At 46.6% G+C, this 70355-nt stretch overlaps 3 protein-coding genes, 1 long non-coding RNA gene and 1 other non-coding gene across 6 annotated transcripts; 3 read left to right on the forward strand and 2 right to left on the reverse strand.

The window, feature by feature from the left end:
* Positions 1-3363: 3363 nt before the first annotated feature.
* IDH3G (isocitrate dehydrogenase (NAD(+)) 3 non-catalytic subunit gamma) lies at positions 3364-25317 on the reverse strand. Of its 2 annotated transcripts, XM_066617897.1 has the most exons (14): positions 24864-25317; positions 22747-22788; positions 21735-21746; positions 20227-20324; positions 19964-20076; positions 17187-17247; positions 10676-10808; positions 9805-9938; positions 9360-9462; positions 8089-8235; positions 6912-7006; positions 6463-6523; positions 4413-4508; positions 3364-3602 (listed from the first exon to the last, which is right to left on the reverse strand). In XM_066617897.1, the coding sequence occupies exons 1-14, from the start codon at positions 24930-24932 to the stop codon at positions 3591-3593; spliced, it is 1176 nt and encodes a 391-aa protein (XP_066473994.1). In that variant the 5' UTR covers positions 24933-25317; the 3' UTR covers positions 3364-3590. The 2 variants fall into 2 exon arrangements, with proteins under 2 accessions (XP_066473994.1, XP_066473993.1); XM_066617896.1 differs by lacking the exons at positions 21735-21746; positions 22747-22788 and having other exon boundaries at positions 24864-25315.
* A 2534-nt stretch (positions 25318-27851) lies between these two features.
* RPL10 (ribosomal protein L10) lies at positions 27852-32442 on the forward strand. Its single transcript, XM_066617899.1, has 6 exons — positions 27852-27958; positions 30670-30728; positions 30968-31075; positions 31160-31298; positions 31660-31822; positions 32215-32442. The coding sequence occupies exons 1-6, from the start codon at positions 27936-27938 to the stop codon at positions 32368-32370; spliced, it is 648 nt and encodes a 215-aa protein (XP_066473996.1). The 5' UTR covers positions 27852-27935; the 3' UTR covers positions 32371-32442.
* Positions 31363-31496, forward strand: LOC136643398 (small nucleolar RNA SNORA70). The gene has a single exon (XR_010794003.1). It is a non-coding gene; the product is annotated as a small nucleolar RNA SNORA70 (small nucleolar RNA).
* An 11662-nt stretch (positions 32443-44104) lies between the features above and the next one.
* Positions 44105-64391, reverse strand: DNASE1L1 (deoxyribonuclease 1 like 1). The gene is made up of 10 exons (XM_066617901.1): positions 64326-64391; positions 61426-61506; positions 60609-60790; positions 58540-58628; positions 55055-55141; positions 54477-54589; positions 53277-53389; positions 48770-48927; positions 47602-47698; positions 44105-46002 (listed from the first exon to the last, which is right to left on the reverse strand). The coding sequence occupies exons 3-10, from the start codon at positions 60750-60752 to the stop codon at positions 45826-45828; spliced, it is 978 nt and encodes a 325-aa protein (XP_066473998.1). The 5' UTR covers positions 60753-60790; positions 61426-61506; positions 64326-64391; the 3' UTR covers positions 44105-45825.
* On the forward strand, positions 59864-61526 carry LOC136641839 (uncharacterized). The gene is made up of 2 exons (XR_010793921.1): positions 59864-59954; positions 61135-61526. It is a non-coding gene; the product is annotated as an uncharacterized lncRNA (long non-coding RNA).
* Positions 64392-70355: the final 5964 nt, after the last annotated feature.

The raw sequence follows: 70355 nt of genomic DNA on the forward strand, positions 1-70355 counted from the left end.
AAGCAATCTCTTGTACCTCACATGTACAGCAAGATAGTTCACACTGCTCAGAATTCGTATTGCAGGTACTCTGCCCTAGGAGGAGGCTACAGACAAGACACCTAACTGGATGCTCTCCCTCATCACCCCAAGAGGGAACGGACAATGCACCCCTCACAGGTAAGCAAAAGGGAGTCACATGCCACAATATATTGATCCTGCATCTCTGTCCGTCCCCTCCTCCGCTATACTGAGTCTTCAGGAGTATCAAAATATGTCTGCGTCAGACTGTATTGTCTAAGTATCCTTTCCTTTTACAGCAGCTAAGAGCTGGGTGTGTCTGCTCTCTCTTGGCGAATGTCATGGATGCCAACTATTGGTACTACTGGCCACTCACTAGAACCCCCCTTTTTTTCCAGGACTGCACCATTAACACAGGAGGCTGAATGGTGGTCCCCTGCAGAGTTTCACTGCAGCCCCCCCCCAACAGAAGGAAAGGTAATATCCCAAGGCAGTATGCTCCCCCCCCCGCCCCCAACAGAGCACCACAGTCCCTCACAAAGTATGCATCTCAAATCAGAGAGCAAGTGTGTCTGATGCTGTTGTTAACTCCTTGTTACTCTTGCTGTGTTTCGCCTTGCTCCCTACAGTTGTCCTACAGGTAAAGACACTGTGCAGACCCCAAGGGAAGCCTAGTCTGCCTGCATGTAGTTGCTGCTCAGCCAGGTTGCTGACCTACTCATTGTAGTCAGTACCTGTGGCTTTAAAAACTCATGACAGACAGTGAATCAACTGGTGCAACCAAACCTAAGTAGTAGGTTTGGTTACTTAACATAAGAACATAAGAATACTTGGTCATCTGTTGCATAACTTGCAATAGCACAACAGCCTTGCTGGGAGGAGATGGTTGGAAATTTTACTTGTGTGTTTCTCTTTTAAATGCTGCTCTATCACCAATATAGTTCAATAAAAACTTTGACTCTGTCACCTTCGTTGCCTTTTTGCTAGAACAATGCTTCTCAAACTGTGGGTTGGGACCCACTAGGTGAGTCACAATCCAATTTCAGGAGAACCCCATGCATTTCAATATGTATTTTTAAACTTGATGCTACAATGGTATGACTGCATTTGGGGAAATGTTACAGATCTGTACTTTTAACAAGCTGTATTTGTGTTTTTAACAATAATAAATGGGGCTTATTCCTGTAGCCTTTTGGATGTTTGGGAACTTATTGTAAACTTTTTACTTACAAAATTGATTTGATTTTGTTGTATGGCGTGTTAAAAATTTTCCTGCTTGATGATGTCAGTTCTGTTCATGACATCACTTCCAATGGGTTCTGACAAATTGTTATTCCAGTACTAAAAAGTTTGAGAACAACTTTGCGAGAAGATAGGGATCCCTTCTTCCCATCCTAGGCTGCTGCATTACATAAGATCATAAGAAAAGCCCCACTGGATCAGGCCAAAGCCCATTTAATCCAGCTTCCTGTATCTCACAGGGGCCTGTCAGGTGCCTCTCAAGCCAGCAAGAGACCTGCATCCTGGTGCCCTCCCTTGCATCTGGCATTCTGACATAACCCATTTCTAAAATCAGAAGGTTGCACATACATATCATGGCTTGTAGCCCTTGATGGATTTTTCCTCCAGAAATTTGTCCAATCCCCTTTTAAAGGCATCCAGGCCAAATGCCATCACCACATCCTGTGGCAAGGAGTTCCACAGACTAATTACTTGCTGGGTAAAGAAATAATTTCTTTTGTCTGTCTCCCGACACTCGGTTTTGGTGGATGTCCCCTGGTTCCCCCCCAGGCACCTTTTTTTCTAGATCAGGGGTGTCCAAACCTTTTGGCAGGAGGGCCACATCCTGCCAAAAGATCTGACACTGTGTTGGGGGTCGGGGGAAAAATAATCTACATTTTAAATTTGAATAAATTTATATAAATAAATATATTAGTGATGAATATAGCGATAGGCCAGCCTTTGCTGCTTCACAGATGTGAAACAGCAAGCAATGGAGGGAGCCCTCAGCCCACAGCTCGTGCAAGAAGTCAAACAGTCGGCCTTTGCACTGAGAGTAGTCACTTCGGGCCAGCGCGGGCTCCAATGAGTCTCCAGAGGGCCAGAGGTTTGTTGGAGACTGGAGGCTCCACGCAGGCCAGATTGGGGACCACAAATGGCCCCCAGGCCAGGGTTTGAGCACTCATTCTGGATCCAAGGGCCCCAAATGCTATAGCCTTTCCTCATAAGGGAGGTGCTCCAGTCCAGTAATCATTTTGGTTATTCTCTTTTGCACCTTTTCCATTTCCACAGTATCCTTTTTGAGATGTGGTCACCAGAACTGGACACAAGGGATAGGTTCCCTCTTCTCTAGAACGGGTTTCCAAACCCCAGCCCAGGGGCCAGATGCGGCCTATGACAAACCTCTATCCGGCACACGGCAAGCCTTGGTTCCCTGCAAGCCTCTGGCCCACTCAACTGAATGTGACCAGAGCTGTGCTCCAGTTGCATCTGTAGTGTGTTCTAAGGGCCTGGGAGGCCATGCCCCTCCCCTCAGAATGCCTTCTAAAGGCCTAACAACATCACTTCCTGGTTTTCCTGAAAAGCCAGAAGTGACTTTTTGGGCCATCTGAAGGCCTTAGGCTTTCTAATGTATTTATTTAAATTTTATATTTAAAATTGATTTATTTTTCCAGCCCTTGACACCATGCCAGATATTTGATGTGGCCCTCTGGCCTAAACATTTAGAGACCCCTGCTCTAGAATGATGTCCTCTAGCCCTGAGACTTCCTACCCCAGCAGCTGGGGAGCTACCTGCCTTAAGGTGCGATGACACCTGCATGTCCTTAGAAGTCTCACAGTTGTCCCTCTCTGCCTGCCTCTGCTTCTCGAGGTTGACAACCAAGGCTTTAAGGGAGCAGGCCCTGGAGCTCCTTGCACCAAGGACACACCCATGACATGCCCCAGAGGCATACAGTCATACATGTGACACTCAGTGCAAAACACTGGCTAGCCTCCACCCTGCTACTGGCTATCTGACTGCAGAGTTTTGTTTTTTTCTCATGTGGTAGCAGACTCTAGCTTTATACTCTCCGCTAGCTCCTTCCACTGCCCTTCTGACTGGCTGTGCTGGCATGTTGCCTGGATAGGCTTAGGATATGGCAGTTGTTCTGGGCGAATTGTGGTGTTGGTGCAATGCACAAATAGGACTAGGAGTCCTGACCCTTTAACATGCAGCTGCATTATCAAGACTAGCTGTAGGCACCTTCAGTATAACACCCCACCCCCGATAAAACACAGAAGTTCCAACCCACAACCTCCCTCTCCTCACAACATTTATCTGTGCTTTTCTTCCAGACAACCTAAAGCAAGAGAGACACCATCTACCTCACACTTATGTTTATTCTGGAGAACGCAGGGAATTATTACCAGTTACACATGATATACAAAAAATGGCATTTGTGGGTGAGCAGAATGAAATGGAAGGGTCTGCTCCTGACTCATACAACAGGAGTTTTCCGCCTCTTTTACCCAAGGAGGTAGAAGAGGGGGAGATAATTGCTTCAGTTGCAGCAGAGGCTGGGGAACTACTTTGTTTCTGCTCCTTGGCTTCACAATGCAACCTAACAACAAAAAAGGAAAAAGTTTATTTCTGATCCTTGGCCAGTGCTTTACAGTTCAAGAATTGGAATGCAATTAACAGAGAGTTCTTCATTTCTTAGGACCACCGATATTAATGCTAAATGCAAAGTTTGGGCCTTTCCTCTTACATAACACCTGCTGGAGCGATCAGGATTGGGACCATGGAGGAGGAAGGGGGCTTTATCTGTTTCAGTTATAGTCCCAATCTGGATTGGACAGAAGCAAGGGAGGCAAGCCTTCCACCAGCTGATATTTACATTACAAAAAAAGCACACTGGGTCAAGCTCCTTGTCTAATATTAATAACATAATTTGCCCTCATTCTGTCTAACCTTGGTCTGTGTTAGATTGCTAACATTTCCACTTTAAAAAGCGGGAGGAGCCCAAGGCCAGCGCTAAGTGAAATTTAATACTTTGAGCTTTCAAAATACTTTCAATTGCTTCATTAGGTTTTTGGTAACTTCAGTGTTGGAGACAGGCAGAACATAGTCTCCAAAGTCCTGCTTCCCCTGCCTACCGGCTCCTGCTTTATACCTAACCCCATGTCTAAAACCCCAGACTGGGAACTGCTACTGAAGAAGAAGCAGGATCAGAATGTTTCTTGCAACTAGGGTACACTTTCAAATCTGCCAGCAGAGAGAGAGAGAGAGAGATGGTTCAATCTTGAGTAAAACGGACGATTGCCATTTCTGAAAAGTGCAAGCAACATTTCTTCCTCGGCTAGTGCTGTGACTTTCCAACCCCACCCAGAGGCACAAGCAGAACAGAGTGCCCCTTTCCAGCCCACCTCACCTGTGCCAGATTAGATGTAGATTTGCGTATCTGATTCAGGATGGACTGAACGGCTTCAGAGGTTGTGCCCTTGCCCCCAATATCCGGTGTGTGGGTCTGGGGAGGAGAAACAGCCAGTTATGCTAAACTTCCCACACTCAAAATCATCCATCCATAGACTTCAGTATAACAAGACACTTGGTGAATCTGCACTAGAGACTTAAGCAGGTTTCACAATCATTCTCTTACTCAGGACAGCTGGGAATTTTAATTCTGTGGGGACTGGGGTGGCAGTAGCAAGGGATCTTAATTCACTGCATCCTCACCAAGTAAAATCCCCAAGATTCATGGTGCTTAAACTCATATAAAGCCTATGCAGATCTGTAGTGGAGATAGGCTACCCATTTTCCTGCAGTGCTAGATTTCAAGAATTGTTAAGAGGTCTCAGTTCATGGCTAAGGGCGCAATCCAGAGCTGTCCTTGGGCTGGTGCAAGTCCCTAATGCTGGCCGTAAAGCACAGTTGATCTAGAGCAGGGGTGCCCAAACCCCGGCCCTGGGGCCACTTGTGGCCCTCAAGGCCTCTTAATGCAGCCTCAGGGAGCCCCCAGTCTCCAATGAGCCTCTGGCCCTCCGAAGATTTGTTGGAGCCCACACTGGCCCGACACAACTGCTCTCAGCGCAAGAGCAACTGTTTGATGTCTTGCATGAGCTGTGGGATAAGGGCTCCCTCCACTGCTTGCTGTTTTTCATCTGTGATGCAGCAGTGGCAGTGAAGGAAAGACCAGCCTTACTTTGCACAAGGCCTTTTACAGGCCTTGACCTATTGCAAGTCCTTCATTCATTCATATAAGTTCATCTTTAATATATTCATTTATGTAAATTTATTCAAATTTTAAATGTAAATTAATTCTTTTTTTCCCCGGCCCCCAACACAGTGTCAGAGAGATGATGTGGCCCTCCTGCCAAAAACTTTGGACACCCCTGATCCAGAGTCAGCTGGGCTGGCACACAGACATGCACTGGGCAGGGGGGAGGTGGGAGGGAGACTTTCTGGGGTGGGGGAGGGCAGTCCTGGGGGCAGGCGGGGAATGGAAGGTGGGGCTGGGACCTCTGGAGGTGGCACAAGTCTGAGGAGACCCATTGGGGCTACAGTGGCTTACCTGGGGGTAATGGGAAGAGTTACCTCCGACTGAGCCACTTTGGGGCCCTTATCTTGCATAGGATACAGCGCAAGCCTCCTGGCCTGCCTGCTCCAGCGCAAGATAGGATTGCACTGCATGTGACTTGGGGCCCAATCCTATCCAACTTTTCAGCACTGATGCAGCAATGCCAACAGGGTGTTTGCTGAATCCTGCAATGGGGGGGGGGAGATAGTCACAGAGGCCTCCTCAAAGTAAGGGAATGTTTGTTCCCTTACCTTGAGGCTATATTGTGGCTGCACTGCATCAGAGCTAGGTAGTTGGATAGGACTGGACCCCTAGGCTATTCAACACACACACACACACACACACACACACACACACACACGTGTACTTCAGTCCTTGTGTAATCTGACCAACAGAAGGGATAACATACGAAACACTCAGTATCGTTAACACAACATGATCAACTTTTGCACTGCCGCTCCCTATGCTATGCCAACTGACGATGCAAGAAGCCTTTGTAGTTTGTCTTGTCTACCAGTCCCTCCAACATCTGATGGATGACAGCCTCTTCCCTCCCTCTCTGATTCACCAATGAACCACCAACTGTTCAGTCATATTTGTTTTGACTTAGATATGGTTGGAGAGTCAAGTGGTGATTTTTGTTTTTGACTGATCTGCATCTACTACACTTTCTCTATGAATTATGAAGGGTTCTCATCTTAAAAACATGCCAACAAGCCTTGGGTTGGCAAGAAGCATCTTGGGCTTGAATTAAAACAAAACCCATCTTATCCATTTGAGACTAGATTTTACTGCTGGTAATACTAAGTCCACTGGCTCCAAATGACCAAATCTTAAAGCTTATGTTTCAGGTTACTCATTTCATCCTTAGTCCGGTGGGGGGGGGGGAGACAGAGCAACTCACATTTGCATCATCCATGGAGGCCAGAACTGCTTTGCGGATCACGGATGCAGAGTTGTGGAGTCTGTAATGGAGGACAGATATGAGGGATCACAAACAACAGCACAAGTCCAGTCCTTTCCCCGTTTGGTCAACAGAATCTGCTACTGGCTGGGACATTTATTACATTTTCATTCCACTTTTCCTTCAAGGAGCTCAGGGTACCCTATGTAATTGTTGTTGCCTCCCCCTCCTCGCTTTCCTTTCCTCCTTGCAACAACCCCATGTGGCATATTCAGCTGAGAGAGAATAACTGACACAATGTTGTCTGTAAACTATAGCAGAGTAAGAATCTGAGTAACTTATTTAAGTAGCTACATTACACTGGCTCTCATAATTTTGAACTGGCAATTGAGTCTGAAGGGCAGTGTAAGGATATTGGGGGGGGAGAGAGAGGGGACCTGGACACATACTTCAGGTGGTCCAACATCATGCAGCTGGCAAGCAGCATGGCTGTGGGGTTGGCAATGTTCTTGCCGGCAATGCTCTTTCCTGTATTGCGAGTGGCCTGAAGGGGGGAAAAAGAGAGAAGGGGGGGGGGACGGATGGACACAACATTAGAGACTGAATGACAAGTACTCCTATTACCAAGGAACCAATGTGATTCCAAGCCATCTTGAAAAGAGGGAGCTGCAAATGGCACAAAGTAACTTATTTTCAAGGAAATGTGTACGGTTGCCATGCAAGTATGTTAGAAGTGATGGTGGCCAGATCCTTCACACAGTTGGACAGGAGGGAGAAGAAGAAACTAGCACCCCATCCTGTTCAACTACCCAGGTAGTCAGGACCAATTTGTAAGGCAACAGCAGCAGCTAGGCACCTGAATTTTCACACTACAGCACACAATTCCATGACAAGTCACTCCTCCTCTTTTGTTCTCTTCCCACTGTCAAATTCACAACCTGAAATTCCTTGGGATATGCTTTGTTCTCCAGTTGTGAGGAGTAAGGGCACTATATAAATTAACAACAGAAATAGCTCCTCATAGCTATTTGAGCAACCAGCAACCTCACTGAACAAACTGTTTTCTGTGGGGTCCTGCAGTCAACACTCACCACTGGAAGATGCTGCACATCTCTGATTCAGAATGTCTTTTCCTACCAACCTTTTCCCCCTACTCCCTCAGTTTCAAACCATGGTTAATCTAGAACCCTGGTTAGCCTTAAGTTCGGTTACAATTAGTCAAAATAACATTTTGCCACAGTTAAGGCAGGAGGGAAAAATTTGGTTCAGAGAGAAAGCATGCGATCACAATCTGCCATAGCTCAGTGGGAGAGTACCTGCTTTGTATGCATAAGGTCCCAGGGTCAATCCCTGGGAGCATCTTCAGATAAAGCAGAGGAAAATTCCTGTCTGAAATTCTTGAAAGCCACTGCCTGCTTGCAGAGAATGCTGAGCTAAACAGAACAGTGGTCCAACTCAGCTTTGTATGTATGTTCAAGGTCCCTACAACTAAGAGGGCCTTGAACATTTTGTCTGCATCAGCTTATAGGAAAATAGGTTCAGTTAAGCAGGCATATTCTTAGCTGCAACCTTATCACATTCCTTATTTTAGCAGTACTAAATCTCAGCCCTCCTTATATGCCTCACCGTCTCAAATACAGCATAGTCGCGTCCATAGTTGGCTCCTGGCACTAGCCCTGGGCCCCCGACCAATCCGGCACAGACATTGTTGACAATATTGCCATAGAGGTTAGGCATAACCATGACATCAAACTGCTGCGGACGAGACACCAGCTGGAAATTCAGAGAAGAAGGCAATGAGAAGAGTGAAAAGACATCAGGAACCATGAATGCCCCCCCCTTTCCACTCACTCCAGTTGTGATGTGTTCAAATCTATCTGCAGGCATATATAAGGGCACTCCCAATTTGCATTTACACAATTTTTAAAACCACAAATACTAATAGGAACATTGTAATAAAAATTATCAGCTGACTTGATTTCCCCCACAAAACAAAATAAGGAAAACGACAGAAATCTTCTACAATTACTAGAACAGTGGTTCCCAAACTGTGGGTCGTGACCCACCAGTGGGTTGCAACCTGATGTTTGATGGAACATGAAACAGACAAGCTGATAGCTGACAAGGAAAACATTGGGAGCCAATGGTTCCCAAAAAAGGTTTCACATCAGCTACTCTAGCTTTATCCTTATGGGGGGGGGCACCTTCTGGAGTTTGTTGAGCTCCACATTCATCAAATCAGGACCATTCTAGTGCCCTTGCATTCCCCTTTACCTGGTCTTCAATAGGAACCAAGGCACATTTGCCTACTTATGAATAAATGCATATGTGTGGCTCAGTCTCTCTTTCCATAGGGCTGAATACATTCTCCTTGTCAGCTGGGGGGACTTCCCTTTCGAGTGTTTTTTGGGCCTGTGTACGTTGGTTTGGGACCATTCAGATGGTATTGCATTTCTCTCTGCCTGCCCTTCAAAGTGTACAGTTGCATACTTGCGAGTAAACACATGCGAGTTCAGTTTCTTTCTACAGGGCTCAATACATTTTCCTTGTCAGCTATCAGTTTGTTCATTTCACGACCCACCAACAATAAGATTGGGATCAACTGGTGAGTCTGGGAAACTGCACCAGGAAATTTTGAATTGCTTCAATTGTCCAATTTCTAATCTTCATTGCTATAGAAACAATTTTACCAAGGGTGTTGGACATAGCCCAGGGATCTGCATACAGATGTGGCAGAGTGGCTCTTTTGAGAAACTGAGGAAATTGAGTAGTGTTATTGAAAAAATCTGCAGGGACCAAGAATGGAGGGGGAAAAGTTTGAATTTTGTTCAGAGAAGGCACAGAAGTCCTGTGTTTGAAACTGTGGCTGGACATGAAACAAAAACATTAGAGTATACCTGCATAGTGGTGTTGTCAACAATCATGCTATCAAATGTTATGTCTGGGTAGCCAGCTGCCACCTCTTTGCAGCACTGCAGGAAGAGACCATCACCCAGTTTCCTTTATGGGAGAAGAGAAAGGATGCAGGATCAGTCATAGATGATGATTAACACAGGCAGCCTATGGCACTCTTGAACCAGAGCAAAGGGCCCACAGGCTTGGCTCTGGCACAGAGTCAGGTTTGCACTCCTGTCTGCCCCTCTTACCTGGAATGAATCCCTGACTTGGTAACTAGAAGTAAACGTCCTCCCCTCCCTCACAAGGCTGTGATGGCGAGCAAAAGAACAGCAACACTTCCTACTGTGGAGATGCTGGTTGTCATTGAGCTCAGGGGTTTCTGGGCCCTGCCACAGCCACCCCTGCTCTCCCCCACAAGTAGTGCACTAATATCCCATGACTTACATGATGTTAGCCTTGTGGACTGCCGTCACCTTCTTGCGACCAGCTTCATGCGCCAACTTGAAGGCATATTCTGCAATGCGCAGAGATTTGGTCTTTGTGATTATCTTCAGGCTCTCCACTACACCAGAGACACTCTGTGGGGAGGGGCAACAAATGTGTTCCTGAGTCTCTCTCCACTCCACTCCAAGGAGCTGGGAGGGACATAGTGCCTCCAGGGAAAGAACACTGCAGTTCCCAACTCAGAAGAATCGCCACATTTAAGAGCCTACTGCCTGGGACTCCCCCCTCCCCCCACAACTAACTTTCCATGCAAGATAATACACTTGCAAATCAGTTGGTCAGTCTGGTCAGCTCACATGGACAGTGTGCAAGCGTTTTTGTTTTTGCAGGACCTTTCTCTTATACACTTAAACTACTCACTCTTCATTTCGGCTCACACACAGGAATGAAGAGTATAAATTCAAAACTCAGGTGAAGTGTCTGTGTCTGTTCACACTGGGGAGGAGGGAACTAAAAAGTCCTGTGTCAGCATCCTGGCTTGCATGAGAGAAAGCACTGGAGGTGCACGGTTAGAGGAGTGTTGCTTGGGACATATGCCAAGGGCCATTCTGAACCGCTAGCTGCACATCCCCATTACAGAATCCTACAATTCTACTGCAGCACCCCCACTGCAAAGGCAAGATCACTCACCTCTTCCCAACCCACAACACCCTGCTCAGTCCTGACCACAGTATGCCACAAGCAGACAGAAGGTGTGTCACAGAAGGTGTTTGCAAAGCAAAACATGCCACAGCTTTGCCGTTATGCAAAAAGGGCTAAAAGGAAGGGGTCAGAGAAATGGGGACAACATGGGCAGCCTTCGTTACCACACCTCATGCTCCAGGCTGCTGTATTCACCCTCCGTGTTCTCCCGGACAATAAGAATGTCAATGTCTCGGTGTCGGGATGCCACTCCTGGAAGGCTCTTACAATGGATTACATTGGCAAACAGATCCAGGGTAGTACTGTGGAGGAAAAATCGGGAAAGTTTACACAGTATAGTCTCTGCTCTTAAATTACCAAAAGTACTTAATCCTTCTGGGTCTCCAAGTCCCAACTTCTTCCTTAGTTTCACCAACTGCCTAATCAAGAACATAGTGCTGTTAGACAATACTGGTATATTCTGGAAGGCCAACCTATGATGTAAGAAGATGGACTTAGTGGCAGGCTTGGACAGGAGCTGGAAGCCTGCTGGGCCTGGCTGTGGGAGAGGGCCAAGTCTCTTCATCTGCTGCTCTAGTGATGTGATGCTGCTTGCCTCCCAACCCAGCTAACTACAACTAGAACCACATCAAGATACAATGTGCAGGGGTGCATAAATATGATGGCATTCAGTTGAGTGGGACTTTTCTTGGGGGGCCACTGCAGTATGCCACAAGCACGTTAACAGTACAAGCATATTATTGCTTGATATACATATTCTGCTTCCAGAATTTGCATTGTTTGAAAAGGCGAGCGCTCTCTCTCTCTCTCTCTCACACACACACACACACACACACACACACACACACACACACACAGAGAGAGATAGGAATTGTATAGAAATTATGGGTTGGCTGGCTGTAGAATGGACCAGAAAATAGCAGTCAGAGAGGATATGGGAGGAGCTATTCAAGATGCTGACACCTCCACCCAGTCCTAAGAAGGTCAACCCAGACTTGCTCTGTCTCCAATAAGCTAATCAAATCTGTACAACATCCACCCAAGTTCCATTCGTGGCATTTTCACTGCAAGGGTTACTACTCAGTTGTCTTCCAGTAAATTAAGGTGCCAAAGGCAGTATGGAGGGCTGAGCAGAGAGAAGTAGACAGAATTAAACCAGATTTACAGGTTTAAGACAGCATCAGGAGCAGGAACCTGACAAATAATAGGAATTTGTCTTGGGGTAAGTCTTGTTCCTGGTGAAGGCAGGGGGCATTCCTCAGGAATGGGATTGTACCTCGCTGCTGCTGGAGGCAGGGCCAACAAAAAGGCGGGTGGAGCTCTACGAGCACAGGGATCCAGTCCCCAGACACTACTTGCTGAGCCGTGACAAAATCCTCATGACTGGTTGCAAACTTGCATCACAATTGTACGCTGTTTGGAAAATTGCTTTGCACGTGAATGGGTATAATACCCCAGAAACAGAAGGCTTTGAACAAGGGAAACCCTAACTATCACCTAAGGGAAACCCTAACTACCCTATAGGAAACCCTAAATACCACCTTGCACCTATTTGTATCCAGCAGAAGGAGTGATCCCCTGAAGTGTGGTGGGCAGAATGCCCCCTGCCTCCACCAGGAACAAGACTTACCCCAGGTAAGGCAAATTCCTCTTTTCCCTCGTGGAGGCGGGGCGTTCCTCACCAATGGGATTTACCCCTCGGAAGGGACAGTTAGATCACTTGCTCTCACACCTTCACTATCTTCTGGAGAACTTTCCTCCTGTAGGAAGCCTCGGTCAAGGCTGATAGACCTACCTTGTAGTGCTTAAAGAAGATGTGAGGCGATGACCATGTGGCATCTGAGAGTGATGTCACATGCCGTGAAATGCTGCCAAAATGGCTGCCACCTGACGGGAATGAGCCTGGAGGTTGGAAGCCAGCTGCCTCATACACTATTGGGATGCAAGCTCTAAGCCATTTAGCTAGAGTTACTAGGGACACCATCCCGCCCATGGTAAGCTACAAATAGAGTATCCAACTTCCTGAATGGCAAGTGTGTTCGTATGGAACCTTAGGACTTTTCTGACATGTAGTGTGTGCCCAGCCTTTTCCCTTGGATGTTTAGGATTAGGGCAAAAGGATGGTAAAACTAGTTCTTGCTGTCAATGAAAAATTGAATTGACTTTGGGTAAGAAAAATGGATGTTATAGCTACTAGAAAGGCAGTTTTATATGACAGGACTTTGTGGGACTGTGGCCATAGGCTCAAAGGGAAGAAAGATGTTAGTACCCTGCTCAGACCCCAATTTGGAAGCCTGTGAACAGGAAGTTTCAGCCCCCCCCCCCAGTGCCTTGGAGAGCAGCTACTTGTCCATGTAGCATACTAGTTCTAAGATCCTTGTCTAAGCCATCCTGGGGAAACTCCAAGATAACAAACACATCAGGTGAGGCGGGAGAGAAACACTTATCTCTCCCTAAAGGTTTTCCAGGTTAGGCACCAGTCCCTAAAGGTTTTCCAGGTGGCCCTATACACCTTTCCAGTTGATGAACAACTAGAGTAGGGGTGTCAAACATAAGGCCCAGGGGCTGGATGCGGCCCACGGAAGCTTTTTATCTGGCCCTCAGAGGCTGATCAGTGCTTAGATGTTACTGCTGTAAGGGCAGTCCACATGAAAATTGGCTCTCCCATATCTTGAATAATGACATCACTTTCTGCCTAATGACATCACTTCTGGCCCTCAACAGGCATCATGAATGCTTCTGTGGCCCTTGGTATGAAACTAGTTTGACACCCCTGAACTAGAGGATAACCTGGTCTTTTATAACCCTATCCAAGAAGCACAGTTGGTACAATTCTAACCTTTCAACTTCCACACTGTTAATTGGAATTTGTGTGGTTGTGGGTGTTGTAAAGGGCCTTGCAAGAGTAGATCTGGCCAGACTGGAATCTCCCAAGTTTCCTGTGTTAATATAATTCTGTATTAACAAGTCTGGGTACCATGGCCATCTTAGCCACCAGAACAACTTCTGCCTTGCACCAACAAATTCAGCACAACACTTGAGCCAGAAGGGGAATGGGAGGGAACGCATTTAGGAGCCCCTGAGTCCAAGGGCTTCAATAGTGCATCTATCAATTGGATGCCTACATTGGGCCTAGATGACCAGCTGATGACAGGACACCATATTCCTAACAAGTGGACCAGCATCATGATGTCTGCCCATTCAGCTCTGAAAATCTGGAAGATTGTGTCTGTGATCCTCTGCCATCTCTGTACTGACAGAAAAGCACGGAAAATTTGGGTATTGAAAAGTACTTTCAGGTGTTCCGGTATCTGGGTGGGAACCAGTGAACCGTTTGACTGAATTATCACAAAACCATGAGCTTGCAGGCAGAGTACCATCTGGTGAGTGTTGAGCTCTGCTTGCTCCCTGGATGACAGCTTTATTAAAAAGTTATCCAGATAAGGAAAAAGAAACAGTCCCCTCTGCCTGAGATTTGCCAATACTACCACTAAAACTTTTGTGAATCCCCTTGGGGAGGTCATTGGGAAAGTCATGGTACTGAAAGCGCAAGGATTTGTAGCAGGACCTAAGTTAACTTCTGTGATTTTGCAAAATAAGTTCAACCACTAGATCTAGGATACCATGCATCTCTCCGTTCCGTTTCGGTACTAAAAAGAACACCAAGAAAGAGAGAGAGGGAACTGCCTCTATTGCCCCAAATGTGAAGCAGATGATATATGGCTGCTAGCATAGCTGCATGTTTGTTTGCATCCCCTGATTTTGGGATCTGCCAGAACCTGTCCTTTTGTTTCCTTACAAATTCCAAGGAATAGCCTTTGGAGATGGGTCTCCAGGAACCACGCATCCAATGTTGTGTTGTACCAGGATTGCATGTAATCCTGAACCCTGGGTGAAGAACCCCTGGTGTGGCATCATGCCGACTTGTCTTTAGCTCTATTCCCTGCGTTGGAAGAATGGGAATGCTGGAACATTCTGTGAAAGTTCCAAAATTTGTGCCACTTGGGTTTGAATCTGGATGGCTCTCTATTCCTTCCTGCAAGACAATTGGGGCGAAAGCACTGGTTGGAGTTAGTCTTCCCTGTCTTGGAGGCTGCGGTAAGCGATTTGCGTTTGTCCTTGTTTCAAAAAGAACAAGATCTAATGCTTGTCCAAATAACTTAGATCTGGAGAATGGAGTCCCCAGTGATCTACTTTGAGATTGCATAGCCACAAGTTTTTCTGGTCACCACATTGGAGGTGATAGCTCTAGAGCAGGAGAGTATCTAGCAAAGAATCAGCTGAGAAAGCAGCTGACAGGGATACCTTTCTAAAAGTGTCTTTGATTGACTTGGATAAGGTGGAGTTGTCTTTAACCAGTTCCTCCACCCAGAAATAGGTGGCTTAGGAGAGAACCTAACTGGTTGCTGAGGCTCACAGCCTGAAAAGACAGTGCTGCAACAGGTGCATCCACTGATGGAACCTTGTTTTATTTAAGATTTCCTTAGGAAAAGAGTAAAACTTACTCATGAGTTTGGTGTCTCACTAGCTATGCAGTGAGGAGGACCACTCTGTCTCCATAATTTTCGGATGGGTTCTGGAAAAAGGTATCTCTGTTGGGCTCAATGGATCCTGAGAAAAAGAGACTTTTTGGAGGAAGAAGTTAGAGCTGCAGCTCTGAACTCTCATTCTGAGGTTTTAAGGCTCAATGACCTCATAACCTTATCCAATATCCTGGAAAAAACTTCCCCTGGAAAAAGGTGGTTTCCTCACTACCCTCACCATTTGAAACAATGTAACCAGCCTCCTTAGACTTTTTTTGGTCCTTTTCTAAGGAATGGGCAACTGAATCTGAGGAAACAGATTTGCCTGAACATTGTGAAGGAGAGCTGGAAGGCAGTGGCATAGTGAGGTCATTTGACACCCATGGCCCATAAATTTTTTCACCCCATATGACATAATTTGTCAAGTGATGTCATGGCTGGAAGCTACATCAACAAGCAAATTAAAATAAATAATTATAAATAATTAAATTAAAGAAAGACGAATAATTAAACAAGGGGAAGCCAGCCCTGTTCCACCAAGTAATTTTCTCTGAAGCCTGCCACAACTCCCCCCCCCCCCACACACACAAAAAATCAGTGAGATTTTCAGCCTACCCAGTGCCCAGTTCACTTTAAGTTTTTATATTTAAACCATATCACTATCAGGACCCACCTAACTTCACAAGTCTAAAGTCACCTTACCAGCTCAAGCCTCTGTTTTATTTTTTTGGGAAGGGGGACCTGCCTTCTGGAGCAATTGTTGAGCTTCACATTCATCAGATTGGGACCATTCTGGTGGCCTCATATTCCCCTTTGCCTGGCCTGACCAGGCAAATTTTCCAAGGCACATTTGCTTACTCGTGAGTAAACACCTACTCACAAGTAACTGAGTAGTTTCACTTTCCATAGGTTTCAATGCATTCATCAGCTTGGAGGGAGGGACTTCCTTCTCGCATTTTCTGGGGAGCTACGTTCATCGGATCAGGACCATTCTGGTGTCGTTGGATTCCTCTCAGCCTGCCCTTTCTGATGGACTAAAGCATGTTTGCCTACTCATGAGTAAACAAGCGATATGGCTCAGTTTCTCTTTCAATACAATACCACATAGAACAGCCGAAGAATAATAATCTGGCTGTCCACTGAACCATTTATAAGGGAAAACCAGAGGCTGGGCGAAAACAGCAGGAAAAATACACCTCTTACTGCGTTACTCACTGCATATGAGGAAGACATTGAGGTAAAAAATGGCGCCTGTTGAGGTAAAGAACAGAGCCGATGCTTGTGAGCATTGAGCAAGCTCTGGGCATGCTAATGGAGAATCCTGCCTGGTTGCCCCTGAACACTGCAATAGTGCCGGGTCAATCAAGGAGTCTGCCACTGTTCTCCAAACCTGCCACCACTTCAGAGAGGCGCAGACCAGGTGGTGCCAGCCCAAATAGCAAGTTCCTTCTCAGCGGGAAAAGCTAGCACAAGTGCCACCTTCCCAAAGGTGAAAAAGTGGCAGTTAATTCTCATGCAGTTGAATATAGCTGGGACCTCAACCATGTCTGTGAGCCGATAACAAACCTTTCTCTCCAAAACTCAACTAACTCAATCTCGTTAAGGAGGGTAGTTGAGACAGGCTGAAGAGAACAATTTCCCTTTAACTTTTGAAATAGCTGAGGAGGAGCTCCAAAGGAGATGACTGAACTCCAGCAAGGCAGGGATGGTCTGGGGGCTGGATCCCTGTGCTCGTGGAGCTCCATCCGCCTTTTCATTGGCCCTGCCTCCAGCAGCTGCAAGGGACAATCCCATTGGTGAGGAATGCTCCCGCCTCCACCAGGGAACACCCAATCGTAGCTTGCAGTCTACACTTTAGTTTTCACTCATTATACTTCAGTGTTTTTTCCAAATTGTAAACCACTTTGAACATTTTACTGGAAAGGCAAAATAAAACTATTTGACATACCCAGACAGACAACAACTGTGATCCCACTGATCCAAGCATAGCCCATTAACCATATATTTCAGCAAGCAAAAGCAGCAGGTTGGTTAAGTACTGCCATGCATAGTTGGTGAGGTGAGCTTTGATAGTTGAAAGTCATGTTGGTCTGTTTTAACTCATTCACTAACTCTTAGGCTCTGCTTGGCATTTGGGCTAAACCGCTCTCATCTCACCGTAGGATGTTGTTCCGGGACTTGTGGGATGGTGGTAGGTTATGATTTGTCTCGATGTTTCCTATAAAGCCACAAAAAGAGAACTACTCAATGGAGAAATTCACCGTCTGTGCCGCAGAACTGTGAACTGTTGAGATAGGGCAGGTGAAAGGAGCCTGATAATGTTGGCTATTCTAACCACCCTTTACACTGTTCCTCATCAGTTATGGGCAGTTGCGGACAAAATACTGGGAAGTCTGGGCTCAGCCTGGTCATCAACAGGAGGCTGCAAGCAAGTTGCTATTTTTCAACCTTCCTTCTGTAAATGCAGAAAAAGCAGTCCTATTCCAGGTTTGTGGCAAGGACCCAATATAATGAAACAAAATGCACACCAGCCAGAACTGGGGCTCTCAAAGGCAGTACAGGTATAACCTACTTATCCATGGATTTTTTCACCAGTGGTTTTATCGCAAAGGGCCCGTTAAATTAAAGGGGAAAAGTCATTTAATAATAGTGTCGTTTATGTGAGAGAGGGCAGCCAGCTGACAATCCATCAATCATTCTCTCTCCAGGCACTCAGAACAACTTCACTCGAGAGCAAGCAACCCCCCCCTTCCCCTGAGCATGTGAGAGAAAAATAATCACTTTGCATTGGTGAAGGGAGGGGTCGCTGTCTAGGAGTGAAGCCTTTCTAAGTGCCTGGAGAGAGATTGATTAATGGATTGTCTGCCTAATGAATTTGCCTTACATCACGAATGCAAGCAAGGCTATTTTTAAATCACCTAACTAAGGGACACTGTTTTTCAAACGGATTTGCTTTAATGCAATTTTTGCCACCCACTGAGTTCTGAGAACAGAACCCTTGCGAATAAGGAGACTCAACCTGTAGCTTCAATGCACTGGGAGCAAAACTCAGATTAGGCTCATGCCAGATGGAAGCAGAAGAACTAGGGCCAAATGAACTCCCAAACAAAACATTCCACAGATGCTAGAAAATAACAGTCCCCCACACAACCCAAGCATCAGTCACATTGAACAGGGGTGCCCAAACCCCAGCCCAGGGGCCACTTGCTGCCCTTGGGGACTCCTTATTTAGCCCCCAGGTAGCCCCCAGTCTCCAATGAGCCTCTGGTCCTCCGGAGACTTGCTGGAGCCTGCATTGGCCCGATGCAACTGTTCTCAGCATGAGAGCAACTGTTCAACCTCTCATGTGAGCTGTGGGATTAGGACTCCATTCACTGCCTGCTGTTTCACATCTGCGATGCAGCAGCAGCAGCAGCAAAGGAAAGGCTGACTCTGCTTTGTACAAGGCCTTTTATAGGCCCTGAGCTATTGCAAGACCTTCATTCATTCATTCAAGTTCCATTTCTAATATATTCATTTATGTAAATTTATTCAAAATTGAAATATAAATTCTTTTGTTCCTGGACTCTGAGACACAGTGAGAGATGATGTGGCCCTGCTGCCAAAAAGTTCGGACACCCCTGACATAGAATAATGGGAGCATAAGGTAGATGACAAACATGAAGTCCAACATTCCCACGTGAAAGGCAGGGATCTCTGCCCGGCTCGGGTGCCCTGCCTGGGACTGACCAGTCACCCATCGCCCATTCCCCGGCGAGCTGGGGCACCACACCTCTGGCCGAGGCAGGAGGCACCAAAGCTGGGCCAGGCTTGCATGGCCCCAGCTCCACTCCTCCATGGCTTGGAGGGGCAGCCATAGCTCCACTGCGGGCTCTGCTCAGTGGGTCGTATGTACTCTGGCTGCGGCCCACCCGCACCTGACTCCAGGAGCCTGCAGGTTGGGCTGCCCCAGCCACGTTGCTGTGTTCACAGCAGGTGCGGGCCTCCACTTGAAGCAGCCCTGAGCCTTTGCCACCCTCAGCAGATGCAGGGGTTATAGCAGGCCAATCCCTGCTGCTGCTGCAAGTGCCTGCCCGCAGCAGCCCTGAGGGTTTGCCTCCCTCAGTGGATGCTGGGGCTGTGGCAGGCTTTGCCCCCCTCTGTGGATGTCAGGGCTACAGTGGGCCTTTCCTTGCTGCTGCTGTGAGTGCTCACCCGCAGCAGCCTTGAGGCCATGCCTCCTTCGGTGGACACTAGGGCTAGGGCAGGCCTCTCCCTGCTGTTGCTGTGAACACCCACCTGGGGCACTGGATGCCTGGTGCCTCCATCTCCAGATAAGTCAGGGGATCCCTGACACTCTCATTTTGAAAACCCAGGACACTATGAGAGCTCGCCAGCTCCCGCCACTCTTTATGCCATGATACCACCAATCAAACCCTGAGAACTCTAAACACAACAGCCTTTCATGGTTCCCTATGGAGTTTGCAAAGTACGGTGGGCCTTTGGTATCAGCAGGGGATCTGTTCCAGGACCTCCTGCGGATACCAAACTCCATGGATAATGAAACCTGCAATGAGGCCCATGTGGCACCACAATTGCTTACCCTCCAGAGTTGCATGTAGCCTCCCAGCCTCCTCAATGTGACTGGCACTTCCAGTTCATGCTGGTAAACTGTAAGTGCCTTCCAGTCATATCTGGGAAACTTTGTGAGGCATGGGAACACTTCCCATACCTCAGAACATCTCCAGATGCTACTGGGAGGCACTTCTGGTCATGTCTGGGAGGTCCTGTGGGCTTGGCATCTGCAGATATTAAATCCGCAGATGCTGAGCCTGTAGATAAGGAGGACCCACTCCCGCATACATACAAGATTCTCCCAGTTTTCGTTTAGCAGATGATCCCCTCCAATCTGCGCAGATCAGCACACTGTGAAAAGAGAATATGAGCAGTGTTACCTTTGAGGGCCACACGATTACGCCGGATGGCCATGATGGCATTATCCACATCCTCTTCATCTGCTGCCGAGCCTATCAAGACTTCCTCAAAGTCCACTGGCACACAGGCATGCCTGGGGTAGAGAAGAACAGAAAAAAACAGGTCCAGGGAAGTCAGACAGCCCTAGCTTAAGGAGTGGGCTTATTCAGGTAGTAAATGGCAGGTAGGTAGAGTAATTAAATAATCTTTTATGCACAATTTGGAAAGGGGAGAGAGTTTATACCTGAACAGTTCTTTGACGTGAAGCATGAGCTCAGGCCCAATGCCATCTCCAGGAATCATTGTCACTGTGTGGCGCCCTCCATATTTGGCAGGTGGAGGCTGTAGGAAAAAGCAGTAGCATCAGGACATGAGAACACAATTCAACAATACAACACCCCCGTCGTAGGCCACACTCTTCCTCAGAAGTCCAAGAAGATTGTGCTCTCAGCCACCACCCATTCCTGTCATGCTCATCTAGGCCAGTAATTTTCAGTCTATCTAACCTTTTCCACATTGAGCTGTATATGTGGAAAAAACAATGAGAAAATTTTCTTCTCTCTTCTCGCTCACAGTAATACTACAACTTGGGGTCATCCGATGAAACTGATAAGAAATAGATTCAAGAAAAACAGAAAAAAGTATTTCTTCAGACATCACATGCTTAGCAGAAGAATTCACAACCTTAAGATAACAGCGATGGACACAGCTTTCAGTGGAAACTGAAGGGGATATGACAAACTTATGGAGAAAGAGAGGTCTACCACTGGCTGTTAGTCTTGATACAAAAATGGAATCTCCTTGATCACAGGCAATGGATCTGCGAGTGAGTGTCTGCAGAGCTGGGAAAGGTTATTGCTTGTGTGCTTCCTGGGAGCATCTGGCTGACCAGTGGTCTAATTCAGAAGAGATATTTTTATGTTCATATGATCCAAGACTGAATCTATGTAAAGTTCTACCACTGTGTTCTGGTCCTATAGTCTCACAACACAATCTTATGCATAAGTAACTCCCACTGTATTCAGTGGGGCTTACTCTTAGGAAAGCTTTCTAGGATTGCAGCCTTAGGGCCCAATCCTATCCTTTTCCTCCCCCACTGATACAGTTGTGCTACTAGAGAGCGAACTGCATCTTTGAAGAGAGCGCAGTCCTGGAGGTCTCCTCTGGGTAAGGAAACCTTTGAGAATCCAAAGGGAACCTTTGTTTTCTTATGTGGGGTTTAGTCTCAAAATGGGTCTATTCAGACCTGTGCCAGCAATTTCACTGTTGCATGTCTGAGTGGGCCCAGGAAGGCAAATCGAAGCCTGAAAGAAGGATATCAACGGAACCACTATCACCCCTTCCAGCCCTCATTCTGCCTAATTCCCCTCCAGTCCTCCCGTTGCATGCCCCATTCCAGCTGCTTTCTGTCTCCCTCTTGCCCCAAGTACTGACTTACCAGTGCCAGGGGATGCAATGGACACACTACCAACAGTGGGTCACTTTGTAACCACCCTAAAGTATCTTATGCCACCAAAACATGTGGAGGCGTAAGGCCTATATAGGATTGAGCTGCCTGAGTCATACCTATTCTTCTTCCCTCTCTTTAGTGGGAAAATTTTTTACAGAAGTAACAGAATATGTCCCCTCCAGTTACTGTTCAGACTGGCCCTCTTGCAGCCTTCTGAATACTAGATAGGTGAAGTAAGGAATCTCTGCTTATTTTCTGTATAACTTCAAGATTAACATTGCTGAAACACAAAAACTACTTACAATTATCTGTTGCTGCAGGTGATGTGAATAGGAACACATATTGGGCAGAAAAGGAAAGAAAAAGAAGAAGGGTGTTTCAGGCAGTACACTGTAACAGACACAGCCTTAATCAAAATGACACATCGATCATTTTATCCAGTATTTTAACCCGATGCTCTTAACCAGTGCCCGATGCTCTTCTGTAACAGGGGTCCTTCACAGGAAGCCACTTACTACTGGAAGTTGCAGAGTTTGGCTTCCAGAATGCTATACCACTCAAAATTTATAAGATCCCCAGCTTTCATATGAGACATCAAAAAGGACCACAATTCTAACCCTTGTAATTGTGAAGATCAGCTTTAATAAAAAGTGAAGCCAGAGGATACTAAAGACTCCAAGACCACAGCAAGTCTGGGAAGGACGTCCAGTGTCTAAAAGTACAATAGCAGGTACACTTGAAATTTCATACATTGATTGTTTTCATCATTCCACAAACAACAAGACAGGTCAGGATTATTATTCCAATCTGACAGAGACCTCTCGATATGGCAGAAACTATTAGTGTGATCCTAACCAAGCAAAAATGGTTCTGGAACACAATTTTGTAAAAAAAACTCTGTCTACTGGATTTTATCCCCACACCTCGGCTGTTCAATCCATGCAAGGAAGAAAGCCGGTCACATTCAAGTTCAGAGAAACTGCACTGTTTTGGTAGTCTGGAGCAGGGGTGCTCAAACTTTCAACTTTAGGGATGCTGGACCTTTAACAAGTGTACAGAAGAGAGAATTTCAGCAGGTGCAGCTTGTCATCTGTGGGATGACAAGTTGCACCTGCTGCAATTCTCTCTTCTATACACTTGTTAAAGGTCCAGCATCCCTAAAGTTGAAAGTTTGAGCACCCCTGGTCTGGAGGAATGAGACACTCACTCACTCCCTAGGCCATCCAAGACAGTTGATAAGGAATTGCAAGGACAGGAGTAGCTTCCCCACAGCATCTCTTTGGGATAAAGGATAGAAAATACAAGTTTACAAACCGAAGTCACGTTCCTGCAGTTGATATCTGTTAGAGCCTGCATCTGTAAGGAAGATGGAAAAACAAGGAAGTGGAATTTAAGAATCCAGGAGCCATAGATTCTTTTGAGAAATTAATGGGACATGACAATGTGCGTGGTGGTGGTGGTGGTGGGGAGGCTAAACAGGTCTCAAATTCTCACTTGGCCCCAGAAAAGTGTAGGTTAAACCTAACTTTTTATTACAGCCAAAGTGGACCAATAACCATTCAAAAGATTATTAGTTTACTGACCAGTCAGGTACCAAGGAACCATTTAAAGCAGTGGTTCACAGAGCAGTGGGACTCAGCAGTGGGACCCAAAAATTGTTGGGTCGCAAAACCGACAGATTAGGGCAGGGGTGCTCAATAGGTGGATCACGATCTACTGGTAGATCGCGAGGCAAAATGAGTAGATCGCAGAGTGCCAACCCCCCCTTCAGATGCCTCTGGGAGGAAACGCCGGGAGTAAGGCCCACTGTACTCAATGGGGCTTACTCCCAGGTAAGTGTGGCTAGGATTGCAGCCTCACAGCCTAATCCTAGGCATGTCTACTCAGGAGTAAGTCCTGTTATACTCAGTGGGGCTCAAGGTACACCAACATACATTGTACACATAAATGTTATATGTTATGATGGCACAAACATTGTAAAAAAAACTCTGGTAGATCTCTGGGCCTTGCTGGGTTTCAAAGTAGCTCTCGAGCCAAAAAAGTGTGAGCACCCCTGGATTAGGGTATGTGCATCAAGGGTTAAACAAGCCACTACTTGGGAGGGGCACTGCTGTCCAATCACCATTACAGCCACTCCCCTTGGCATTTATAAATCAGGCAGCAGCTGCTAGGGTCTCTAAAAAGTTTGCAAAGCACTGATTTAAAGCATTAATATAATAGAACTGTACTAAAGGAAATATACACTGCATATTAATTACAACGACACTGGTTAGGTCACTATAGGTGTGCACCCGTATTTGTGGAGTGTTGTGTACCAGAACCCCCATGGATACTATGATGAATACATGACGTATGGGTTTTCATATAGAGGAGATGAGTGCTTATATTATTCATATTAATTACAAGCATTTAGCTAATATAAGGGGTACAATTTATGGAAATGGGCTTCCAAGAGGTATGAAAGTTCAAAAGATTGGGAACCACTGCAGGAGAAGCATTAATCAGATCCTTCTTTAAGGTGCCTGGTGTGTTACGCCAGAGGCTCAACATGTAACATAGAACTTATAACTGGGAGTGTGCAATTCACAGCAGAGAGACAAGCACCAAGGAATGTGTGTGACAAGTGCAGCTGCACATAGTTGCAACCAATGGGTCTGCTTCTGAGTAAACAGGGTTGCAACTTCTGTTTACTCAGAAGCAGACCCATTGCTTTCCATGGGTGTTATTCTTAAGCAATGGTGCCCTGAGCTGTAGCCTGGGACCCTGTTTCAGATGGAAAGGAGGATTCCATCCTGGGGTTTGGAAAGCAGACCTGTGCCAAACGTGAGCATGTGCAAAATGGAAGGAGGCAGGCTGCCATTAGAGAGGGGAGCAGCAGAAAGGCCAGCTTTAGCTGGAGCTTTCCAGGGGTTGCTTTGCAGGCTGCTGCCTCACAGGGTTGTTGTGAAGGCGCAAGAGGTAGGGGAAATGGGGCGGGTGGGCGGACTGGGTCCCAGAAGGGAGTGGGACGGGTGGTGGGTCTCCATGTTGGACCGACTAGGGTCACAGCACGAAAAGGGCTGGAGCACTGCCTGGGTGGGGCGCGGCTCCTCGGGAGAAAGTCCCACTGCCTGCAGGGGACCGTGGTGGACACAAGAGGCGGGCGGCAGCCTCAGGCAGAGGAAGGCTCCAGAAGGCAGCCAGGCTGGAGGTCGGCGGTGCCGAAACCTCCGCTCAGCTCCGGCCTTCCAGCGCTCAAGCCCGCCCAGTGCCGCCCTTCCTCGCTCCGCCGTCCAGTCCGAGAGGCGCCTGCAGGTGCAGTCCTCGCCCCTCCTGTCTTCGCCCGCCCACCGCCGTCCTTTGATTGGTTCACCGAAGTGGCCCGGCCCGGCCGCGGCGCCCTTGGGAGCGACCCCAGCTTTGCTTCGGGCTCCCCCAGCGCGCGCCCTCACCAGTCGCGGGGCCAGGAACGGCGGCCTCCACAGCTGCCTGCTGGCGTTCAGAGCAACCGCCGCTGCCATCCTGGAAGCGTTCCTGAAGTCCGCAGGGGGAGGCAGAGCCCTGGCCAGACGCCGCCGGAATCTCGCGAGAGTTGCAAGAGAAAGCTGCGCGTGCGGAGCGAAGGCTGCGCGTGCGCAGGAAGACCTCTCCACCGAGGGGAGACGGCCTGGGGGCTCTCGATCCCACGCATGCGCACTAGTTGCCGCTGCTGCGCCGCGGCGGTGGATGAGCAGCAGCGGCCTGTAGAAGGAGGGTCATTCTGAAAAAGCCTCCTTGGATCTCCAATACAGCAGTGGCGTAGCTGGAGGGGGGCAGTCAAGCGGCCCCTCCCTTCGCACCCATTCCCAGCAGGAGGAGCAAAACGGAGCCGTACGGAATGGCTCCGAGGGGAGGGGCCACTTGCCCGCCTCGCAGCCGGCCTGTGTGCTCCGCCCCCCTCATAAGAACATAAGAACAGCCCCACTGGATCAGGCCATAGGCCCATCTAGTCCAGCTTCCTGTATCTCACAGCGGCCCACCAAATGCCCCAGGGAGCACACCAGACAACAAGAGACCTCATCCTGGTGCCCTCCCCTACATCTGGCATTCTGACTTAACCCATTTCTAAAATCAGTGGGGCATACACATCATGGCTTGTACCCTATAATGGATTTTTCCTCCAGAAACTCGTCCAATCCCCTTTTAAAGGCGTCTAGGCTAGATGCCAGCACCACATCCTGTGGCAAGGAGTTCCACAGACCGACCACGCGCTGAGTAAAGAAATATTTTCTTTTGTCTGTCCTAACCCGCCCAACACTCAATTTTAGTGGATGTCCCCTGGTTCTGGTATTATGTGAGAGTGTAAAGAGCATCTCCCTATCCACTCTGTCCATCCCCTGCATAATTTTGTATGTCTCAATCATGTCCCCCCTCAAGCGTCTCTTCTCTAGGCTGAAGAGGCCCAAACGCCGTAGCCTTTCCTCATAAGGAAGGTGCCCCAGCCCCGTAATCATCTTAGTCGCTCTCTTTTGCACCTTTTCCATTTCCACTATGTCTTTTTTGAGATGCGGCGACCAGAACTGGACACAATACTCCAGGTGTGGCCTTACCATCGATTTGTACAACGGCATTATAATACTAACCGTTTTGTTCTCAATACCCTTCCTAATGATCCCAAGCATAGAATTGGCCTTCTTCACTGCCGCCGCACATTGGGTCGACACTTTCATCGACCTGTCCACCACCACCCCAAGATCTCTCTCCTGATCTGTCACAGACAGCTCAGAACCCATCAGCCTATATCTAAAGTTTTGATTTTTTGCCCCAATGTGCATGACTTTACACTTACTGACATTGAAGCGCATCTGCCATTTTGCTGCCCATTCTGCCAGTCTGGAGAGATCCTTCTGGAGCTCCTCACAATCACTTCTGGTCTTTACCACTCGGAAAAGTTTGGTGTCATCTGCAAACTTAGCCACTTCACTGCTCAACCCTGTCTCCAGGTCATTTATGAAGAGGTTGAAAAGCACCGGTCCCAGGACAGATCCTTGGGGCACACCGCTTTTCACCTCTCTCCATTGTGAAAATTGCCCATTGACACCCACTCTCTGCTTCCTGGCCTCCAACCAGTTCTCAATCCAGGAGAGGACCTGTCCTCTAATTCCCTGACTGTGGAGTTTTTTCAGTAGCCTTTGGTGAGGGACCGTGTCAAACGCCTTCTGAAAGTCCAGATATATAATGTCCACGGGTTCTCCCGCATCCACATGCCTGTTGACCTTTTCAAAGAATTCTATAAGGTTTGTGAGGCAAGACTTACCCTTACAGAAGCCATGCTGACTCTCCCTCAGCAAGGCCTGTTCGTCTATGTGTTTTGAGATCCTATCTTTGATGAGGCATTCCACCATCTTACCCGGTATAGATGTTAGGCTGACCGGCCTATAGTTTCCCGGGTCCCCCCTCTTTCCCTTTTTAAAAATAGGCGTGACATTTGCTATCCTCCAATCTTCTGGTACTGTGGCCGTTTTGAGGGACAAGTTGCATACCTTAGTCAAGAGATCTGCAACTTCATTCTTCAATTCCTTAATAACCCTTGGGTGGATGCCATCAGGGCCCGGTGACTTATTGATCTTTAATTTATCAATGAGGTCTGAAACATCTTCTCTTTTAACCTCTATCTGACTTAACTCCTCGGTTAGGAGGGGCCGTTCGGGCAGCGGTATCTGCCCGAGGTCTTCTGCCGTGAAGACAGATGCAAAGAACTCATTTAATTTCTCTGCCATCTCTAAGTCTCCTTTTATCTCCCCTTTCCCTCCCTCACCATCCAGAGGGCCAACCGCTTCTCTGGCGGGTTTCCTGCTTCTAACATATTTGAAGAAGCTTTTATTATTCCCCTTAATGTTGCTGGCCATGCGTTCCTCATAGTCTCGCTTGGCCTCCCCTATCACCTTCTTACATTTCTTTTGCCACAGTTTATGTTCCTTTTTATTCTCTTCATTAGGGCAAGACTTCCATTTACAGAAGGAAGCTTCCTTGCCCTTCACAGCCTCTCTAACTTGGCTGGTTAGCCATGCGGGCACCCTCCTGGATTTAGTGGAACCCTTCTTTCTTTGCGGTATACACCTCTGCTGGGCCTCTATTACTGTTGTTTTAAGCAGCCTCCATGCACTCTGGAGAGACTGGACTCTTTTTACCCTCCCTTTCAACCTCCAGCGACGCAATACAGTAAGAAGCGCCTAACGTCGTCCTGCGTAGCACGCAGAACAGCGCCGAAGAAACCGGGCGCTCTAGGCTTCTAAGTCTATGGTATACCTCCTCATGTCCTACGTCCACGCATACGGCCCAGCGTCTATGATCCCGACCGTCCTAGAGAGGCCCCTTTAATAAGCGGCGCGCAGTCGCGTCTCCCCTCTCTTTCCGCTCGGCGAGGTGAGTGCGCGTGTGGGGTGGAGGCTGTGCCCGGCCCGGCAGAACTAGGCCCCGCTGCCCCTCGGAGAGTCTCCCCCCCCGACTAACCCTCTCCGTGTCTCTTTTGCAGACCCGCAGCCATGGGCCGCCGACCCGCGCGATGGTGAGTGTCCTGCCCGTTGCGGGTGGAGGAGAGCGCGGAGGGCGTTGGGAAAGGAAGGGAAGCCCGCCGGCCTGGCCTGGCCTGGCCTGGCCTGCCTTGCGGGGGTGGGCACTGCGCTCTTCTCCTTCCAGGTTCCCCCCTCAGTGAACGAGGTCCCGCAGAGCACGACGGTCAGGGGCTGCTGCCTTCAGGAGCGGGGTTCTTTTCTTATCACGGGGCTGCTGCTTCACGCTGTCCTCAGCTGCCCCACGGCATTTGCATGGCTGCTCCTCAGCCGGGATGATGGGCTGAGCCTCTGCTCAAAACAAGGCGCTTTGATGTATGTGTATGCGCACACACACACATGTACATATATGTATATTACATATATACGTGTGTGTGTATACATATAATTCATATTATATGCATTTAATTATATACATATAATTTATATTATAAATAAATAAATTTTTTTCACACATGGTCTTAGGAGCCTGGAAGCCCTGCTGGATCAGACTGAGAAAGAGTCCACCAGCCCAGCATTCTGTTTTCTTCCATGCCTGCCTTTGAGAAATTTACAATTGGGACCTGAAGTCAATAGTCTTCCACGTAGTGGCTTGCATAAAGCTATGTAGTCCATTCGTGAGTGAAGCAGGGGGTGTTCTGATCCATAGATAAGGTTGCAATTCTGGGAGTAAGCCCCATTGAATGTAATGGGACTTCTGAGTAGACAGGCAATGGATTGTGCCCTTAGCCATGCTGTGACGTCAGGTATTAGGATGGGCCTTCATTTGAATCAAGAGTCTTCTCCAGAAACCACTTATGATGTTGACGGTATTATTTATGGGCGATCAAGGCAAGAGCAATCAAATTTCATTGAATCAGAAGGCCAGATTTATTATCTAAGGAATGCTATAGGGACTTCGTTCCACCTCAATACAGTTCTACCAGAATTGGACACATGAGTTACAGTTCCATTAATTCTGCTGCAATGCACATTGATAGGGGTGCATAAGAAGATGATGATGTGACAGGGAAAGAGAAAGTAAGCAGCCTCCCTGAATCAGAAAAATGGGTTCGGTACATAAACATTTTCAGCATGAATAGGCATTACTTAAACATGTAGTGCATATCTTCAGACTGCAAAAGCAAGCATTCTCATTCACACACTCCTCAAAAAGTTGCCAAAATAGGAATCAAAATTCAACAAAACAACTGGAACTTTAATTCTAGTTGGCAGCTAGAATTGAGTCGTTTGTTTGCCCAGAAGTGGCTTTATAGCCCTGGGTGAAGGACACCACAAGATGCCCTCCGTAAGCCATATTGTTGCGCAGGGCATTGTTGCTAAAGGTCCTGATAAATTCCTGGATGTTTACTCATGACACGGTAAGGGGATTTTTTCAGAGCACATATAGAATTGATTCTCTTTACACTTAATAACGCCCACTGATTTGGAGAAAAGGGTTTGCAGTATACCAAGGCCTTGCAGTATACCATTTGAAAATTTAAGTGTATATTATCGGAGCATATTCTAGGAAACGAGGACAGAGTTGTAGGGAAACTAACTTCTGTTCCCACGTCTATTCCCTTACCAAAATATTGATTTCCTTCTCAGTGCACTAAATAGAACTAGCAAAATTGGTGTGCTACAATTGAACAAAGTGCCATAAAGGAGTGTACCTCTTGCTGATTCCTTTTTCAGTAGTACTAGGTGCAGATCCTTCTGCAATACTTGCTATCATAGGATATACAATATGATGGTGCTGAATATTTGTTGAGCAGTAGCTTCTGTTCTTCCAGTTGTTTCAACACTGGAAATAAGCAAGTAGACTTCCCCTACTGGTTATTAAACCCTTTCCCCCTGTCCTAATTCCTCAAAAAACTCCTGCCCTACATGACTCATTCATTTAGAAGAAACTGTAGTAATTGTCTTATCTCTCCTTCATTGATTATCCTGCAAGTTGATTATTTTTTGTCTGGCGCCAATATTCAAATTTAGGCCTTGTGATGAAGCTGGTCTCAGTATCACTTGCATTATTTTTCTTAGGTCTTCTAATTAGCAATTGCTTGTAGTTTAAAGTGCTATTCAGGAGACCAAATGTTTTATAGGTCAAATGTGTACTGTGACTTGTTTTCTAAAATCTGATTTCCTGAAAGTGAATTATCAGAAGATCCCTTGACATATTACTATTGGTCCCATGAAATGCAGTCTCTTCTATAGTGTTTCTGGGAGGTAAAACCAAGTAAAACTGACTCAAAGCACTGATTCACAATGTCACTTTGCCAAGCAAGCCAGCAAAAGCAGTAAGGCTTTGTAGGTAAGGTGAGTGGCAGGTGTGATATGCTGTTTTTCTGCAGACTTGAGCTCTAGTATTGGTAGAAATGGGCTTAGGTTGGAAACAGCCATCTCTGTATCTGTTCAAGGTACAGATATTTTCTGTCAGCTCTAAGTTAGTGACTTGAGGGCCTGCACTTCAGACCAATTTCTAAATGCTCAATTCCTCTTGTGTACTGACAGTTAAAATATTTATTGGGGGCATTGCAATAGGCAACAATTTGGCCAGAAGCTACTTGGAGAGGTTCAAAATCCTCTACCGGTGGGTGGCCCTCTGTATCACAACTCTGGGCAAAAAAAAATGATGGTGCAAGATCTGAACTCTTTAAAACTTTCAGCTATTGTGGCTTTGTTTTGTGTTGCTTGATTTCAGTGCTCTTGCAATTCTTTCTTCCAGCTATCGATACTGCAAAAATAAGCCTTACCCAAAGTCCCGCTTCTGCAGGGGTGTTCCTGGTAAGTAAGATTATGATCTAGGTTTTCTCATGATAGGACATGGAGTATTGTATAAGATGCACTGTGTATGAATTTCTGGGCTTCCAGAAGAGCGAGAAGCCTAATAGTAAGTGCATAAGATTTGACCTGATGCAGCTCTACAGTTTGCAGTTCCCTTGTATTTGAGCTCTTCTTAGTTGTCTTTGACTTGCCTGTGACCTGGGTAATAGTGATTGCTGAAATGGTTTTCTTTCTCTCAGATCCGAAGATCAGAATCTTTGATCTGGGCAGGAAGAAGGCAAAGGTTGATGAGTTTCCACTCTGTGGACACATGGTGTCTGATGAATATGAGCAGTTGTCATCTGAAGGTAAGGTATACCAACAAAGCACACAGACTGTCCTTGCCATTGATTATATGCTCATCTCATTCATCTTATGCCCTCTCCCTGTAGCTCTAGAAGCTGCCCGTATCTGCGCCAACAAGTACATGGTGAAGAGTTGTGGCAAGGATGGCTTCCACATCCGTGTGCGCCTCCACCCCTTCCACGTCATCCGTATCAACAAGATGTTGTCATGTGCTGGAGCTGATAGGTGAGGAGTGGATCAGAGATTTAGCTTTGATGTTAGGTCTGTGGCTGAGGTGTTTTGAGAGAATGTGCAGTCAATTAAGCCGACCAGCCTCTGCTACCATGAGAGGCTGGTGTGCACTGGCTGCACACAGCAACTCCCCTGGTTGTGTACGTGCTCTGTTGTTTGTACAGAGCACCTTAAGGGACCTTGGGAACAATTCTAATGGTAAGGTGTATGGATGCTTATAGGTCCTGTGGTAAGTAATGGATTGTATTGACATAGATTTTTCCATGTTGTGCTAGGAGTGCTTGACTGCTGATGGTTGTGGCAATAGGCAATGATCCCTGCAGATCATAAACTAAAAACCTTTTATTTCTCCTAGACTCCAAACTGGTATGCGTGGAGCCTTTGGCAAGCCTCAGGGCACCGTGGCCCGTGTGCACATTGGCCAAGTCATCATGTCCATTCGCACCAAGGTGCAGAACAAGGAACATGTCATTGAAGCATTACGCAGGGCCAAGTTCAAGTTTCCTGGTCGTCAGAAGGTAGCGTGTGTGGGTGGGGCATCATTTCCACTTTGTGGTGTTCTCAGTGTTGGCTTATAAAGGCATTTTCGTGTGGGAGTAGAGTAGAGTTGTGTGGGTGGGAGTAGAACAAGAATTAAACACGGCCTTACTGTGTTTTGTTTTGAGATAATTATTTTGCTGTTCTTATAACTGATTGGCTTCCCTACAAAGCTAATCTCCTGTACCCATGTTACAATGAATAGTCATAGACTAGCATTGGAAGGACAGAGAGTGTGATCTCTGGTATAAGCTCATGGCAAAAAAGCTAGCATGGTCATGGCAGTGTATAGGTACATATGTACCTTAGTTCCCAAAGTGCACTTAGAGGGAGTGTGTGGTTAATATAGTTAACTTCTGATTTTTCTTCTTAGATTCACATCTCCAAGAAATGGGGCTTCACCAAATTCAATGCTGATGAGTTTGAGGACATGGTAGCTGAGAAGCGTCTCATCCCGGATGGTTGTGGAGTTAAATACATCCCTAACCGGGGCCCCTTGGACAAGTGGCGTGCCCTACATTCAGCATGAGTGCCCAGAAGCTCCCCCATATGCCTCTTGTTTGAAGGAAATTTAATACAAATAAACACTTCTTGAGAACTAGCTTCAGTGTGGGACTGTTAAAATTGGGATGAGAGAGTGATTAGTATGTCCCTGAAAGGTGTGGTTCACTCTCTTTTGGGAATGAAGTGAAGAAGCTTATGAATAAGAGAGTGTGTAATCCCTTTTCAGTGTTTTCCATGGTTCTTACAATACTGTCTCCTTCAGTATTCTTTCACAAGGCCTTGGCTCAGGTGGAAGAACATCTGCTTTGCATGCAGACGGTCATAGATGTTCAATCCCTTCAAGCAGGACAGAGGAAAAATTCCTGTCTGAATACTTTGGAGAGTCACTGCCAGTCTGTGTTGAGAATATTCATAGAATTGGAAGATGCCTAGTAGGTCATCTAGTCCCCTGCCTGTAGCAGAAATCCTCTAGAGCAGTGGTTTTCACCCTTTTCAGCCTGGGACCCACTTCTGAGAATGACAATCTGTCTGGGACCCACTGGAAGTGATATCAGACAGGAAGTGACATCATGGTGATGCCAGAACCAGAAGTGATGTCATCAAGCAGGGTGACATCACTGTTCTTACCTAGGAACTCAAACTGTAAATGACAACAAAATATTCCAGCTCAGAAGTTTCTTACAATTCTCCTCCCCTGCTACAATCATCCGCTCCAGGGTGCCACTCCAGGCTTCCTCTTGCTTCCCATGGGCTCTGTGGGCAGCAGCAGGCAAAGATGCTGTAGGGATGCTCCCCTGCTCCATTACCAGGTTCCAGGGTGCCTCTCGCCTGCTGCTGCTGGTGGTGATGATCATCCTCACAGCCCACCCCTCTCCCTCCCTCCCTCCACCAAGATGACCCCGCTGCAGGCTCCCTCTCGCCTACCTGCCAGCCAGCCCAATCAGGTCTACTCAGAAGTAAGTCCCATTGGAGACAATGGGGCTTACTCCTAGGAAAGTGTGGATGGGATTGGGAAGTGTACTAGGGGAAGGGCGGACGCTGCTGCCACCGTAGGTGCACTCTCCTAGGAATGGGGCCGGGCAGCCGCACTCTTGCACAGGAAAAGCTGTACTGAGGTGGATAAATTTATGTACGGAGGGAGCAGAAGTGCAAGACTTGCAAGGCAAAGTAATTGGAAACAAGTTTGCCTTGTGATGCAAGACTGCTTGTTTTTCAAGCAATTTCTCAATTCTGTGAGAAACTGATAGTTATGGACATGGCGTGTTTCAGGCAGCTTGGGCTCCAGTACTAATTTTCCTCTGCAGCTAGGGACATCCTTTATGGTTTGCAACCTTTAGTCTCGAAAGACTATGGTATAAGCCTACAGCACCCGGTATTCCCAGGCGGTCTCCCATCCAAGTACTAACCAGGCCTGACATCCTAGGCATATGGCTTGCTATAGCAATAGCTTAGCCTACCAGGCCTGACTAAAACACCACACAAACTGAGTTTGTGGGTCTGTGCAGAAGTATTCCCCAGCAAACATCAATATAGAAAAAATTCCCTGGGAGATATTGTTCTGCAGATCACTGAAAGTGCATTTGTGGGAGGACAGAATTGTTCTCTAGGTACTTTTTATCTGGCTGTAGTGTGGCAGCAGAGTACAGTGCATCCCTGAACCCTTGGCAAAACAAGCTCAATGCATACTATTAAAATTGCCTGTTGTAAGTAGGGTAGATAACACTGTACGTCATTTATATACATTTGTTCTAGATAAAATCAGATTTCCAAAAAATGGGGCTGGTTAAAGAATCATATTGCCCCTTGCCTGCCTAAATGCATGTATTTAACTACTCTTGCAAAGGAAAATGGTAACAGGACTATGATAGCCAAATGCTTTAGGCCAGTAGTTCTCAAACTTTTAGCATCAGGACCCACTTTTTAGAATGAGAATGTCAAGACCCACCAGAAGTGACATCATCAAACAGGAAAATTTTTAAAAATCCTAGGCTGCAATCCTACCCATGAGTAAGTCCCATTGTTTATCATTGTTAAAAGCATATACATAGTAGCCTGTTGAAAATACAGATCTATAACATTTCCCCAAATGCAGTCACATGCCATTGTAGCATCAAGTCTAATAAATTAAAAATAAAATATTGAAATGAATGGGAACCCACCTGAAATTGACTCATGACCCACCTAGTGGGCAATTTGCCACTCTAACACACACCTACAATACATTTGTGTATTGTGTCTTGCTACAAGCTTTGCCTTAGCAGAAGTTAAAGAGCAGGTTGTAGCTGAGATGTGCAGTCCTTCATGTAACCTGCTCTTTAACTTCTGCTAAGCCAAAACTTGTAGCAAGACACAATGCACAAATGTAGGTGTGTGTTAGTGGCAAATTGCCTATGTTGAACTTGTAGCACATTTGTCAAAGTCTGTTTGTCTCTGAATGTTCAACACATTGCTGCGCTGGGGTAGCACTTCCATTTCTATTTCCAAGTTCCTAAACAGAGGGACACTCCTCACCCCACCCCATTCACCTTTAGTAAAGAGCAAACAAAGAATGCTTGAAACTTCATAGCTCTCGCTTGACCGTTGGTGCCAGCCGAAGGTCCACCTCCACAGGATAATGGTCACTGATTTCTAGGGCCTGTGGAAATAAAGAGGGTGCAAATTATGCAGGCTCTGATCGCTTACACAAATTGCTGGTCTGGAGTTTGAGAGAGCACCCCATTACTCACCTCTTCTTCAGACAGTCGAAGCGCTTGTGTAAAATTGAAAGGCTTGGCTGAGCCAGGTATAATAGCTCTGAGTAGCTCATCCCCATGCACGATGATCCTGTACAAAAAGTGTTTAAATTGAGATTGACAGACTCCATTCTTGCCCCCAGTAAAATGAACAGGTTAGTCTAAGTGGTCACAGGCAATGGGAGTTGGTGTGCTTTGGAGCTATGATCAGGCTGATGTTTCTTTCGAGACAACATTATTGCAATATATTTGCAGTGCACATGTAGGGGTGTTACCTTATGATTTGGCCATGGTCTCTACCATGTTTGGCCACCTCTCTCTTGCTGTGCTTTTTGTTTTTCCTAAAGGCAACCATTAGTGTTTTTGAATGGAGTGGAACACTTAACTTCTCTGGAAGAAGTCATCTGAAAAACTTCATACCTGTCATAGGCATAGCAAGTCCGGTGGCTGACTGTAGTATCCTCCTTGTCACTGATGAGCCAGTGGAAGGCAAGGTTACTACGCAGGCGGATCCTGACCCAAGCACTTGCTGGGATGTAGGCGCCAGCAGCATTCAGGTCTCCCAATATCATCACGTTCTGTCGGGATTACAGAGGCAAATGGGTGTGTGGTGACTGTTTTCCTGGCTCATGTTTTTATCAACCATCATCATGAAGTACCTGAGTGTTCCAGTGTTCTATCAGTTCCATGCATACATCAAACAGCAGGTCAAGCTCATGGACTGCTTCCCGAGGACTGGCATGGTGTGAGATCAGCACAAAGTCTAGGATTGCTGTAGGGGGTAGGTTTGGGGAGAAGGCTTTGGCTCAGGTGGTGAGAGGAGATGTCAAGAGTTGTCCCTCCCCACCTTTAAACAGCTTTCCTCACAAGTGCCATTTGCATGCTGCTGGTACTGTCTTGAAGCAGCTCCATGTCCTCACCTTGTCATCATGCATCTGATTTCCCTATCCCCTGTCCAATCCACCACTTGCTTTGAATGTCATTGAACATTCCAACCAAGCCTATGTGCATGCTGTAGGAGCATGGAAAACCCACATAATGAGAGAGTGCGTGCAGACTGCAGTTGCCTGAGAATGTACCTGCTCTTAGAACAAAATCCACCAAGTTTTTAGCGATTGTAGCCATGAAGCTATGCTAGAAATTGTATGTGAGAAAGGCTTGCTGAAATCTCAAAGGCAGGAATGGTGGCTAAGATTTCCAGACTACTGTACTCCAAGCCCTGTGTACACTCCTACCTTGCTGCTGTAATGTACTTGGCTCTGTAAGGAGAACAACTGGCCCCAGATGAAAGAGTACATAAGAACAGCCCCACTGGATCAGGCCATAGGCCCATCTAGTCCAGCTTCCTGTATCTCACAGCGGCCCACCAAATGCCCAGGGAGCACACCAGATAACAAAAGACCTCATCCTGGTGCCCTCCCCTACATCTGGCATTCTGACTTAACCCATTCCTAAAATCAGGAGGTTGCGCATACTCATCATGGCTTGTACCCCATAATGGATTTTTCCTCAAGAAACTCGTCCAATCCCCTTTTAAAGGCGTCTAGGCTAGACGCCAGCACCACATCCTGTGGCAAGGAGTTCCACAGACCGACCACACGCTGAGTAAAGAAATATTTTCTTTTGTCTGTCCTAACCCGCCCAACACTCAATTTTAGTGGATGTCCCCTGGTTCTGGTATTATGTGAGAGTGTAAAGAGCATCTCCCTATCCACTCTGTCCATCCCCTGCATAATTTTGTATGTCTCAATCATGTCCCCCCTCAGGCGTCTCTTTTCTAGGCTGAAGAGGCCCAAACGCCGTAGCCTTTCCTCATAAGGAAGGTGCCCCAGCCCCGTAATCATCTTAGTCGCTCTCTTTTGCACCTTTTCCATTTCCACTATGTCTTTTTTGAGATGCGGCGACCAGAACTGGACACAATACTCCAGGTGTGGCCTTACCATAGATTTGTACAACGGCATTATAATACTAGCCATTTTGTTCTCAATACCCTTCCTAATGATCCCAAGCATAGAATTGGCCTTCTTCACTGCCGCCGCACATTGGGTCGACACTTTCATCGACCTGTCCACCACCACCCCAAGATCTCTCTCCTGATCTGTCACAGACAGCTCAGAACCCATCAGCCTATATCTAAAGTTTTGATTTTTTGCCCCAATGTGCATGACTTTACACTTACTGACATTGAAGCGCATCTGCCATTTTGCTGCCCATTCTGCCAGTCTGGAGAGATCCTTCTGGAGCTCCTCACAATCACTTCTGGTCTTCACCACTCGGAAAAGTTTGGTGTTGTCTGCAAACTTAGCCACTTCACTGCTCAACCCTGTCTCCAGGTCATTTATGAAGAGGTTGAAAAGCACCGGTCCCAGGACAGATCCTTGGGGCACACCGCTTTTCACCTCTCTCCATTGTGAAAATTGCCCATTGACACCCACTCTCTGCTTCCTGGCCTCCAACCAGTTCTCAATCCAGGAGAGGACCTGTCCTCTAATTCCCTGACTGTGGAGTTTTTTCAGTAGCCTTTGGTGAGGGACCGTGTCAAACGCCTTCTGAAAGTCCAGATATCTAATGTCCACGGGTTCTCCCGCATCCACATGCCTGTTGACCTTTTCAAAGAATTCTATAAGGTTCGTGAGGCAAGACTTACCCTTACAGAAGCCATGCTGACTCTCCCTCAGCAAGGCCTGTTCGTCTAGATTTTTGCCTAAATCAACAGATAGTTGAGTTGGATTCCATGTTTGTTCACATGCTGCCTGCAGTTTGTGGGAAATTACCCATTAAGATGGAAAAATGGGAAAGGCTGCATGTCAGTCTTAAAACTTAATGGGCTTGCTAATCTGCTTTCTCCCATAACTGTCTTGGAAGTGACTGAGGGCCCAACTAGTTGTGACATCTACTACTGTTAATTTCCTTTCTGTAAAAGCAACTATTAGGGCCTGACTACTGTGAAGCTAGGTGAAGGGAGTTAACTTTTTTACAAATGCAGACGCACATCTGTTGTATGTATATAGTTTTCTCTCTGCAGCTAATAGCAGCTTGGGGAAATTTCTAGTGCAGAAGAAAAAATAAAAGGATTATTAATCCTGTCTCCCAGTGCCACAGGCCACCCAAATTACTCCCCCCCACCCCGCCGCCCATGGTTGATTTTTGGGAAATAAAAAGACAGCATCTGCTGTTGCATCTCTCCTATGTCTAGCTTGGTTTGCGCTCTTGAATCATGGATCTATGGACAGCTGTATAAACTTCAGTGTGGAGAAACCAGGCATTACCTGTGCTTGTAGACTGGAAGCGTGCAGCAAAGGGTCCTCTAGCAAAAGCCTTAGAGTCTCCAGCATCCTCACCCCCAAATTGCCACCAATCAGTAACTGACACAATATCCATCCTATAAAGGAGAAAGAGGAGCAACAAAAGGAGGGTGCATCCTGAGGAACTTCATAGCACAAAATGTTAGAAATGGGGAATTGCTCTTTGGGGGTGTGCTTTCAAAGTTGCCCATTGTATATAGAAGTGAACATGGATATGTATCTGTTGCAGACTCATTGGATGCCCTTAACTGAATCATACATGTCTATTTCTAACTGGAAGGGCAATCCCACCTGGACTATCACTTTATATAGCAGGTGGGGTCTGACGTGACCGAATGTTTCTTCATACAGAAAATGAAGAGCTCCAGACTAGCCTTTTCTCTGGCATTTCTATGTCCAAATAATTTTGTTTGGATGGAAGAACATTCTACAATATGAGTCCCAACATTCCACAACATGCTTCATGGGAAGCACGTGTTCTGTCACTGAGCTACGACTCTCTTCTCCCTGTTGCTGTTCAGGGGTGCTCAGATATTTGGGATCGGCTTTGCTTTTTATTGAAGTCCACCAACTGAGCCGGGGCAACAGAGCCAGGGGCAGTACAGTGCCTGCAGGTGCAGCCAGACTAAATGGTGGCACACCAATTATCTCATGTACTCCCATAGGCCCAAACATCAGGATGACCTAAATACACATGTGCAGGCCAACACTGTAGTTACTACAGATCAAAGATTCTCTAAAACTGGCCAGCAAAGCTGCACAAAAACTTGGTGAAAGACAGCCAATGAACACTTGTGTTATATGGAGTGAGGAATGTTGTGACTGAGGAGAAACCTGAGGCACAAGACTTGCTATTTCTCAAATATAACTCGTGTTTTGGGTTGTTGTTTTTTTTAACTTGCACAAGTTGAACCCTCTGGTTCTGTTTGTGGAAATCAGAAGCATTAGGTTTGGTGGAGAGGGGGGTTCTTGTTGAGTGGTTTTCCCTGTTCTCCTGAAAGTTACCTATATAGTAAATGTCAGGATGGCTGAGTGGTCTAAGGTGCCAGGCTCAAGGTTGTTCCCTTTCCAGCTCTGGGTGTTCTGGTCTCCGAATGGAGGTATGGGTTCAGATCCCACTTCTGACATTACCTATATACAAAGACATTCTGCTCTTTGTAGCTGCCATGCCCAAGCCTCTTGCTCTCCAGGTGCCTGTACTGATGGGAGGGATCGTACCTGCCAATAAGAGAAAGCCTATGATGCCACCTTCCTTGCTCTGTCCCCTTCCAGAACTGAGGCAGCATGCTAGGAGATAATGGTTTTTCTTCTCTTCAAATTTAAGTCACAGGCCACACTGTCGCTATACATTCTCATTAGGGAAGGTAAGACATTGTTCAAGTGGTACGAGATTATTCCTGCAGACTGCATTATAATGTGAAAGCAGGTTTGTCTCACATGGATGTACAGAAATGGGGGGGAAAAATCATCCTAGATTCAGAATCTATCTTTCTACAGTGATGTAGTACAGAAGACCCATATACAATTTTATAAGTAGGAATGATCCTTTCCTTCCCCTTTGGTTGTACAAATGAAAAATTGTTAAATGTAAATAAATATAAAGCAAAGTCTAATTTTGCAGTATCTAATGGTTAAAATGAGCCGAGTTTGTACTGCTCCAGTCTATAGGTTGGAATGCCATTTTTAAATACCTCCAACATAAACATGCCCTGTGAATAACAAAACAGGCACATCTAGGAGAAAGTGTGCTTGAACCCAACTCATGACTAGAGTTATCACTCAACTGATACCTGTTCAGTTCCCGCAGCAGTGTCCGAATAGCTGAGCCCTTGGAGTCACGCACCTCTTGCACAGCAGAGATATCACAGCGAGAAAGGATCTGGCAGTGGGAGAATGGAGGGGGCGTCAGAGCCTACAGCTGGGAACAGGCTTGTTGCTGTGTCCCACCACTGTTTAGCTGTTCTGGGCATTGCCTCACCCACCTCTATAGGTGGCAGGCAGATAATGGGGCATGGAATCGGTTGAGACAGAGGCACTTTCTCCTTCAGTGAATGTATTGGCAACCTTCAGTCTCGAAAGACTATGGTATTGCGCTCTGAAAGGTGGTTCTGGCACAGCGTCTAGTGTGGCTGAAAAGGCCAATCCGGGAGTGACAATCCTTCCACAACGCGAGCAAGTGCAGTATGTCCCTGGTCTGTCTCCCTGGCTATGGGCCTTCCTTCTTTGCCTCTTAGCCTCAGACTGTTGGCCAAGTGTCTCTTCAAACTGGGAAAGGCCATGCTGCACAGCCTGCCTCCAAGTGGGCCGCTCAGAGGCCAGGGTTTCCCACTTGTTGAGGTCCATCCCTAAGGCCTTCAGATCCCTCTTGCAGATGTCCTTGTATCGCAGCTGTGGTCTACCTGTAGGGCGCTTTCCTGTAGGAGTGAATGAGAACTCCTTCAAGAATGAACAATTTTCCTATCAAATATCAGACTGTTCTCAACAAAACACAAGTAACCATATTGGCCAGGCACCAAAAAAGGCTGTAGGGATGCCATTTTCTATTTACTACATAGCCATAAGATCAAAGATAGACATTGCCAGTGCTTGCTCCAGGGTTTGGGGGAAGCAGGGAGCTCCCAGTGAGCTCTGCTTCTTAGTCACTGGGCACCCTCCATTTGGGATATGGGAATGATCAGGAAAGAAACATGGGGTGGGGAGAGATTAAGCCTTGGGGGGGGGGGAGTGCAGTGCAGTGGAACACACAATCTGCATCAGAACCGTGTTGGGGTTAATCCCTCCTCCCTCATGCCACAGTCTCAATCCTTGTGGCCCTATCAATCCCGATACTATTTACAAAATAAAAAAATAAGCAGGATCAAGTGTTGTCACTTTTTGCTAACCAAATGAAGTCTGCCACCAGCATAGCTTTTACCTGAAACATGTCATGGACTCACCTGAACAAGAGCTTTTATGACCCTCTGGTTTGCTGCCTTGGCTCTCCCAAAGCTGCGTATGTTGAAAGCACAGATTTTGAATGTGGCTACCACAAGCTGCGCACCCAGCAGCAGGATGAGCAGAAGGGAGACCGCTGGTGCCATGGCCCTGGGGCACCCCATGTTATCTGAACATCTGTATCTAGCAGATTGGGAGAAGAATGCCAGCCTGGGGTCATTATTGCTGCATCTGCAGCGAGGCACGGGAGGACACAGCCTTTGTGTAGGCTGTTGACTATGACGTGACAGTGCAGCAGAGAAAGTGCTGGGTCACTCGAACATAGTCCTCAGCTGGGAGAGAACAGAAGTCCCCATTCCTAACTTCCCCTCCCCCCACCCTTGATTCCACTATCCAAACCACCTATAAATTACCCTTGGGAATGAGCTAATTTCCTGAAAAAGCAGCCTCAGGAATTTTCAGGAAAGACCTTGTCAAAAATTTCCTGAGAATCTAAGTTTCCTGGGTCTGTTCTGCTTCATTCATCCTTTCTTTTACCAATCCTTTCAGACCTGTTTTTGCTAAATGAGTGAAACACCAATGTGACAGCAGAGGTTATATTTCTATCATATTATACATATTTTAAAAATACTTTGTTGGAAATGTGACATCAAGAAGAAAGTCTTCCATCTAGGACCATATTTTTTATTCACAATTGTTACAATTTTAAGCATTAAGAGGGGAAAACAGGCATAAAACAAGGGTTTTGCAAGTTGATAGACACATTATGCTCTTTGTTGGACACCCGGAAACCTCACTGAGGAAAGTGCAAACAGAGGTGGACTGTTTTAGCAAGGCTTAACTGTTTCCTGTAGAAACCAGTACTCCTTAAATTTTACCTTTTAGCTACATTTTCTAATCCTGCCCTTCCTCTGAGGAATTCAGGCCAGCATACAGTTCTTCCCTTTCATCTTCACAACAATCTGTGAGGTAGATTAAACTTGAGAATATGAGATTGCCCCAAGTTTGCCCCAATGAGCTTTACGGCTGAGTGAGAATTTGAACATGGGTGTGCCTGGCCCTCTAACCCTTATCACACACCACACCAACTCTCTCTTTAAAACTGCTTCACTTAGACTGAATCATGCTCTACATTTTTATAGGCAACACTGAAAAAAGTAGGAAGGCACCAACAGGTATAGAATTCCAGGAAGCATGACAGAGGTCCAGAAAAGCATTTCCTCCATATTCATCATTGAGGTGAGAATTCTGATCAAGAATCACTGGAATTCAACTAAGGGCGCAGTCCAGCCCTTGACACAAACGTGCCATAAGAGGAAGAAACTGGAAGAAGTCTCAGCACCGATGGAGGCAACGAGCATGCATCAGCCCAGCTGGGCTGACAGGAGCCTCTGAGGTAGAGGGGGAGGGGGCAGGGGGGAGGTGAGAGGGAGGTGTTCCTGAGTAGGGGGAGGGCAGGCGGTGGGCAGCCCATGGGGAGAGTGGGCAGATGGGGAGCAGGAGGCAGGGCTGGGATCCAGCAGTTATGCCAGATCCCAACCCCTGTTCCGGGGAGAACAGAGCGGCTTCAAGCTACTCCACTCTCCTTCGGCTTGTGCCACTTCTTAAGGTGGCGCAAGTCCAAGGATACCCATAGGGGAAAGGGCGTCTTTCCCAGAGGTAAGGGGGAAAGTTTCCCCTTGCCTCTGGCTGAGTCGTTTTTGGCCCGTATCCTGTGCTGGATACAGCGCAAGCCTCTTGGCTTGTCTGTTCCAGCACAGGGTAGGATTGTGCCCTAACCAACATCACATGCTTCCATAGGTCTCTTCCAAGCTAGACAGAATACTGAACCTCAGCTTCTTGCAAACCAGCATAAAGAAAAAGGAGACCTTTTCTACAGTGTCTGGGTTGCATTGTCTTGTATGTTACATATTTGATTTATTTCAAATGTCTCTTGTTGCTCCTTTTCAGATAGAGTGAACTACTATGATTATTGGCTTGAATCCAAAATGCCACTTATGCAAACCCAGGGGGTTAGGTCTGTTCAGTGGCATCTTTGACTCTGTTGAGTGGCAGATCACCTTATCATATCAGAAGCTGCTGTTCAGTCTTCCCTCATTTTGAGAAGAGGTTTTGCCATGCATTGTGTGTACCTCTGGAGGTGGCGCAAGTCTGAGGAGAGCGGAGCAACTTGAAGCCATTCCGTTCTCCCCAGGGACAGGGGTTGGGATCCGACATAACCGCCAGGTCCCAGCCCCGCCCCTGGCTCCCATGTGCCTGCCCCCGGGGCCGCCCATTGCCCAGAAACACTGCCCAGAAACATCCCCCTCCCACCTCTTCCCCGCCCCCCATGCCTACCGTCTCCGCTTGTGTCGGCACAGGTGCGCTGGCACAACCAGCGGGGAGGAAGCCGCCGCAGAGGCTTCTGCTGGCCTCTGTGCATTGGCGCACCTAGATGCACCAACGCAGCTTCCTCCCACGGAGGCACAAACATGCTTTCTGGCACGTTTGCAACCCTCCTGGGGCTCCTATGCCGGCATAAGCGCCGGTTAGGATTGCACCCTTTACTGCATATCATCAATTCTGTGAGTAAAACTCTCTCCTTTGCTGTAGTTTCATTCTGGAGTTTCTGTTTTTAGCTCTTTAATTTTAATTAATGCTTATTCTGGCTGTTGGAATTGCTTTTATCTTTTTAATCCACATGTTTTCTCTTCATCTCCTAAGTCCACTACATGCCCCAGAAAAACAAACTGTGTGGAGGAGGTTGGACTTACTTTCCATCTCCTTCTTGAGCTCGATGTTTTCTTTCTCCCTCCCTCTTTCTTTCTCCCTCACTCTAAACTGTACTAGACCCTTGGAACCTCTGCTCCAAGAGGATAGAACAGGAGCATTTAGGAAGAGTTGTGGTTTATCTCATCATACACCCTTACTATCCAGGGGTATGTTGTTCATTTCTGCAGACGTACCCTGCCGTTGCAGCTATCAGCAAGATTGACAGTCCACCATTCCTCCTGATCAAAAAGCAGCTGTTAGAGCATTTAATGATAAATGCTTAATAAGTGCTTAATAGTAATATTGGCCTACTTGACAGGGCTGAGGCAAGGATTTCTGAGGTAATGCATGCCAAATGCTTTGAATTCTCTAAAGTGCTATGTAAATCCTGAGTATTATTAGGATCAGTTAAAAAAAATAAAACAACAACAAACATAACTCACAGAATCCCTGTTCAGGCCAAGTGGGTATTCACAGCCCAAAAAGTCAAAGTAAGCTTTTCCTGTTTGGCCTTAATTAGTTCCTCCCTTGTTTTTTCACCTGTATGCCTCATGGAATATGAGACCCTAAACAGAATTCTCATCTAATGAGTCTGCTAGAGGTCCTTCTGAACTAAGGATTGTATCCCAACCCCATCAGTTCATGCTATTTTGTATTTGTGCAAAGTGGCACAATTTTCACAAATCCTTGCCCCCATCCCCCCAAATCTGCTCTTTTTTGATTGAAAGACCCAGGAGCTTAGCTGGAGAGAAAAAAAGAGAACAGGCAAAAATTGCATTCCTCCCTTGTTCAAGCACAAGACAGAGTGAATGAAAGGCGGGGTTTAAATACAACTTTTGGACTTTGTGTCATGCTTTCAACCACTTCTGCTATTGTGACATATATATTTAAGCTTTAAACAGAATTGTCACACACTGTATTGTACTTGCATTTCATGGCAATTTGTAAGTAGTAGTACTTATTTTTATTTTCCTATTTAACTATGGCAGTGATTTTCAACCTTTTTCATCTCACTGCACACTGACAAGGCACTAAAATGGTCAAGGCACACCACCAGGTTTTTTTTACAAGGCACACCATGCTGCCAGTGGGGGCTCACATCTCCCATTAGCCCTATTAATAAATGACCTTCCCCCACATTCCTGTGGCACACCTATGGACGACTCACAGCACACCAGTGTGCCATGGCACAGTGGTTGAAAACGGCTGACCTATGGGGTCTGTGCAGGGGCAGGAATTGGCAAAAAAAACATATGTCAGGGTTGCGATCCTATGCACAGTTTCCTGGTAGCAGACTCCACTGAACACAGTGGAATTTACTACTGAGTAGACATGCGTAGGGTTGTGCTGTTTATTAGTCTTTAAGGTGTCACAAGACTGTTATTTTTCACTTTTGCATTTTTAGCATGGTTTTTACCCTTCAGTCTGAAGAAGAGTTCTGAATTACTCAAAAGTTTGCAAACTTAATTATGAACTTTGGTTGGCCCTAATAAAACTGTTATTTCAGAAACACTGTAGAGTTGGCTTAATTAAATTGTTTTTTGGCCACAGGTAAAAAGGTTTAACTTCAGCTAGCCAAAATTGGCTTACAAAAACTTACCCATGGAGTAACTTACTCCATGGTACTCATTTTTTAAGCTAATAAGATGCATTCTGCCTGAGGTAGTGCTTTGTGTAACTTGGGTATTTGCATAACATCTTTAAACCACAGGTTTGTCCAGTTAAAAGTATGTTCTCACCAATTCCACAGCTCTATTGCTATGGGACCAACTTGGCCACTAGCATCTGGATCCCCAGGATCAGAAAAGTTTCAGATGAACCAGAAAGCATGGCTAAGGTCAGTAGCAGAAGACTAGTTGGACTGGCTGGTTGGAAACCCCATGAAGCCGCATTCAGTTCCACCTCTACTGGGTAATGGTCGCTGATCTCCAAAGCCTAGGAGAGAGAGAAAGCGCATGAAGAGCAGGGAAACAAGACTATGGAGTTTCTCTCCCTTGTTTTGAATGCAAGAAAAAGGGTGCAAAAGATTCCACTGTTTTAGCACTGTTTTATTCCAAGAATCAGGAGAATCTTTTCTCCAGGGGGACCTCTCACAGTAAATGTTCAAAGTCCACAGCAGTGAATACACAGCCCACAGGTGGTCCCAGAACAGTGCATGTGGAAACATTCATTGGCTACAAGCCTTGTGCTACTACAAAGGCACAGCTGATCTCCATGCAGATATGTCCTGTTAAGGGGATGGGGCTTCATAAGCATCCCCTTCTCTGTGTCTTTTGGCAGCAGAAAAAAAGATTATGCAGAACAGCAAAAAGCCACTGAAGGAAGCAGAAAAAGGGAAACCATGCAGAATGGCTTAATTTGCATAATTTAAACAGATCACAGAATTCTGGGGCTTTATGGGTCAGAATTTGAATTGCTCTGGAACAGAACTGTGACTTCCTTTGTCAGTGTGGAGCATACACAGCCCTCTGGTTTCTCCCTCTCTGGAGAATTACCACTGTGTTAGCAAATCTGCTGCTTTACAAAAGTGCCTGCTCTTTGCCTCTGCTTATGCATTTGTAAACAAAGCAAATACAGGTCCAGCCTATTTATACACAGATTTTTTATACACGGATTTGACTCAACACAAATGGCCCCTGCAAATGAGAAGGAACGTGCTGATCCCTGGAGAAGGGGAAAATGCATCCCTTTAAAATCAGTTTAAAAAACTGAACAGTCCTTTAACAATAGCCTCCTTAATGAGAGAGAGAGAAGGCAGCTGACTGACAATCCATCAATCCTTCTCTCGCCAGCTGAGCACACTTGCATTGGTGAAGTGCACCAATTTGCACTAAGTGCACTAATTTGCACTAAGTGAAGCTTGGAGGACAACTGATTGATGGATTGTCTTCTTAATGACTCTTATCTTCTTAACGACTCTTATCTTACATCACAAAGGTCAGCAAGGTTGTTTTTAAATCACTGGAGCAAAGAAACTTTGTTTTTTAAATGGATTTGCTATAGTGCGTTTTTTTGCCAACCACAGGAGTGCTTGGAATGGAACCCAAGGGAATAATGAGGCTCAACCTGTATTGCCAAGGCATCACAAGTCTCCAGCGTTCTCTCCTTCAGAAGCCCAGTAGCACCACCCCTAAAACTCCTCCGCACTTGGCAGGAAGTGGGAAGATTGCAACTATATCTTTTCAATAACATTGAATATTTCGGCTGTTCTATCCCTCAGAATAAACTGCCCTTGTAACTGGGGAATACCTCTGTTTGGAAAACACAGAACACAATATTTTAAATTCATTTTCATTTAAATTCATTCAAGATCCAGTAGAGGAGAGGGCAGGAGGAATGCACAATGACCTAAGAAATAAATTGCTCATTGGCCAGTCTTGCAGATTGATAACAGGCAGTGCCAAAGAATTGCAGCACTCAACAGTGTCTCTTTTGCTGTGCTTGACTGACCTAATATTCTTAGCCTTCCGGAAGATTATATACTTATACATAAAACCCCATGATTTCCATGTCCCAGCAAGAGCTCCCTGGTACCTCTGCCTCTGAGAGTCCAAATTTCTTGGGGAAGTCAAAGGGCTGAGCCGATTCAGGTACAACTGCAGCCAGACAGTGTTCGCCATGCACCACAATCCTATTTGGGGATGAGAGAGAAGAATATAAGAACAGCCCCAATGGATCAGGCTATAGGTCCATCTAGTCCAGCTTCCTGTATCTCACAGCGGCCCACCAAATGCCCCAGGAAGCACACCAGATAACAAGAGACCTCATCCTGGTGCCCTCCCTGGCATCTGGCATTCTGACATAGCCCATTTCTAAAATCAGGAGGTTGCACATACACATCATGGCTTGTAACCCATAATGGATTTTTCCTCCAGAAACTTGTACAATCCCCTTTTAAAGGCGTCCAGATGCCAGGCCAGATGCCATCACCACATCCTGTGGCAAGGAGTTCCACAGACCAACCACACGCTGAGTAAACAAATATTTTCTTTTGTCTGTTCTAACTCTCCCAACAATCAATTTTAGTGATGTCCCCTGGTTCTGGTGTTATGTGAGAGTGTAAAGAGCATCTCTCTATCCACTCTGTCTATCCCCTGCATAACTTTGTATGTCTCAATCATGTCCCCCCTCAGGCGCCTCTTTTCTAGGCTGAAGAGGCCCAAACGCCAGAACCTTTCCTCATAAGGAAGGTGCCCCAGCCCAGTAATCATCTTAGTTGCTCTCTTTTGCACCTTTACATACAGAACGTCCCTGATTCAATCCCTGTCATAAGAACATAAGAAGAGCCCTTTTGGATCAGGCCAAAGGTCCATCTAGTTCAGCCTCCTGTTTCCCACAGTGGTCCAACAGGTGCCTCTGGGAAGCCCAGGAGCAGGAGAGAGAAGGTACCATTCCCATGACTGCTCCCCTGCACTTGGTATTCAGAGGCATATTGCCACTGAACCAGGAGGTGGTGCATAACCATCATGACAAGTAGTCATTGTTAGACCATGAATTTGCCCAGTTCCCCCTTCAAAGCCATCCAAGCTAACGGCCATCAGCAGATAGGTTTGGAAAGAACCGTATCTGATTTCCTGCCAGGCAGCCAATAATACAGATGGGACAATGGCTGTGTTCAGTATAAGGCAACTTCCTAAGTTTTCCATCAGGATCATGAAGCTTTCACTCTGCCTAAACCCACATTCCTCAATCCTTCTCATACCTGTCATAGGCACAGTGAGTGTTTTCTCGGACAGTTGTGTCAGCTTTGTCACCAATGAGCCAATGAAAACCAGGCTTCTGGCGCAGGCGGATTTGTCCCCAGCGCTTTTTTGCCACGTAGCCACAATCAGCATTGAAATCACCCAAGAAAACCATGTCCTGTGGTGAGGAGGGGGGTGGGTGGGTTAATCATATTCCTTAGATTATTTGAGCAAGAGGATCAGTGAGCTACTTCAAGGGATGTAGGAAAGCTATGGGCACAGTCCTAACCAACTTTCCAGCACGATACAGACCCAAGGTAAGGTAATAATCATGCCCTTACCTTGAGGAGGCCTCCTTGACTGCCTCCCCACTGCAGGATGCAGGGCACACCGTATTGGCACAGCTATGTCAGTGCTGAAAAGTTGGTTAGGATTGCGTCATAAGTTACCTGTCCACAGAATTAACAATAAGTAAATAACTACAGAGTTATTAATAACAACCATTTTGGTTATTAACATTTTGACTCTACATTTTGAGTTTTCAAAGCACGTCATATAGATTTGTCTTATTGTAGTCCTTATAATGTGCTCTTCTAATACTATCCCCATGTTGCAGATGGTGGAGCAGAGGCTGCAAGGGACAGAGTGGCTTGTCTAAAGCCATCTACAGCCTAATTTTATGTGCATCTGCTCAGAAATAAAGCCCAATGAGTTCAACAGGGCTTAGTCCCAAGTATGTCTGTATACGTTACCAGCCCAGCCATGAAGCAACCTTGCATCAGATTGGGGGGACGAAGGGACAGCAGATTTTGGGAGCCCTTCACCCCAAATCTGCCAACGCCTCTCTCCAGCCCACTGCAGGCATGAGCAGCACTGGTCTATTCCCATTCAGTCACATGGGAAGAAGATGATCTGCTTCTTTGCCATGTTCCAGTTTGCGCAAACCCAGAAGTGAAGTGCAGGGCTTATGGTTTTATTTACAGGGACTGCACAAATGAAGGAGGTCTGTCATTTGCATGGTCCCTTTAAATAAAACAAGAAGTCCCGCATCTCCAGGTTTGTGAAAACTATAGGAGAGGTGTTTTTCCCCCCAGGGTACTGTGGTAGAAGTGGCAGCAGTGGGTAGCACCCCTGGTTGCACTGCCCCGGTATATAGGATTGCAGCCTTAATAAATAGGCCCAATCCTACGTGGGGCTTGCACTGCCACATCTGTGTTGTGTCAGAGGGTCCTCTTCCCAGGACTCTTCCCCCCCCCAACTGCTCTACAGGACAGGTAACTATTTGCACCTGGAACTCTTTCCCTTCTTCCCCCCTTTTTCCTCCCCTTTTCTCCCCATCTTCAGTTAGCAACTGGATTGGCAGATCAGGGACCCCTAAAATCCTTCCCTACAACCTTTCCTTTTTCTAATTTCCTCAGATGCACCAAATACTCTTCACACGCAACCACCATGAAAGCTAGGTACACTGGATTCAAGTATTAGGACCAAGAAACATACACTTATCATTTCTCCATGTGCATTATGTTTACCTTTGTGCTTTTGTAATAAAACTATAATCTTTTATTAAAAGTTATCTTTCTCTCAGTCTCCTCTTTATGCGAAAGGGAATTTCTCTGCATTATGCCATCTTGTTATCTACCCTGTGATCCTAAGTTTCCAATAAGGGCAGTGTAATAATTCCCCTAAACAAAACAGCCCTTTTGGTAACAGTTGAACTGGAAGTGCCCCAAACCACTAGGTAGTGGGTTAGTATTATTGATTTATATAGCATCATTTGTCTGGGTGGTGCTTTACACAGAGTAACAAGCCAGGTCCCTGTCCTGGAGACTCAGGATCTAAAAGAGATCCAAGAAACAAAAATAGAAGAAGGGGAGGGAAGTGGATGCAGGGAATGACTGGGAAGAATATGTACTTACGTATCATGTACTGTATACTTAAAGGCTTAATTACAGTAACGATCAGGAGGTTGGATCAAAGGCCTCACAGAAAAAAAGTGGGTTATGAGAAGGAAGTTAAAGGAAATTAGGATGGTGGCATTGTTACCCATGAGTTTTTTTATGTATTATTTTATTCCTGAATCATTCTCTTCATACGCATATAGTCTGCCTACCTCAAATGCCCACAAACCCATGCCAGGCAGCACAGCTCCTGCCTGCCAATATTAGAATAGAATTAGAATATTAGAATAGTTGCATTCTGGACTATTTTCCTGAAATCTCCATATATATCAATAGACCATAATATGATTTATGGGCAACAGGGCCCAAGACTTCCTGGTGCCTGAGGCAGCATGTCAAATGCTGCCCCCCACCCAATTATTAGTGTTCTCTCTAGAGATCTGCACACTGCTCAGTGGGGTTTCCAGATGCTCCTCAGCAATATCATGGCACATACCACTGCCGGGCTTCTGGGAAAGCCAAGGTCTGAGCTATGTGGAGCTTGATTTTCATCACAGAAAACTGAACATTTCTTATAAGCAGCATTTCATAGTCCAGTAAATACTGGCAGGGATGGGAACTTGAGTCAGGTGACTTGAGCCCGAGTTGCAAAAATCAGCATTTTTTGCTGACTCGTATAGTGACACCCCCCCCACTTTCACCCCCTCCCTCTTTGGGAAGGGGCCCAAAAGAAACTTTGTACCCCCTGATAAAATTCCTCTCAGAGGCCCTGGGAGCAGTAACTATCATTGCACTTCTTGTGTCCTTTCTTTTCTTTTCTCTTCCATTCCCTTTCTAAATTCTTCCTATCTTCCTTTTCTAAAATTCAGGAACCAGGATAAAAGTTTAAGGATTTCCCTGTGCAACATCTTCCCTCCAACCTGCGTTTTTTCTTTCTTACTTGCTTCAGATGTACCCTAAATATGCATTCACATTGTACCACAGGAACACAAGGCACACATATGAAGAATTATGTTTGATATTTGGTCATTTTCTTAATCTACATCCTTTGCTTCTCTCTCCCCCCCCCCCCCACAGTCTATTCCTTAAAAGGGTGTGTGTGTTTTCTTACACAGTGCTAATTTAATACCCAGTTCAAAGATTCCTTCTCAAGGAACTGTATTGCCTAAGCAACCTTTTCTTTTAGAAAAGAGGCATGACTGCCCATCTTGTGCTCTTCCCAAGGGAAATATTTATAAAGAATTCCTCACACAGCTGCTTTGGAAACAACATCATAGAAGCATTGTGGAAGGCAGTTCGGGCGGGGGAAAGGGACAGCAAGGGAGGATGGGCAATATTCTTGGGAGATCAGCCTGCCAGGAGAGTGAAGAGAAGGGAGCTGATCATTTACACCTGGGTCTTTGACTTCTGAGGCCCTCTTTTCTTACAGGTACGCTCGGGGAGGGGTGTGGGGTGTCAGCAAGAAATAAGGTCTTCTCAGTAGTGGCACCAACATTATGGAACTCCTTCCCCCTTGATTTATGAACTGCTCCCTCCCTGGAAACTAGCTGGCGAGACCTGAAGACATTTCTTTTTAGACAAGCCATCTGAGTTCTTGGCCTTTTTATCATATTTTAATATCTTTGAAAATATCTTTTTAACATCTGGTTTTTTACAGACTTGGGGCTTTTATAAAATTGCTGTTCCTCTTTTTATTGTATTGATGTCTGCTTGCTGTTCTTAATATGCTATTTATTATGACAGGTTTTAATGTTTTAATTTGTGTTTTTAATTGTGAGTTTATGTTTTTAGTCATTGTTGTAAGCCACCTTGGGTCCCTTCGGGGAGAAAGGCAGGATAGAAATACGGTAAATAAATTATCAATTTAGAACTCCCTGATTCACAGCTCAGGGATTACTATGCTATAGCAGCTCTCTAATGCTTCAAGTACGGAGTGCGATGGCAGCCACCTTACCACCCATCCTCCATTAGTCATAAGAACATAAGAACAGCCCCACTGGATCAGGCCATAGGCCCATCCAGTCCAGCTTCCTGTATCTCACAGCAGCCCTCCAAATGCCCCAGGGAGCACACCAGATAACAAGAGACCTGCATCCTGGTGCCCTCTCCTGCATCTGGCATTCTGACATAACCCATTTCTAAAATCAGAAGGTTGCACATACACATCATGGCTTGTAACCCATAATGGATTTTTCCTCCAGAAATCTGTCCAAATGAGAGTCTGATAATGGAGGAGAATAGACAGAGGAATGGGGCATAAAAGCTCAGTGGCTGCAGCTCACTAAGCACCTTGGAAAATTTCAAGGCACAGACACAATGTAAGTGAAAATTTGTACATTGTCTGCACATGCAGTAAGTAATATCTCACTACCACAGTGACTGATGTAAATATCACAATTCCCCACCTGACTCCTCATCTATCTCTCAAGTCATACAGAGAGATTTGCACAATGGTGCTGATGAATTTTCAAGCAATGAGTTAAGACTAAACTGTCAGAGGGTCAATGGTTGGGGCAGGACCAATTGTGATTCCCTTAGTCAAGCAGCAGTCAGTTGCCAGGCAGGCACACTGGAAATTAGCAAAAAACCCACAAGTTTGAGTTACCCAATCCTTGCACCACCACAATACCTCTGTGCCCCAGCGGTCCTGCACATTCAGAAAAACATCATAGAGAGCATCAATTTCAGCTTCTGCCTTTGAGGGCATCGTGTGTTGTGGGATCAATACCAGCTCCGGGAGTTCTTGAGAGAGTAGAAATGGAGAAAATAACCGTAAGGGACAGAAAAATCCTGCCAATCTGGAATCCAGTCTTAACACAACCCCTAAGCCCAATTATGTGTTTTAAGGGGGTAGCCTTGGGGACAGAGGTTGTGGAAACTTAGAAGTGAGGGGCACGGACAATAAAATCTGGTCAGGGCCTCTTGCAGCACAACAGTCTCTAAAAATATAATGTTCACCCAATATCCCTATAGCATATTTCAAGTGTTCAAAAGAACATGCATACAGCTGACCCTATGCAGACATTTCAAGTGAATGTAGACCCCCCTCTAGACATATGCATACGTTGTGAGAATATTGGTGCATCACTCAGACACTATGACATCAAATGAAGACTTTGTGTGTGAAGCAGCCATCAGAAATCACAACACTGCAGACAGAGCTTTCCAGCATCACCTCTCATCAGTTCAATGCCTGCCAACCAAGGCAGCTCATGCATTTAGCTACAAGTCACTGAATGATGTGCCTACACGTGTCACTCAGCCTTTATCAGGGCTCCCAGAATATGTTCACAATTGAGTTTTTTGTTGGTCTCCATGGATGAGAACTCTGCCGTTTTGAAGCAGCCAGTGTGAACTCTCTTTTATTCCTAGCTATTTCTTTATCAGTCTGTCTTTCATGTTGCAATGCATCAGTATATAATTTTATTCTCACAACACTGTGAGGCAGGCTAGGTTGAGAGCCAGTAACTTGCCTAATCACCTCATGAGCTTCATGGTTAAGAAGAAATTTGAACCTGGGTCTGACATTCAAAGGCAACAGTCTACATCTACTGGCTGCCTGCCTTCATCATGCAGACTTGGTGTATAAAGACTATTATCAACTGTCTGTTCACAAACTATCTTAGAAAAAGCAGTAAGGGAAGGCATCGTCGCTTTTTTATACAGAGCCCAACCCATCTGCAAGGCAACTCACAAAAATGCAGAGATGGAAGGAAGGGAAACCAGAGGGCAGAGCATCATGTTCTGCCCCAAAGGGCAGAGCACCATGTTGGTACAATTCTACTCCCTGAGTCACCAGAGACCAAATTCCTGCATCCTGGACCCCCACCTTTGTTTGGTGTGCTGATACGGACAATGAAAGGCTCACGAGCAAAGACATCTGGTCGGTCTGGATGACTGTCCTCATATTTGTAGGAATCCAATATTCGAGTGCTCTGGTCTCTAAGGGAAGGGAGGACACAGATGAACAGTGGAGGATCTGGGCCCAGGCAGGAAGTGAAAGCGTAGCACTGTATTTTTTCTTTTCTTTTCAGTTCTTAGAAGAAACATGATTTCCATGACAACATGATGACACAGCTTTGTGTGCTGACAGGTTCCCATTATGAGTTGCCCAGGGAAGACAGGACAAGAATCAGTCTCATTCTGATGCATCACATTTAAGGGGGCTGAGACATCAACAACGTAAAACATGCACATCATCTCACATGCCTATCTTCCAAAAGTGTCATGAGGATCACTTCAGGGCACAGGATGAAAAGATATCTAACATGCAATTTAAAGATGCAAAGAACACTATAAGAATTACTGAGATATACACTGTCTCAGTAATGTGCTAGGAACACTAAAAAAATGCAAACACAACATAAATTATGATGATGATCGTGATAACAAGGTAGAGGCACTCACCTGTATATAAACACATAGGATTCTTGGTAATTGCCCCGGCCCAGCCGAGGGCTAGTGAGGGATCTGTAGGGGCCTGAACCATCAAACCTGATGAAGAGACAATTCTGCTGAATTCAATAATGTTTTATTTGTAAAACAAACAAACAAAAACATGGCATTTCCCATCCTAGGGTCCTGGCCAGGATATGGATAAGCAGAAAAAGAAGTGACTTGCTAGGCTCTGTAGGGGTAAAGCCAGGAGCCCCAGGAATCTTGCTTCCTGCATGACCAAATCTGGAAGAAGGAACTTCTAAGGTCAGGGCTTAAGAACCAACTCCTTCCATAAGATATGTCCCACCCCTTAGACAGGTCATCTGGTAGGGCTCTCCTCTGTGTGACTTCTGAGGCTTAGTTGGCAACAACAAGGGGGAGAGCCTTCTCTGTTGTGGCACAATAGTTATGGGAACTCTGGGTGCAATCCTAACTAGCAGGGTCGCAAATGTGCCATAAAGCACATTCACGCCTCCTTGAGGGGAAGCAGGGCCAGTGCTCTGAGAAGCGCCGGCCTGCAGAGGCTGACATAAGTGTCCGCGCTGGCTTCCCCTCAGATGCTTGCATCGGCCTTGCTGGGCTGACGCAAGTGGAAAAGGTAGGCAGGGGGAGGTGGGGAGGAGGAGGGAGGGAGGGATTCCTGGGCAGGGGAGGGTGGGCAATGGGCGGCCCCAGGGGCGGGCGGGCAGGGAGTGGGAGGCAGGGCTGGGATCTGGCAGTTATGCCAGATCCCAACCCCCGTTTCTGTGGAGAACGGAGCGGCTTCAAGTCACTCTGCTCTCCTTGGACTTGTGCCACCTCCAGACGTGGTGCAAGTCTGAGGAGACCCATTGGGGCCAGCAGCCCTTACCCAGGGGAAAGGGGAAAAGTTTCCCCTTGCCTCTGGCTAAGCTGCTTATGGCTCCTATCCTGCGCTGGATACAGCGCAAGCCTCCTGGCTTGCCTGTTCCAGCGCCGGATAGGATTGCAACATCTGCCCCTTTAGAACAGGTGTCTCCAAACTTTTCAGTATGAGGGCCAGATCATATATTTTACACATATTTGCAGGTCAAAAAAAATCTGTTTTATATGGGGCAGAGTTGAGTGATGTATAGCACACTGTCTCTGCCTGATCTGTTGTAAAACCCAGTTTGTTATGATTTGTTTATACATGTGCAAAAATGATGTTATTTCCTCACAACGATTGTTTTACAGTATTGTTGAAAAGCCAACATGCGGAAACCCAATTTGTTTTATCAGCATGGGTGAGGTTAATGTTGAATAATTATGGCTTGATTGGTGCCCAGAGTTCCATAATTATTGTGCCACAACAGAGAAGGCTCTCCCCCTTGTTGTTGCCAGCAGAGGGCCCAATCCTATCCAATTTTCCAGTGCTGGTGCAGTTGTGACCAGTGGGATGGGCACTGCATCCTGTGGTGGAGGGGCAATCACTGGAGCCTTCTCAAAATATGGAAACATGTGTTCCCTTACCATGGGGCTGCATTGTGACTACACTGGAGCTGGAAAGTTGGATGGGATTGGGCCCTAAGCTTCAGAAGCCACACAGAGGAGGGTCTTAAAGCATATGGCCCAGGTGACTGAAAATGAGAGTTGGGACATCGGGTCCCCAGGATATGGTAAAATGAGAGGTTAGCCAGGTTGACACCACTCTGGTCATATGGAAAGGAGTGCAGTGGACAGAACTGTACAAGTTAACAGTCTGCTTGGGGAAAAAAATATTTTAAGTTGCTGAGGGCCAGATAAAATCTAGTGGCAAGCTGGATGTGGCCCCCAGGCCGTAGTTTGGAGATCCTTGCTTTAGAACAGGGGTCTCCAAACCCTGGCCCGGGGGCCAGATGCGGCCTGCGGAGAGCCTCTATCTGGCCTGTGGCCAGCCTCTGATCCCCTGAGAGCCTCTAGCCCAGTTGACTAAACACAACCAGAGTTGCGCTTGTGGGGTGGGGGAATGGGGGTCCATTTAAGTGTGTGCTTTATTTCTTGGGCTGTACTGGTGCTTGGAGAAATCCTGGACATTTGAGCCCATTCATTCATTCATTCATTTCAGTCATTCATCTAAGTTCCATCTCTAATGTATTTATTTAAATTTTATATTTAAATTTTTTCCCCAGCCCTCGACACCATGCCAGAAATTTGATGCAGCCCTTCTACCGAAAAGTTTAGAGACCCCTGCTTTAGAATTAAGGTCTGTTGGACTTCCGACAGGGACTTAAGACTTGTTGTTGTTGTTGTTTTGGATGGCTCTCTTCACAGTGATTTACAGTTGGTTGCTGCTTTTATTGTTATGTTTTGTATTTTAAATTGTATTTTTTAAAGGTATTTTACTGTTATTTTTAATTTGTTTTTCACATTTTTATACCACCCTTCCTCCAAGGAGCTCAGGGTGGTATACATAGTTCCTCCACTCCTTTTGTCCTCACAACAACCCTGTGTGGTAGGTGAGGCTGAGAGAGAGTGACTGGTCCAAGGTCACCCAGGCGGTTTTGTGGCTGAACAGAGATTTGAACCTGGATCTTCCAGGTCTATGTCCAACAACTGAACACTACAAGGTAAGATATAAATATAAACTTGAGACCGTTCGAGCCAACCACTAATATAACAGCCCAGATTCTTCCTGGTTGCGGGAACTAGATGATACAGGCACTCATTGCATGCCCTCTGTTAAATTCCCATATCTGCTGTGAATCCCTCCTCATTACTGAGACTGTTAACTGGGCTGCTCACCCCTGGCCCAAATACTTGTGAGTCCTTGAACCTGGCACTTGACACTTTCCATCCAGGGGTGCCCAGAACTCAGAGTGGACACTTTTAAAAGCCGGACAGAAGGGCCGCTGGAAGGGAACAGCAGCCACCATCTTGGTTAGCCTCACATTGCACCCCATCACATGGCGCTTTGCTCAGCCGCGGACCTCCGCAGCCCCGCATCCGGGGCAAAGCTCTACGATGCCACCCCCCGCAGGCTATCACCGCCTCCCATGCAGAAATCCCCCCCCCACTCAACAGAGGCTCATGGAGCCTCACGCAACCTCCTCCCACGCCGGGGAAACCTCTGTGAGGTTCCCTGGCGCTATAAACTTAAGACATAAACTTCCGCCGCCGTCGGGAGCCTCAGAGAGGCTTCCGTGGGGTCCTAGCGGCTGGCACCTGGGGTATTTGCCCAAGGGAGGTCTATGGCAGGCATGCAACTGGTTTCGGTGTGGAACCCAGGGTAGGCTGCCCCCCAATAGCTACACCATTGCTTCCATCTCTTCTCCAGTACTCCATCATCTATTTATACCCTTTGATCATGTTTCACATTACTCACAGGCAGAGTTGTCCCTTGGGCAGGCAACTGGGATGGCCTCCCTTGGCCCCATGCTATCATGACCAATATATGGCCATAATAAGGGACCCCCACACTGCTTGATTTGCCTCGGGCCCGCAACCTGCCTTCAGAGGGCAGCTCTGCTCACACTCACCTATTCAGGGCTGCTAACAAGGCAGGGACTGCCTTTCCTTTCACATCCATCACTTCTTGTAGGACAGAGATATCACATCGAGAAAGAATCTGTGAAGTGTGGGAGGATAGGGAACAAAAAAGGACAAGTTAGTGTATGTTAGCTAGGGGCTACTTCCTCCTTCTCTTTGAGTTATTCTCAGCACGACACAGTCATTGGCAGAAGTGTTTTGTTTATGGCAGCCCAATCCTATCCTTCCAGGCACCACCAGGTGTAGTGACACCAAAATGACTACCTCTGCATTCAGCAGGACGAGGGAGGCCGCAGTGGAACTAATCACATCTGCGCCAGCTATTTTGCTGGCGCAGTTGAGAGAAGCCCCATGTTGGGCTTTACAGTCTGACGTGGGAGATAGGATCCAGTGGAGAAGGCCTCCGCCAGTCCCAGGTCGGTCCTATCTGCCTCCCATCCTTCCCCACCCTTCCCCTGCCCTGGAACGCCTCCCCCCACCCCAAAAAAATCACACTGCTGCCTGGTAATGTTTTTTTACCCCCAGCAGCCACATGTTGTTCTCCTGCAGGCGCTGAGGTCCAGAGCTGTCTAGTGCTGGCCCAGTGCCCGTGCTCCCTACTCTCTGGGTACCATAAATGTGCTTTACAGTATGTTTACGAAACCTAGTGCTGGCGCTAGGCTCCACCGCCAGTGCTATGGGCCCATAGGAGTGGGCCCCAAAACACAAAACGCCACATTTTGGTGTTAAAAGATATTTTCCAGAAATTAAAATAGATTACTATTCCAGCTAGAAATAATATTGTGGCTGCATCTGTTGACACTATATCACCTACCTAGTACACTTTTAAAGCATTTAAAATTAATAAAAATGAGAACTTGGAATAAAAACACAAATCACAAAATCTGTGAAAAATAAAACCATTTTCAAACAGTTATTGGACATTTTTGCTACCACTGAATGCAATTAAATCTTGTGGCTGAAGACTTGTGTCTTAGAATATCATGTCAGACAGCAGAAAAGATGTGTGTGTGGTGGGGAGATTATTTCAAGTGCAGAAGCAGCAGGCAGGAGGGGGGTGTTGAATGCTTCCTCTACCCCTTGCTTATCAAGGGTGATAGAGTGCAGCTGTGGATCTCCAGTTGGGAGGGGTAAGAACTAGGAGGGGTTAGCAACCAGGCCAACTTCAAGAAGGTTCTGTTCCTCAAGGATTCTGATTGGACAGTCTAATAAGTATAAAGTCACCTCAGTACTATTAGCATAAGAAGTATAATAATGAGTGCCCAAGGGGTGTGTGGGGTTTTTCCTTCTTGAACAGTTTTTGGGTGCGACATCCTGCATGCATGTGAGCTCCATTGTCCATCATGGGCACCTGGCCTCATAGGTAGCCCTGGAGCTAAGAGATCTACAAGAGTTACTGACCCAGGTGAGAGATAGCCAGCTAGCTTTATTATTTTATTGTTGATATGTTTCCTAGATGTTTATGCCTCTAGCATTTGCTGCCTTATTGTAGAGTGTGTGACCTTATGTACTTAATAAACTAAAATACCTTTTACTAAGTTGTTTCATTGTCTGTTGGGAACAAAGGTTCAGAATCCTGCCTAGCCATTCAGCAAGCTACCAAGTGCCTGTTGAGGTCTAGTAACTTGAGGACTGAGGCTTTGATTAAAAAGAGCTCAGCGCCTGCAAGGGATAGTATTAAGCCTAGAGGGTCTCAGTGTCCCTGGACTGAGGCACTGGCACATACAGGGTGGTGGCAGTACTACTGAACAGGGGGCCTTGCGGGCTTTAGGGTTTGAAAACCAAGAACCCTAAGCACCCAAACCCCCCTTTGTCTACGACAATGGGTTTTTCTAATTCATTCTGCTTGCTGCTGCCACACTCTTTCAAGCTTGTTTATATAGACAAAAGTTAGAGGTTGTTCTTTTATGAGCCCTGACTTCATAAAAAAGAAATTCCCATCATCAGAACCTACAAGCACCAAGACATAATGGAGAAATGAACTTCCTTCCAGCTCCTACTGCTGTTGCAGCCAAAGTGCTTTACCAGGTATCTTCCTAGGATTATATAGCATACCCACCTTCACAAGAGCATTCATGACATGGGGCTTCTCTGCCTTCGCTTGAGCAAAGCGCTGCGTGTTGAAGGCGCAAATCCGGAAGGGGAATCCTGCTGGGCACAGCAACAAGAGCAGTAAAATGAGCAGCAGACAGTGGTGTTCCATCCCTAGGAATCCAATATGATTCTTCCTATAGGCAGGTTCTGTGAGAAATAATGAATGAGAAAAGGAAAGACAAGCAGACTGATTGAGGAGCTGGTGGTGAGGGGAAGAAAGAGTGCTTGCAACAGTGGCTATTCAGGAGACCTCTGGACAAAACTAAATATAGAGATGAGTGCTACCATAGACATTTCAGGCTCAGCTACAGGAAACCCCCTCCGTATCTGCTTTCGGCAATTTATTCAGAACATTACTGAACTGTCTTTCTTCTAAAAGTATCCCAGGTGGTTCAGAAGAGCACTTAAAAAAACATGAAAACAATAAAAACATGTATTTTTCTTAAGGACACAGTTACAGCAAGGAGTGACCTTGATCATTCTTTATTCAGCAGGATCGGAAACCAAAGGTCTGGACAAAAAGGAATGCTTTTATCTGCTACCTTAAACATGAATGGAGGTAGCCCAACAAACTTTTCCAAGTAGGAAACATGTTCTGGAAAGGCAGTACTGCCACTGAAACAGCCCTACAACAAATATGACATCTTACATCCCTCCTGGAAGTCACCTCGACTCAAGCAAGCTCTTTTCTGCGGACAGGACAAAGTTCAAGCTTGAGGGGGCCCTTAGCAAAATACCTTCCTATCTGGTTGCTCCCTAAGGCTTATGCAGGGAGAGCTTACCTAAGTACTGCCTGATGGTTGGGTTGTTTTGAGGAAGCAGCAATGGAGCCTTGAATAAAGTCTGAGGAGAAATCTGAGGACCTAGAAAGGCGATATATAAATACCTGTATTATTATTTATTTATTATCAGGCACTCTCTCCCATCCACAACTGGGGCCTTTCCTCCAAAGCCCCTGGCAATGATTTATGTGGCCACCTGGGGAAACCTTCCATTTGCATATGGAATGGGTAAATTACTTGCCACCATGAGGATGTGGGCACAGAAGGTTTGGAATTGGCCATGGGCCCTCCTGAGCCTCTTAAGGCTGGCCCTAGGCTTAGGACCCCCATTGCCCATGTGCCAGCCTCTGAGCCTCCCACTCTCCAATGTTCTAGCTCAGCACTTCCCTCCCCTCCACACTTCTTTTTTACGCCAGCTTTGTTGTTATTGTATTGTGTTGTTGTTGTTATACTATTTTTATCTTGTGGGTCTCAATAGAGTGTTGTCTTAAAAAGTGGGTGCTGGTGTTAAGAAGTTTGGGAAGCACTGCCATAGATGCTAGAAGTAGAAAACTTTAATTTCTTAAAGTTATGCCATCTATGGCATCTATCATGCCATCTATCATAGATGGCATCTATGCCATCTATGGCATCTATCATTAATCAATGATGTGTTTTATAAGACTTTCCTTGGGATAAGCCCTGTTGAACACAATGGGACTTACATCGGAGTGGACATGCATAGGACTGCCTTGTTACATGTTAGGTTTATGACCCTATCCTATGGACCAGCTGCACCACCATTCCACACAGCTGGGCCACCATGACAAGCAGCAAGCAGCCACAGTTGCACGCCAGCAGCCTCCTGAAAGGTCCAGGTGCTAGTAAGCTGGCACGGAAGTGGGCAGTGGGGGGTAGATGGATTGGAGAGGGGGAGGAATGGGGTGCAGACTGGGCAGCGATGAGGTATTGTCAAGGAGGGGAAGAGGGTGGTATAGGCAGCAAGAACTCTGCCAGTATCGCTTCTTCCTACCCAGCCTTCCCAGGTTCACCTTCAGGGATATACTTCCTAGATCCACTGCTGGCACAGGTCCATGTAAACTAATTGTGACCACAGAGGCTTATCATAGGCAACAAATGTTCTAGGCAACAAATAGTTCTAGGACTATTCCCCTGGAAGGAGGCACATTCCAATTGTGTGGCTGTATCAGTCATATAGGATTGGGCAGTGTTCATATGTGTGTTCACTCAGAAATAAGTCCTACTGTCTTCCATTGGACTCGCTCCCAGGAAAGTAAGCTTAGGATTTCAGTCCTGCCCCTAAGATTTTAAAATTAACCAATTAACATTACAGAAATCAGAATGCTTATTTTGGATTATTGTTTTTGCAAGGACTAAATCTGTAACTTTTTATAACCAGCACAAAAGTATTGGGAGACTCACAGCGCAATCCTGTGCATGTCTACTCAGAAGTAAGTTCCATTAGAGTTAATGGGGTTTACTCTCAGGAAAGTGTGGATAGGATTGGGCTGTCAGGCTGCAATCCTAACCACACTTTCCTGAAAGTAAGCCCCATTGAATGAAATAGGACTTACTTCTGAGTAGATCTGGTTAGGATTGTGCCTTCAAAGGTAAAGCATCCAAGCACTAAATTCATAGATGAAGGAGAAAAACTGTCCCCCAACCCTGCCGTACTTCTGTTGTCTTTGGTTTGTTTAGTCATGTTCCAAAACTGTTACGTTGTTTTGTAATGGGCAGCTCTTCACTTGTATTTGCAAAGTCTGAAAATCAGAATTAAAAAAAAATATATGTGCAGCCACTGGTTACATATTTTTCAAAAGCCTAATCTACTCTTTCACACAATGCATATAACCAAGACACTTTATAAATGTTTTTTAAACAGTTTTATCTTTTCCTTGCACATGTCTTCTGAAGATACTTCCCACAAGAAATAAGTGTTGGTTCCTTTTTGGTGGGCAGTCCTGCTCCTATGTAAGGGTCCAATCCTATCCAACTTTCCAGCACCAGTGCAGCCACAATGCAGTTCTGAGGTAAGGGAACAAACATTCCCTTGCCTTGAGGGAGGCCTCTGTGACTGCTTGCCCACCTAAGAGTGCAACACACACCCCATTGGCACAGCTGCACCAGCACTGGAAAACTGGATCGGACTGGGCCCTAAGTCAACTAATACGTCCCACGTATTTCAATGAAGCAAAACTGACCGCCCCTCCACCACATTGGCATGGTCGCGACAGGGCTGGGAAGATGGATAGGACTGGGCCCTCAGACGGCTGTGCGGGGTGCCAGGGCTGGATGCTGCCGTTCTTGGGTGAGCCGGAGGAGCTCTGCAGTTGCCTGTGGCACAGCCCAAGGTGCAGTGCAATCAAACCACTCGTCTGCTCAGAAGTCAGCCCTGATGATGGGGGGGCGGGGGTTCGGAGGGATCCTAACTACCGGGAAGCGGAGCCTGCCTCCAGTCCAAGGGGGCTGGCAGTCCTGGTGCGGGGGCGATTTGGCCAGCCAGGCAGAGTTCGGCGGCACCTGCGAGGAACGGCAGGGAAGGCCAAGCAGCCGCGGCCGGGCAGGGGAGCTCCCAGGAGGGGATCGACTCCCAGATCCTCCGAGCCACGCCTGCGCGCACCCCCAAGCAGGAGGGGCTCCGCTGCCTGCCTGCCTGCCTGCCGGCCGCTTCTTTGCTTCCCACTGGGGCGCTGCTCGCGAGTGCTGCCTCCCCCGCTGGCGTTCCGGGACGGGGACTCCCGCGGAAAGCGCCCCCGCTCCTGCCTTCCGAGCCAGCCGCGGCTGCGAGAGCAAAGGCCAGGGGAGGGCGCCTTCCACCGGCGTTCCTGCGCCCGGAAAGACTTAGCGTCCGCCCGCCCCTGCAGCGCCAGCGGGCTCCCCCAGCGAAGAGTCTCACTCACCGCATCCGAGCGGCAGCCGGTCCACTTCGGGCTGACGGGGCGGCCTCGGAGAATCAACCCCCAGCAAGAGACGGTGGGAGGAGGAAGTGGCCGCTGCGGAGCCGCCCGGGACTGGCTCAGAATGGGGAACCCGGCAGGGCTCACCCGGAGCGTGTCCAGAGCACGTCCCGCCTCACCGAGGAACCACAGCCCGCCCGGCTGCCCGCTGTCCAGGCCAGCTGCCCCCCCTCCCCAGTCAAGGCCTGCCAGGAGGAAACACATTGGCCTAAGTCTCTAGGGCAGTGGTTCCCAAACATGTTAGCACCAGGACCCACATTGTAAAATGACACTGTATCAGGACCCGCCTCGTTTTACCAGACTCTTTAAAAAGTATAATTCTACCTGCTGCTCAAACCTGTTTTTATCATCGTGGGGGGCTGCCTTCTGGAGCATTTGCTGAGCTCCATGTTCATCAGATCCAAGCATTCTGGTGGCCTTGCATCCCCCTTTGCCTAGCCTTCAATAAGAGATGAGGTGCATCTACCTACTCATGAGTAATCGTGAACCTATGGCTCACTTTCGCTTTCCATGGGGATCAACACATTTTCCTTGTCAGATACTTCATTCTTGAGTTTGTTTCAGCCTGCATTCATTGGATTGGGACCATTCTGGGGACATTGCATTCCCCTCAGTCTGTCCTTCAAAGTGGACTGAGGCACATTTGTCTATGCCCAAACCCCAGCCATTTGCAGAATCCCAATCCCAATCTGACCCACGGGGGAACCCCTAGTCTTCAATGAGCCTCTGGCCCTCCAGAAACTTGCTGGAGTCCGTGTTGGCCCAACACAACTACTCTCAGCATGATGGTGACTGTTCAACCTCTTGCATGAGCTGTGGGATGAGGGCTCCCTCCATTGCTTGCTATTGCACATCTGTGATGCAGCAGCGGCAGTGACAGAAAGGCCAACCTTGCTTTGTGCAAGGCCTTTTATAGACCTTCATTCATTCAAATAAGTTCAATCTCTAATATATTCATTTATGTAAATTTATTAAAATTCAAAATGTTAATTAATTCTCCCGCCCCATCCCTGACACAGTGTCAGAGAGATGATGTGGACCTCCTGCCAAAAAGTTTGGACATCCCTAGTCTACTCATTTGTAAATGTGCATATGCTGTTCCATTTCAGTTTCCATAGGGCTCAATAAATTTTTCTTGTCAGCTTTATATTTTTATTTATTTATTTTAAAAGACTTCTACCCTGCTTGTCCTCTGCTGAAAGCAGATGCACAAGGTGGCTTACAAGCTATTGATTAAAATAATAACAATACAATGTACAACAGAGTAAAAAATAGAAAATATAATTTTCTTTTCAACAAAAGAAAAAGGAAATACAATGGGGGGGACACCAAGTGGAGGAGGGCAAAAATAACTCAAGGGACTGCTATAGATCCGAGGAGGCAGACATCCCAAAAGCAAAACGAAACAAAAATGTTTTAAGCCCTTGCCAAAATGCTATGAGGGAGGGGGTAGATCTTAATTCCCCTGGTAGGGAGTTCCATAACTGTGGCACCACTACTGAGAAGGGCTGTGCCACCATCCCACTAACTTGGGAGAAAGGTGGTACATGCAGGAAAGCCCCCTCAGATGACCTAAGAGGGCAGGCTGGAATATGTGGGAGAAGACAGATATCCTAAACCATGAAGGGCTCTAAAGGTCAAAAACCAGCACCTTGAATTGGGCCCAGAAACAAATGGGCAGCTAATGCAGTCGCCGAAGCAGTGGTTCAGGAGAATCATACCGCCTAGCTCCAGTAGCCACCCTGGCTGCTGCATTCTGCACTAGTTGTAGCTTCCGAACCTCCAAAGGCGTCAGATTCAGGACCTACCAAAAATTGGGATTATGACCCAGTGGTGGGTTGCAGCCCACAGTTTGGGAACCACTGCTCTAGGGTCAGGGAGGAATTTGTGGCAGCACAATATTACGTAATGCCAGCTGGTTTGTACATTACCCCCGTAATGATGCAAACCCTTACTTCTGAAATGCCAGTCTGAGTGGCATAGGATATAGTGTAGTAGGATCTCATAAACAATAAACACGCACTGTACAAAATCTCACTCACACCCTACTTGTTTAGAGAAAATGCAGCTCGCCTGAAAAGCTTTTTTTGTTTTGCTGCCTGCCTCTGCCAAACTAGGGAGGATGTTAAGCATCTGGCATTGGCAGACATGTCTGGTGGGTTGCATTCAGCTTGTTGGGTCACGGAAGTGGTACAGACAGCAGACAAACAGCCCAATCCTAAAGCCGGTGACTCTGCCGAATGCAGCAGGTACCACTGCATCCAGCGGCACTGCAGAGGTCTCCTCAGGGGAATGGGGAATGTTTGTGCCTCCTCAAGAGTTGGCTGGGCCAGCGGAGGGACACATGGCAACCCGCAGAGGTTGAATCCAGCCTCCGCACTGACTTGGGTAGGGAGGGTTGCATTGGTTGAGCTCAGTCCATGCAAAGGTCTGGGGAGGATGGAAAGGAGGCGGGAGGGAGGTGTTCCGGGAGGGGGGAGGGCGGGCGGAGGAAGTTCCCAGGGGTGGACGGTTGGGGAGTGGGAGGTGGGGCTGGGACCCGGCTTTTATGCCAGATCCCAACCTTGTTCCCCAAGCAGTCCTTGGACTTATGCCACCTCTGGAGGTGGCGCAAGTCCGAGGAGACCCACTGGGGCTGTGGTGGCCTACCTGGGGGTAAGGGGAAGAGGTTCCCCTTGCCTCCGGCTGAGCCACTTTGGGCCCCAATTTTGTGCTGGATACAATTCAGGCCTGGCTGTTCCAGCGCAAGATAGGATTGTGCTGTAACTGACTTACCTGCTCTGGCAGGTGGCAGGAGAGCTGACGATGTAGGCAGGAAAGCAGCAGTCTTCCTGATGGCGTCCCAGCAACGCACTACTGAGCACCTTGCCGAAAAACACTTTACGGTGCTTTTACAGCATCTAGAGCTGGCAGAATGCATGTTTCAGTGGCTAATGCTGATGGAATGCACTCATAGGATTGGGCTGTTAGTGTCAACACATTTCAGGTGTTCAGTATGAACTGATCCCATATGAGCTGGATTTATTTTAATATTATTTCTGCTGTCATTATACTCTTACTTGAATTTTTGTCTTTAATTCTTTGTGATATTCTGATGTTAGCCACTTGAGTTTCTTTTAGAAAAAGACAACTTAAAATTAAGAAAAAATTCAATATGGGTGCATAAGTTAACATATGTTGACACCCAATATCACTCACAAAGGTTTAATTCAACAAACATACCTGTTGACCTATAAATCTGAATTCACAAGTCTAAATTTACTATCTCACATACAGATGCTGCAGATAGGTACAGGTTTCATCCCACATGCTGCTGTCAGTGCTGTAATGAGACCAATGTAACTACATTCAGCTAAGAAGGGAATTTAGGATATCCAACCACAGTGTTGTCAGATTCAACAAAGATGTTCTCAGAGTGTGGGGCAAGGCTGCTAATAACTGATGTGGCAATATTCTGCTATGCAATATGTTTTCACTAGCACTAATAAAAACAAGCAACTTAAGCATCAAGCACACCGCCTAAGAAATTGTAACACCGCCTAGCTGTAACTGCAAACTCAAAGAAGATAAACCATATCTTATATGTGTCAGGGACATACAATGGGGGTGGGGGAGACAGAGCCTCCCCTATCCTGTCAAATCAGCACCGCCTGTGATTGCACACACACTCCACCCAATTTCTGAGTGGGTTGGGTGTGTAATCACAGGAAGCTGAGCACTCCCTGCTGCAAGCTGTAGTCTCTCCAAGAGACTCTGAGACTAGAGCTGTGGCAGTGAACCTCTGCTGTGATTATACAGGCACTGGGGCTTCTGGGTAGCCCCCAGAATGTCCCCCAGCCCCTTGTGGCGTGATGTCACCCAGGAGCTCCACAGACTGTGCCTCCCCAGCCTTGGCTCTCACTGCATGTCACTGATATGCATAAAAAAATATATCACAATATTTTAAATGCATAGTTTCCTGCTCAGTTCAATTCAAGATGTGGCTGTAACTCAGTGATTGTGTTCCTGCTTGTGTACAGAAGGTCCCAGTTTCAGTGCCTGACATCTCTGTGTATTGTATTGGCAACCTTCAGTCTCGAAAGACTATGGTATCGCGCTCTGAAAGGTGGTTCTGGAACAGCGTCTAGTGTGGCTGAAAAGGCCGATCCGGGAGTGACAATCCCTTCCACACTGGGAGCAAGTGCAGTCTGTCCCTGGTCTGTCTCCCTGGCTATGGGCCTTCCTTCTTTGCCTCTTTGCCTGAGACTGTTGGCAAAGTGTCTCTTCAAACTGGGAAAGGCCATGCTGCACAGCCTGCCTCCAAGCGGGCTGCTCAGAGGCCAGGGTTTCCCACTTGTTGAGGTCCATCCCTAAGGCCTTCAGATCCCTCTTGCAGATGTCCTTGTATCACAGCTGTGGTCTACCTGTAGGGCGCTTTCCTTGCACGAGTTCTCCATAGAGGAGATCCTTAGGGATCCGGCCATCATCCATTCTCACGACATGACCGAGCCAACGCAGGCGTCTCTGTTTCAGCAGTGAATACATGCTAGGGATTCCAGCACGTTCCAGGACTGTGTTGTTTGGAACTTTGTCCTGCCAGGTGATGCCGAGGATGCGTCGGAGGCAGCGCATGTGGAAAGCGCTCAGTTTCCTCTCCTGTTGTGAGCGAAGAGTCCATGACTCGCTGCAGTACAGAAGTGTACTCAGGACGAAAGCTCTGTAGACCTGGATCTTGGTTTGTTCCGTCAGCTTCTTGTTGGACCAGACTCTCTTTGTGAGTCTGGAAAATGTGGTAGCTGCTTTACCGATGCGCTTGTTTAGCTCGGTATCGAGAGAAAGAGTGTCGGAGATCGTTACAGTGTAAAAAAGTGTCGGAGATCGTTACATCTCTGTGTAAGCTGGGAAATAACTGTCTCAGAGTGTGCTGCCAGTAAGTAACATGTAGATAATCCTATCTTAAGATAGCCCAGTGGAAGGCAGCTTCATATCTTTGAGAAGTGTCTTCTTCCTCATCTACTTCCTCATTCTGTAGGTCTGATGGGGAATTCCAGCTCCTACTCCCTTCCCTTTCTGAGGTGAAATTGGTGGGGAAGTGGAGCAGGGCCTTTTCAGTTATGACACAAGTCTTTGGAACCTCCTTCTATGTGAAGTTTACATCACCCAGGTTTTTTGTTTTGTCTTTTTTAAACAGTTCCTTGACTTGGTTAACAGTCCAGTCCTATCCAACTTTCCAGCACCGGTGCAACCGCAATGCAGCCCCAGGGTAAGGGAACAAATGTTCCCATACCTTGAGGAGGCCTCTGGGACTGCATCCCCAACACAGGAAGCAGTGCAGACCCCATAGGCACAGCAGCACCAGCAGTGGAAAATTGGATAGGATTGGGCCCTTACTTGGCTATTTGACAGAGCGTTTCAAAACTGACTAGCTGGTTTCATTTTTGAGTATTGCTGTGGTGTCTTGGGTATCCCAGTTGTTGGTTTTATTTTTGTTTGTTCTGTTTTTATTTGATTTCACTGCAGAACACTTTGAGTACTTTAAAGAGACATACATTTTATAAGACATTACTTTTATTATTATCACAACAACAGCAACAAATGTGTGATTGATATTGGGAACAATCAAAATGTTGGTGTCTGATTATACAATATGCCTATATAAAACATAACTAATAATTATACTTCGCATTTATTTATTTTTCACATTTTTATACCACTGTTCCATCAAGGAATTCAGGGTGGTTTACACAGTATCTTTCCTTCTTTCATTCTCACAACAACCCTGTGAGTTAGGTTGACAGATAGGTTGATGCCTCAGGAACAAAACAGGAAGTTTTGTAGCTAAGTAGGGATTTGAAACTAATCTAAGTCCAAAGCCTGAACCACTACACAAGTGTTTCTCAAACTGTGGGTCAGGACCCACTAGGTGGGTTGCGAGCCAATTTCAGGTGGGTCCCCATTCATTTCAATATTTTATTTTTAATATATTGAACTTGA

This window comes from Tiliqua scincoides, chromosome 2 (assembly GCF_035046505.1).
Source record: "Tiliqua scincoides isolate rTilSci1 chromosome 2, rTilSci1.hap2, whole genome shotgun sequence".
NCBI lineage: Eukaryota > Metazoa > Chordata > Lepidosauria > Squamata > Scincidae > Tiliqua > Tiliqua scincoides.

Coding starts and splice junctions, on each gene's coding strand:
- IDH3G (XM_066617897.1), bottom strand. CDS start 24,932: ATGGCAGCGGCGGTTGCTCTGAACGCCAGCAGGCAGCTGTGGAGGCCG. Junction 17,248..19,963: donor TAATCGTGTGGCCCTCAAAG/GTAACACTGCTC, acceptor GTGGCTTTATAG/GAAACATCGAGACAAATCAT. Junction 4,509..6,462: donor CCTCCATGGATGATGCAAAT/GTGAGTTGCTCT, acceptor TCTCCTCCCCAG/ACCCACACACCGGATATTGG.
- RPL10 (XM_066617899.1), top strand. CDS start 27,936: ATGGGCCGCCGACCCGCGCGATG. Junction 30,729..30,967: donor CTTCTGCAGGGGTGTTCCTG/GTAAGTAAGATT, acceptor TCTTTCTCTCAG/ATCCGAAGATCAGAATCTTT. Junction 31,076..31,159: donor TGAGCAGTTGTCATCTGAAG/GTAAGGTATACC, acceptor CTCTCCCTGTAG/CTCTAGAAGCTGCCCGTATC.
- DNASE1L1 (XM_066617901.1), bottom strand. CDS start 60,752: ATGGAACACCACTGTCTGCTGCTCATTTTACTGCTCTTGTTGCTGTGC. Junction 55,142..58,539: donor TTGTTAGCAGCCCTGAATAG/GTGAGTGTGAGC, acceptor TCTCTTCATCAG/GTTTGATGGTTCAGGCCCCT. Junction 48,928..53,276: donor AGGACCGCTGGGGCACAGAG/GTATTGTGGTGG, acceptor TCCTCACCACAG/GACATGGTTTTCTTGGGTGA.